The following is a 72089-nucleotide window of genomic DNA, read 5'->3' as shown; positions in this document are numbered from 1 at the left end:
GGATCTGGTAACAATATTTGGCCCTTCTTATGTTTGCATTAGAGGCCAAACACAAATCTATAGCTAAAATTCTGACCGTTTTATGAAAAAAAAATTTATGAAATAGTGAAAGGCGAGAAGGGCTCACATTGAGATTTGTTTACTATCCCATAAACACCTGTAACAATGTGGAGGTTTAATAAATAAATAAATAAATAAATGAATAAATGAATAAATAATTAATAATAATAATAATAATAATAATAATAATAATAATACAATTGTACATACTGTATGTGTATTTTTCTTCATTGACTGACCACATTGTTCCCTCATAGCAAAACTATTTTGGCCCAGGTCTGGACAATATGTTTCCCAAGATCTTTAAGAGATCTGGTAACATAATTTGCTCGGCCTATTTATTGCACAATGGGCCAAATATGGCACAAATCTGTCCTGCACATCTAATGTAAATATGTTCCAGAGCTTGGGTAAGCTCAACCTTTAATTTTATTACACTTGACCCAAATTAGGCACAGTAGTAAAACTACACTGGCTCAGATCTGGCCCAGATGTTTCCCCTGATTTGACCTGGCTTATTTTTGCTCAACGGGTCAGATACACAGGCTTTACATCCTACACCGTAGATCTGACCAAAAGATTACTAAAGGTTTACTTGTACCTATGTAAAATCAGATGCATGTTTCATGTCGTCAACTCTAATTATCTATTCATGCACATGTAGATACTGTGGATTCCGCTTTCAGACACATAAATATAAATGTAAATTTTTATAATAAGCAGACAGCCAATGAGCTGAATCAGTCTGTAGGGACCGAGGATGTACGCAGGGGATGGTGAGATGAAGGCTCATTTACTGTATGTGACGAGGCTTTCCAGCTGAAAGTTTCATCAAAAGATTCATTTCATGAAGCTTCATTTAAGAGCTAATTGTACTGCCCTCTAGTGGCCAAATCTTGTGCAACAAACAGATGCGAACGTTGCACGCAGCACAACTACAGAATTATAAACATGTAGTATGGAATAGGATCACTGTCAAAAATATTTGTGCGTAAAAAAAAAAAATTGTGTGTAATTCTGTCTTTTGTCTGAGTTGGATTCCAAAATTGACAGCTTACAGATACGAGTTTTTGTACGTTTGTTACAATACAACTCTGAAATATACGACTCTGACCGTTTACAGACACAAAACTCGTTTTTACAACACGGAGATGCGAAATTACGCCCACGAATGCTGTGTGTTAAACCACTGTTAAAAATACATCATCAAGGCCACATGCACAGGCATTACTATCTGAGGGAAGAGGAATCGATTTGGTTTCAGCTGTTGTCCATTTTTTCTTCTTCTTTCCTGAGTAACGGCTTGTTTTTTGTTACCTGTTGTGTTAGTTTTTTTCAGTTCTTTTAACGTTTTTACTACCTGTTTCTTCTCTCTTTTGGACAGCTGTAGGAATAGTCGCCCTGCGAGCTCGCCGGCTGCACGACTCCGTGCGGGCAGCACAGCCTTTTGTGACCTACATCCTCGCACTCGAAACACCTCAGCCGCTTCGAGGTGGCGAAGACAGTGTAGCTGTTGTTCCTGTCTTTGACTTTAAAAGTAACGTTCAGTGGGCTCTCCTGATCGTTTAAAATCATTAGGACTTGCCTTCGGAAAGACAGGACGTGCTTCACGCTCGAGCTTTTGCACCCGAGCGGGTTGGGTTTCATGGGGTCGGTGAACTTCCCAAAAGCGCGCCAGCTCCCTCAGTATCTGCTCGTCCTTGATGAAGTGGGGGATGTTGGAGATCACCACTCGTGTTGCTGGCACAGACAGAGGGATGACCTGGACCATGACGTCTCTCACTCGTATCCCGTTTTTTGTTGCCGTGGGGACATGTGTGTTTTTTTGGTCAGGAAGACCACCATTGCTTTATTCATCCGGGAGGCAGAGTAGAGGCTCCTTCTGGCACCCCATCTGCTCCCCCATCGCTAGCAGCACTTTCTCCAGCAGTCCACCGTCTTCCACAACACACCCGACGCCATTCTGGAGAGACAAAGTCTCCCCTCCGGCCTCAAAGGCCATGGTGCCTCGCTCACTCTCTCTCTCACTATAATCTTTTAACTTTTTTTGTTTTTTTAACTAATTACATAAACCAAAAATAAATAAATAAATAAACTCAGCAATAGGTCTCAAAAACTTGGCAGGATGCCAGACAGCCTTCCGCACGCTTACTCACACCCAGCGCATGCGCAGAGAGAGAGAGAGAGAGAGAGAGAGAGAGAGAGAGAGAGAGAAATAAGAATAGGAATAAGACTTCTTATCTTTGGAGAAGATTATGAAGATGAGCAGCAGTGTCACTTTCCACATCATTGCTGTTGGTGAAGTTCCGCATGACAAAAATTCATGTGACATAATGTTTAATGGGAAATCAGAAAGTGCTGAGTACGTGAGGCCTAAGGATTCCTCATATCAGCCTGTCACTTTTCTGCTTGAAACGACTCCATCTTTCCCACCATCAAGAAGGAATAAACACAGAGCAGCTGGTCATGTTTGGTCTTTTGCAATGAACTGCACACAGTGGTACAGATTTAAACTTTACCAACATTTTTTTCCAATTGATTTAAATCTGTACATCACATAAGGCATGCACTACTTGGCACATAGTGTATCCTTTTAAGTGTAGCTTCGTCTGCAGTATAATTAGAGTTATAGAATGGTGAAGGTTTTATTGCCGATCAGATTGTATGCACATGAGGACAAGAAATTATTATGCAATTATGTGTTTATTACAGATTAAGTGTTTATTAGTTTCTGACTGTAATACCAGTGATTTTTATCTCATCCTTTACAGCTTGAGTGCTTTGTATCTGGTGGCCTAATGGCAGTTGTATATTTATGTGTGCACTGCAGGCCACTTGTATTTGTGCAATAAATGCTAAGCAATCGGAAACAAGTCCACTGTGATGCCCAGAAGCTGTACAAACTTATACCAACTCTTTTTGAATGACAACATATGAAATGTCGGCAGTAGCAGTGGCATGAAACCCCCATAAACTGGTGAATTTTCTTCTGGATCAAGAGGGTCTCAGTCCAGTTGTCTTTGTAAACTTTGTAAACATTTACAATATTTATCGCTAAGAATTGAATAAGATTTTATGGAACATACTCGTTGCATAGATATTACATAACATTGAACATATTTAAATTAACTGAACATACTGTATGTGCTGTTCTTTAAATAATCAGGGGCAAATTGCGCTGGTATAAGAGGTTTAAAAATGTAAATAAACCAAGTCCAGTAGAAATCAGAGCTATGTGGGACCAAACAGCGATGTGTCCATAAGAATCCTACCACTTGTTGGTCAGAGTCATCAGAAAAAAGGCTTACATTTTTTAGGAAGCATAAAGATTGGCTTTTGTAACAATGGAAAAAAGGTCATGTGATCTGAGTAAGGGTGCGTCAGGGTAAGAAAGGAAGGGCATGAAGCGATGCTCCCATCATGCATAGTGTTCACTGTACAAGCCTCTGGAGACAGTGTTATGATCTGGGGTTGCTTCAGTCACTCAGGTCGAGACTCAGCAACGTTATGGGGCAATAAAATGAAGTCAGCTGACCTGAATGTACTGAATCACCAGGTTATCACATCTATGGAGTTTTCTTCCCTATCGCACAGCCGTATTCCAGGACTCAGATTGTGAAAAAGAGGTTCTGGGGACATAAGAAATCATTTTAACATCTTTACTGGACACCCCAGAGTCCAGACCTTCCCCTAAGTGAATTTTTTTTTAATAAAGCAGTTCAACTCTCTCGTCAATACAAAGTAAATGTTGTGACATTGCATAAATATGGTGAAATAATTGTGACAACCAATAAATTAAGGTCTAATTTGTGATGTAAAAAAGACTTTTTTTTAAGTTTACTTGTGTCTTCTCCAAAGGATGACTAACGGAAACACCTTCACTGTTATAATTTACGACTAATCGTAAAACTTATAAATTATATGACTAAAAATGAGACAAGGAGCTATTATATAAAAAGTGACAGAATTGTGTTGTGTAATCACTTATCATCATTCTTCGGTTAATGTTTGACACGAGTTTAAGCTGCTCACTTATAAGCTTCCTAAACACCGTGCACTTGGTCATTCGGAATCTGTACAGCTTTTATCACAGCGATAGTGTCTCAAATCCACTGATGATGAAGCAGCAGTTCATTTCCATATTCATCTGTCTGTCTTTTTGTGTAGTGCGTTATATTTTTTATTGCTTTTACATCAATCAGACATAACATTAAATCCTCCTGTATAATTTTCCGTACGCTTAAAAAAATAAGGTTACAGCATAAAAAATATGTTTTATGATACCATTATAATAATGAATACAGTTCCTGTAGGTCCATTCATGGTGTAATGCTGGTTTGTGTTGTGCATGCTCAGTGTGGCAGTGGGTTTAATGTAAGGGCAGATTGCTGTATGTTACTGAAGTATCACATTGTTTGTTTGATCTGGATTCTGATCCAGGACTGTGACTGTAGTGACTTTCCTATTGTTATTTGTTTGACTAATTCATATCACATCACTGTTGAATTTTGGGTTCCTATTAGTCAGAAGCACTGACATCTTTATTGGTTTTATATATGTTTTCTTTTTTATCATTATGTTGTCTTTTTAATTATTATTTTAATTGTCATTTTTTATATGGATTTTAAAAATAAATTGATGCAAAGCTTGGTAGTAGATATATACACTACAGTTCAAAAGTTTGGGGTCATTTGCCAATTTCTTTGTTTTTGTTTAGTGATTTATTTTCCACATTCTACAACAATACTGGGGATTTGAAAACTATAAAATAACACATATGTAATTAGGTTATTACGTAACAACAACAAAAACAACAGTTAGTTGTTATTTTAAGACACAGAGGTCAGCCTTTCTGTAATACTGTAGTTCTTGCAATAACAGTATTGTCAAGTGCATTTGCAAAATCCGTTAAGCACCATAATGAAACTGGCTATGGTTGTTACAATGATTGCCCAAACCCAAACCAAACCACAACCTGTTCGGATAAATGTGCTACCTACAGTGGCGTGACATATGAGAGTAAGAAAGTTCTCTTTGTAAAAAAATTTTCCAGCAGGATTTATTGTAAAAGACGATTCACAGCCCAATAATTTCCTTTGTTCTCTAGATGGTGTTGTGTTGAGGAACAGAGGTTGGGAATATTTTAGGGAGGTGTGTTACAACATCAGTTTTAATGCTGAAAAAATAAAAAAAAAACATTAAATACTTGTGAATTTTTCTTTTGACATTTTAGCAAAAATCTAAGATTACATTGACTCTTAGCAAAAGACAAAGCAAACGTCAACCTTGCATCTTTAAATTCAAGTAAAAAATTAAGATTCACCAAGGCCCCATGAGCCTCATCACTGGTTGTGTGTATGCAATGTAATTTCATCAAATAAAAAGAACCTTAAACTAGAAATAATTAAAGTTCAGATTTAATATAAATCAATATTTCAATGCTAATTCAATTGCTAACAAACAACGTTGGCATCTAACTCTGACAAACAACTCTAACTCTGATGATCGCCCACAAATGTAAAAATGGCCCAGCACCCACTTACATCCCTGTTCTAATCACACCTCACACTGCACCACATTCCCTCCGATCCTCCAGCACTGCTCATCTCGCTCCACCATCTCTCAGGGATCGAGGACGACATTCATCCAGACTCTTTTCTCTTCTGGCACCTAGGTGGTGGAATGATCTTCCTCTAGATGTCCATACAACTGACTATTTGACTATCTTTAAACAACGACTAGAGGCATATTTGTTTTTTCAGTACTCGGACTAATCCAAAATTAAAATAAATAAATAAATAGAAAATTCGCTTTCCCAACTGAGTTTGACTGATAGCACTTAGTTAGTAACATAGGAAACCTGTGTGAGTATCTATCCAATGACGGAAACTTCAAAGCAATTATCCTGGATAGGAGCGTCTGCCAAATGACTAAATGCAAATGTAAACTGTCCAGTATAATGTTCAGTAATAATTTCCAGGCAGACTGGTCATCAATTTATATAGTACATCTCAAAGACATTTTCAGGGCTGTTCCTAAATATACTGCATCGAAATAGAGGAAGGCAGATCACTCAACAGCAAACATGAACCTAAACTTACAAGCTTAAGCCTAAGCTGAATCACAGAAGCTTAATTTGCAACATCATGCAATTTGGAAAACTTTACTTACAATTATGTTGATCTTTGCTAAACTGTTGTAATAGAGAAACCACATAATAATTTAAACTAAAAATTTAAGCCTTCTTCGCATAAGTTGATGCAGTTGGATAGATTGGATGCCTCGTCACTGTTACTATATAATGCTGCATGCTATATCCTCCTATTTTACACTAAATATTTACACTGAATCTGAAATAGGTCTAATTGAAATACTGCATGTACATACTGTATATTAGTGCTGGGGGACATAATCATTAACTTTTGCAATGAAAAATAAACTCTGTTAATTTACTGTCCTTTTGTTCCCTTACTGAGGCTCTACTGTTTCCGGTTGTAAAGTCATTATCAGTAGTGTGCTCTTCTTTATAAAAGTACCACTCTCGGCCACTAGAGACACTCTCTTTACATTTCCAGATTCAGCAGCTTATGGAAGGCTCTTTTGTGTCTTTTTGTTTGTAAGGGTTTAAAATCATACAAACATTTTCTTCTGTTCATCAGCCACATACATACTTTCCGTGCACACACATACATACTTTCCACCATATTTGCCACAGATTCCGTGCTTCAAGTTTTCTTCTACTTCCGGTTACACTGAGAAGTTTGTATATGTGTGTGTGCGCGGAAAGTATGTATGTGTGTGCGCGGAAAGTATGTATGTGTGTGTGCGCGCGCATTTCATATGTAGTTGTTTGAGCAGTTAATAGTATATATGTATATGTGAGTGTTTTATATATGTGTGCATGAGTGAAGTTTGATTTAAGGCCCTATACAGCGCCTCATACATTTCAGTGCTTAAGATTGTCTCATGCCAAAAGGCCTATATGTACCTCCACATGTTATGAAGCATTGAACCTGGAGACTCCTTTCATAACCATTGTCCTATTTTTAAACAGCATGAATTTTAAATCTGTTTATTTGTCGTCTATTAGAATATGCAAAGAATCTGACAAGTCTCAGAGAATTAACTTTTAGCATCAAAACAACATATTTAATAAACCTGTGATGTCAAGTTGCATCATTCTCAAAGCTGCCATTTAAAATATGAATTGGAAGATATAAAATACGAAATATGCAACAGTAAGAATGCATAATTCAGTAGCACTGTGGGATAATAAAAATATCAGTCCATATAAAGGGAGTAAACGTTTGTAGAGATATAATCCATACGTTTGGAGTGGGACAGATAGATGTTTATGGACGTGAGCTGCCAGTTTTTTATCAGTAGATTCGAGAAACTCTCACTGTGATAAAAGTTGTCATTTGGCTCAAATAAAAATCTATGATCTACGTATGGGCTACACCCATCTCTTTGAGATATTTCAGGTGAACTTAAAAAGCAGCATTTAAGTGTGGTTTTAAAATTAACAACTTGGTCTCATACTTTACATTAAACACAGATTCATGTGAAATGATTTTACTGCCTTATCTTATATAATAAAAATTATCTTTTTAGAAATCTGTGATAAGCTCTTACTGTATATGAGTTAAGGCAGTAAAATCATTTAATGTATAATGTTATTTCCAGTAACAGTGTCAAGTTTTAAGGTCGGCAAAAATCTGAGTATTTAAGATGTCTGTATTAGAGATTTACTACATAATTCACTTTACAATGTAAGTAAATTATATCTCTTCTATTATTAAGAAAAAACTTCCAAGTGATTTTAAGACCAATAACTAAAGACCAGTTTAACTATGGGTTCAGGTTCAGGTTCAGACAAGTGAGACAAAGAACAAAGAACACTAAAACTAGTCTTTGCTAGGATGTGATTTCTTTTAAAATAAAGAATATATCCTGATAAGCTTTGATTAATCTGACTATCCTTACAAATATGAACACAAGCACAGTTTTACACTGTAGATTCTAAGAATAACTTACTCACTCACTCACCATCTATACGCTTTATGCTTTATCCTGTATTCAGGGTCGCGGGGGGCTTGGAGCCTATCCCACGAGGCGTAGGGCACGAGATGCATGAGATACACCCTGGACAGGGTGCCAATCTATTGCACACTACACACTGAAAATAATAAAATTGGCTACCTGTTACATGTACTAAAATGTAATATGTGTTTTGTACATAATAATTTCATGTTTCAAGGTCAAGGTCAAGGTAGACTTTATTGTCATTTCACCGTATACAAGTATACAGGGAGACGAAATGGCGAGAACTCTGGGTCTGCAGTACAGATATACAATAGTGCAATACTTAAATAAATAAATAAATAAATAAATAAATAAATAAAAGATAAATAAAAATAGACACAAACAACATTGTACAAGACAAGAACAGTTCAATCAGATAATATGTAGTGATGTAAATCTATTTGTATGTGCAAATATTGGTACGTAAGTCTATGGTATGTGCAAATATTTGAGTAGCAGAATGTTTACTGTTCAAGAAAAACAGTCTTTGTAAAAGTAACTGTATGTATTCAGGCAGACAGGCTGTTAAGGGGGGGTAGAGTAATTTCGGAGATTTCTTAGGGGCAGCGTGCTGTTTAGAAGCCTGACAGCCTGGGGGTAAAAACTGTCTCACAACCTGGCAGACGGTTATATGCGCGTGCTTAATCTGCGGTTCGGTTCTGGTTTCGGTCTGTTCTCATGAGTTGTAAAGCAAGAGAAACAAAGTATAAATATTGTTTATTTGCTAAATTAAGTATCATGAATTTTAATTAAATATCTATCTTTATATTTTTTTACAGCAGTTTGTGAAAAAATATAGAGACTGAAGTCAGATGCAGACAGAAGTCCTGTCTGCATCTGACTTCAGGAGTTTCCTGACCAACCGTCTTTAACGGTCATATTTAAAAGTCATAACGGACAGTTATAAAGAACAAAACGTTGTCTATGATTAATACTTATTTGTGGTGTTTTATGTTTTGTACATCTTTTCAAATTGAGACCTCAATTGTAAGTTGCTGCTGGTGTAAAACAGTTTGTCTTATGCTTCCTTTCTTCACAGAATTCTGTTGACCAGGGCTTGAAATTTAAATTTACTTGAGTTGGATTAACTTAATTTACAACTGAAAAATTTGTTGTACCAACGCTAATCATTTATTTCGCAGCTGTAGTAAATAAGTTAAATGAACCTAATAAAATTAATTTGATTCATTTTTTAAATAAAAATTACATTAAACATTTGAAAAATGTAAGCACTAAGAAATTGTTCAACTTTTCAATGATGAAGTATCATAGACATAATTAAATGAAATACTTTGGTTTAGCAGGCAAAATTTGTGTAATTTGGCCACATTTTGATGTGTGACCGATGTACACATTAAAATCAAGTAAATTCAAAGGATTATTTTTTTCAGTGCAGACGGGAAGAACATGTAAACTCTGTGCACACAGAGACGGGAATGGAGCCTGGCCAGAATCAGACCCAGACCCTGCAGGTGAAAGGCGACAGTGCTTCCTAAGAACAACTATATTATATAATGTTATACAATATATAACAATGACAGCTGGAAATGCTACTCATGTAATCTAATTAGAAAAAAGAAAAAATAGCAATATTTAAAAAATAACTGATTGTATGCCACTGTTGGACCCATGCTGTGAAACTGCTTTGGATGGGCCACTGTTTTTTTCCAGTGCTTTAATGACAACAGGGTTAGGGTAGCCCACTCTCTCTCTCTCTCTCGCTTTCTCTCTGATCTGGGTTATGCAAGAACAAGAATAAAGCTGCATATCATTTGTATATGTGAATGGCACATGACATTAAAGTGCCAGTAAGTTCAGTGTGTTAGGTATGAGCCCCAGTGTAGGGCATAGGGGGATTCGTCCCATTCAAGAAATAAAGCTGCCTCAAACTGGATCTCATCTAACAGGAAATAGAAAAAAAAAATGCTTTTCATAACCAAAGAAAATTCTCTTTTCTCTTCTTAATATAAACCTCTTTTAGTCAACATAATTATAATTATGTAATAACCATTCCGTCCGAACTGAGAAAGCCACAAGCATACAGTATGAGCCCTCGACAAATTTAGAACAGGGTCCATGTGTCCATGTGTTCATGTGTGTGTGTGTGTGTGTGTGTGTGTGTGTTGGTTTCAAGGCATGCTTTTTCTTCACTTCAAGGCCGATTTTAACAGCTACTTCATAAATACAGGATTGTGCAAATGTCTTAATGTCATCCACAATTTTCTTGCACTCACATTTTGAATTGTGTGAGATTTTCTCAGAAAAGGATTATTAAAACATTCTCAAAACATGACAATCACAGAATTAAATCCATCTTAATTTTTACTTCTTTTTTTATCCTTTATTGCCATCATCATCAATGTGTGGAGGACAGTGTGATGAAGACTTCAATTCTTGATGTCTCCAACTGCCAATTATGACACTTTTTGTTCTGAGCCGAATTTCAGTTAATTATTTTTTATCTAACAGCTTGAGTGATTTGATGTGAACATCCACAACATTTTTTTTTTTTTTTTTTTTGTAGCAATGCATGTTCAAAATTAACGACATACTGTAATGCTTAGGGACTTAAAGCTGATGAAAAAATAACACAATTTTTAAGAATTTGGTTGCATTTATTTAAAATTACATTTGATTAAAATATTCCATTTCAGTTTCAACTTTCAGAGACATTCAGAATGGTATCATTTTAAAAAGTACAGGTATAATAAACCGACTGTTCATGAATGTTTATTTCACTATTTTGGTTAAAAATGTATTTATTTGATAATTAATAAGAACCTTTTAAACACAATTACTGTTTTTAAAAATGCTTTGCAAAGTCTCTACATTGTTGGTCTTTGTTAAGAAAGGAAACAGTAGAAAATAGAGCTATGTTTAATAGTAAGAGTAGGAGCATTTTCACACACACTCACAGGATTGGAATTAAACAGCTGTGTGTCCATAAGAAATTAACTTTTTGATTCCAGATTAACCAGATTCCAGAAGAATAGACGTGTCAGGGTAAATAGGGAAGCGCATGAAGAAATGCACCCATCATGCATAGTGCATATTCCAGGACTAGATACCACAGAGTCCTGACCTTAAGGCCAATAAAGGTCTATGGAATATGCTGGAGAAGATTTTTCAAAGTGGTTTGACATTCCCATAATCAATTAAATTTTTTGGTATGGAAATACACATTGTGACATTGCACATAGTTGTTAAAAACATGCCAGACAATACAAATCAAAGTTAAAGGTGATCCAAAGGAATTAGGCATGTGCGACTTGTGTGACTCGGTGGATACTTAACGTATCTATATACTATACTTAACGTATCCACTGAGAGAGATATCAGATACATCAGAATAACTCAGATGATAAACTGTATGTAATTTATTAACTTTGATTAAAGATTATAAATGCAAAACATTATTAAAAGAACAGAAAGGTAGACAGTGCAAAGCAGATAACAAAGAAGAACCACTTATGAGTTCTCTAAATGGTGATTAATAACTTTTTGGACATTTATAAATGATAAAGCTCTGAGAGAACTGGTGAGGTCACTGAATTAGGAAAGAAGGAAGCAGAAAGAGTGACATGAGGAGGAAACTCAGTGGAATGCTCTCAGCACTGTTACATAAGTTCCCCTCACAGCACTTCACAGTCATTTCTCTTTGGGTCATATTCATTCCGATGAAATTTGGTCTTGTCACAAGATCACACACGCTTTTACTCGCACATCCTTTTACACTGACCTCTTTTCCAGTTAAAACACCTGCAAGATTTACAAGATATTTTTTTTTATGAAGTAAATGTATAAAATTATAAAAAGCATGAAATTAAGTAAATGTATATACACTCAAAAAAATGAACCTGGCTACCTGTTACATGTACTAAAATGTAATATGTGTTTTGTACATAATAATTTCATGTTTCCAAGATAAACATGAAAAAATCATGTTGTATTTACATGAAATTGAAAAACTTAACATGTATTAGATTCAATCATGTTGAGATAAACCAAAGAGATCTTGTCACTATGAAAAGCGGAAATATCAGATCAAACATCGCGAGAAGAGAACACAGCGTGTTGAGAAGACAAACGTTTGGCGGGCCTGGGGAAAAGGTAAACAGAAATTAATTCCCGTCTTTCTAAATAGAAACGAAATACTGAACATAAATGTCACCTGCTGTTTAGCGATGTTCAGTCACGTTATTTTGGTTTAAGCTATTTCTTGTATTTTTAATCACACTTAATATACAGACTGCTCACCAGGGACAAACTGACCATTTTGATTCATACAAATTCACATTTCATACAAACTTAAATAATTCTTTTGACTATGTAAAGCTGCTTTGCGGCAATGAAAATTGCTAAAAGCGCTATACAAATAAAATTGAATTTAATTGAATTATATGCGCGTGCTTAATCTGCGGTTCGGTTCTGGTTTCGGTCTGTTCTCATGAGTTGTGAAGTGAGAGGAAGAAAGTATAAATATTGTTCATTTGATAAATTAAATATCATGAATTTTAATTAAATCTATCTTTGTATTTTTTCACAGGAGTTTGTGAGTGAAAGTGTCCTGTCTGCATCTGACTTCAGGAGCTTCCTGACCAACCGTCTCTAACGGCAGTGGCGGACTGGGACAATAATTCAGGCCGGGAATTTGACTTCACTCCCAGGCCACCTCTGCTGCTGCAGTCACCACCACCCTATTCATGTAATCTACTGGACTGATAAACTTGTAGGCTAACCCTATTATTGTAACAGGTAGACTACCAGATGCAATATAAATGAATAAAAAAATAGCCCTTAACAACTCACTAGGAATACACCATTTATACTACCAAACCAATGACAAATAGAAAATTGGCTTTTTAAAAGAGATAATAAGAGACACATTCACATGTTGAAATATTTACATTTTATGTATTTTCAGTGCTCAACTCTAGTATATCAAATGCATCAGAAACACAAACACAAATAAACTTAACAAAACCTATGACAGCGTAAGTAACAGATAACAATGTTTACTCAATTATGGCATTATGTGGAACAGACCAGTAAGAGTAAACAGTAAGTAATTAGCACTACTAGTACACCAGTAGGCGTTTGAATTGGGTGATACTAAAAAAAAAAAATCTAAATCCTTAGACTGTGGACAGGCAAAATAATCAAAAGAGATATAAAGGCTTTCACTGTCTCCTTAATCTTTCCCTGAATCCTTCTCTCTCTCACTCTGCACATCCAGTTGCTCTGCAATATGAAATAAGCGTGTTCAATAATCTGTACTTATAATTGTGCAGCCATCAGTTGTATGTCCCCAAAATCACAGTCCTACTACTGATCTTATAAATCATAAAAAAGCACATGTTGTTTAAAAAGTATAGCCTGCTGCCTGCATGTTTAGTTTTGCTTATCTTTAACTTTACCTGAAGGTCCCTGCTCTGACTCAAACGCTGAACTGTCCACCACCTTTAGCTCAACAGCAGGAGCATTTACAGCACTAGTGCTACTGCTGCTGATTCCTTCGTCACCTTTTCAGACGAAACGAGACTTGACACAGCAGCACTTACATATTGTTGCTCGTTTGTTGGTTTAGTTTTATCGATTGTGATGATCTACGTATGTGATTTGGATGAAAGTGTTCGTCTGCCAAATTATTATAAATATAATGTGGATGTAATCTTGACCGACCTGTTCCCTTACTGGCGAACATGGCTGGGATTTTGCAGCAGCTTGCTGCGTCTGCGGCCAGGGCTTTTTTCCTTTTTTTTACGCTGACTCTCTGCTCCTCCTTTGCGTTTACGCTCCATTTTTTGAACGATTTAGTCAGATATACCCTGTCTCTGGATATGGCCAGATATTAGGCAGTGCGTCGCTGACGTTGGGTCATGTGATGTGGGAGTGTAATTTTCCCTCCCTAATCTTCCCCTCCCTTTCCATTGCCTGATTCGTAGATTGAGAGATCCGTCAATTAATTCGTAGTTATACACCAGCCTATCACATGCCAGGCTGATCATCTGCACAGCGGCAGCCGGCAGGCCAGAACGACCGTCAGGCCACCGGGAAATGTCCCGGTGCTCCCGATGGCCAGTCCGCCCCTGTCTAACGGTCATATTTAAAAGTCATAACGTACAGTTATAAAGTACAAAGCGTTTAATTGTTTTTCTATGATTAATACTTATTTGTGGTGTTTTATGTTTTTTGTTTTTTTTACATCTTTTTAAATTGAGACCTCATTTGTAAGTTGCTGCTGGTGTAAAATAAAAATCTCCGTTTTATCCCGTTTGTCTTATGCTTCCTTCCTTCACAGAATTCTGTTGATCAGGGCTTGAAATTTAAATTTACTTGAGTTGAATCAAATTAATTTACAACTGAAAAAATTTTGTACCAACGCTATTCATTTATGTTAACAGTATTAAATTATGTTGGACGCAGCTGTAGTAAATAAGTTACATGAATCTAATAAAATTAATTTGACTGAACCTAAGAACATTAAGTTGGGCCAACAAAATTACTTAATGCTAAAAGAGAGCCATTAAATCGGGTGGAAATTCTTTTCATAATTTAATTATGTTTATTTAACAAGTTATTTTTTGAGTGTATATTTTTCTATTTTAAATACTCTCAAATCTGATACATTCTGAATTTATACTCCAGAAACACCAGGTTGTATGCGGAGTTTAGTTAAGCACCTGAGGTATTCATTCAGCTATTGGTATTCATTAAACTGTTTACACACAATTCAAAACTTAGGCATATATTTCTTGTGTGATATTTGCTCAAGTGAGGAACAATATTAAGTCTAGTGCTACTCTCGGGCACAATATGTAACTCTAAAATTTACAGTGCCTTGCTAAATATTTATACCCCTTGAACTTTTCGCATTACAACTGAAAACATAACTGTATTTTATTGGAATTTTATGTGATGGACAAATGGTCTTTTTTTTTTTTTTTACAGTATTCAGTTCCCTTTACTGTGATAAACCTAACTAAAATCCATTGAACCAATTGCCTTCAGAAGTGACATAATTATCTATCTATCTATCTATCTATCTATCTATCTATCTATATAATTTAATCTCTGGATAAATATAACTGCTCTGTGAATCCCTCAGAGATTTGTTAGAGAACATTAATGAACAACCAGGACCATGAAGCTTAAAAATCACACCACACAGGTCAGAGATAAAGTTGGGTGTCTTACTGAGTGCTGTACAATCTATCATCCGAAAATGGAAAAAGTCTGGCACAACTGCAAACCTACCAGGACATGGTACCATCCACCTAAACTGATAGGCTGGGTGAGGAGAGGATTAATCAGAGAAGCAGGCAAAATGGCCCATAGGGCTGAATACAAATGGACCACACTTCTCAGATATTTATTTCTAAAAACATACAAAATAATACGTTGTGGTGGATCAAGTGCTATTTTATGAGCTGCTTCATAATTAGGGTGGAAATTATAACAAAATTTCAGTAAATAATTGCTAAATCTGCTAATTATTACTAATGATGTTTCGCAGTACACTGACCATTTAACAGATGCACGGATCTTTTAAGCAGCAACCTAACATCACTCTGAATACAAGTAATCCTTCCTGCTCTACCACAATTGTATTTGTAGAATTGTAAAAAGATTTTTATTTTTATTTTAAGCATATAAAGTGTGCATCAGGCCACAAAGTTGCTACTAATAACACTTCAGATCTATATCTATTTCTATATATATATCTATCTATCTATCTATATATATTTTTTTCCAGATTTTTACCTATATAAGTAATGCAGCGATCTTCAATTCCTTCACAATGCAGAGTTCCCAAGCAGTTGTCTCCAACACAGAAGTGACACTTTTTTCCATTCGGTCGTAGATCTGCATCTTTACAGATAAAGAAATAAAAACATAAAAAAGAGCCTTCTGTTATGTGTGTCCTGATTGCAATTTCTAATGGTCCTACTATAGTTCGTTGATTGTTTATCCTAAATAATATAGCTTAATATGAGTGTGAAAAAAAACTCTGGCTTTACCTGGAAATCCAGTATTACAGAGGTCAGTAGAGCAGCATTTGTAGTAGTTGGTTTCTTTGACATATCCCAAGTTTTGACTCATGTCCACACACATCCCAGGCCCATACAGTAGCACCCCTTACTTTTAGACTCATACAGTTGGCCACCTAGAGAATACAGGAAATAATTTAGAAGAAAAATCTACCTCAGAGTACATCTCATGAAATGTATTTTATACTGAGTGGTCTTTCTTACGGTCAAAGCTCACATTGTAGGAGCTAAAACACCCCTTTGAACAGACTTCAATTTTTTTATTTGTTTCACAGTCACCTGAACACGTATGACATCTCACTGTCAGAGCTGGAATACAATAATATACATCAAACATGACAAGATTATACGCCCAGTCGATTTTTAAATATCATTACATTTATCCACATATACCAACATTTAAATTACTTAAAAATGAAAAATGTATTTAAACTGGAGACTTTGGTTAATAAAAATTAACCAAACTTTTAAAGTCTGTTTATTTTTAGTCTTTCCAAATATGCAGCATCTGCCAAGTCCCAGTGAATGAGTTGTTACTATTTATACACAATATATAATATATACAAATATAATATACAAATTACTATGTATTACTAGTGATAAAAAAATCAATTCATATCAAAGTAGTAAACCTAGTCGAAACTTGTGAAACAGAACATATTGCAGAGAAATATTCCGTACCTTCAGCAAAAGACAGACAGATGATTACGGAGGTGAGCTGCCACTTCATTATCAGTTTAATATTTGAAAAACTGTTGTGGTACATTGGGCTTATAAATAATCAGATGCAGATGAAGTGAAGGAGCAGCATTTAGGCGTGGTTCTGAAATGAAAAGCTTAGTCTCATACCTTATTGTAATTACAGGGTGAAGTCAGCAAAATTCTGAGTATTTGAGATTAAAGATCAAACCACCTGAGATAAAGTACAGTAACACTAAAAAAAAATTATGCTTTGTGACATCCCACTTAATCTATTAATTTACTGCCTTACTTCATATAAAATCTTATCATGGACTTAGAAAGATATTTTTTTATCGTTACTTCCAGTAACAGTGTTTATAGATAGCGTCTTAGATAACGTAGCTCCAGTTAAAAGAAAAATGATTAGAGATAAGAAACTCGTCCCCTGGTATAACGATCACACGCACACATTAAAACAGACCGCTCGGAAATTAGACCGTAAATGTGGTCAAACTAAATTGTTAGTATTTCAAATAGCATGGAAGGAGAGCATCCTGAACTATAGAAGAGCTCTTAGTGTATCTAGATCAACATATCTCTCACTGCAGAAATCTCCACAACAACATCGTGCAATAGTGAGGACTCAGATGTTAAACTAACCATGTCAGATCGGAACCTAGAATACTTTACTCCTTACACAAGTCGGTTGATTAATAATTGGGTTTTACTAGCTTGTATTTTTGTTTTTTAAATTGCAGCTTTAAAATTAAATCTTTTCCTTTTTTTAGCTTTACTTGGCATTTATCTTCTAATAGCAACCAGCAGACCTGCATTGATGAAGTTAATGCAGAGACATAATTATTTACACAATATCATAATTTATGTAAGTATTTAGTTAGTAAATATTTAAATTTTGTTTATTTATCGACTAGGGGAAAAACTTAATAGCTAAACACAGACAACCAATACTCAAGATAACGTTTTTATTTCGGTTTAAGTTGTTAACACACACCTTCATCCTTTCGAATTATATGCTAAAACATTTTATTTTTCTGAATGCACAATTCAGTCTTACTACGTATTATATTTGCAATCTTTAAATCTGCTTATACAAGCAGAAGTGGTTTACTGTACCTGTATATCTCTGATGCCAATTAACCTAATTTCTGTGGTGGCTGCGGTTTCTTTAGTAGTTTTAATCTGGTAAAACAGTTATAGCAGTGTATTGTAAGACTGGCTCAGGATTTACATTTTTCCAAAACACAGATATTTTTGTGTTTTTGTATATTTATTTTTGTGTAAAAACAGAAAACTGTTGTATATTTCTGCAGTTCCTACATTTTGTGTCACATTAAAAAAAAAAAAATTCAAAAGCTAATGGCAAGATGTTAATGCATGAGGATGGACTGTTTATTTTAATTAAAATTTTCTTTTTAAATAGTTTAAAGTAAAAAAAAGAAAAACCTTATGTTTTAAAGAATTAGGTCACTGGGTTTGATTCCCAGCCAGTGATTCACCACTTCACTTCTCCGCTCCCTACACTGGCTTCCTGTAGCTGCCCGCATCAAATTCAAAACCCTGATGGTCGCCTACAAAGCTAAAATGGGCCTCCCTGCTTTAATCACACCACGCACTGCACCACGTTCCCTCCGCTGGCCTCGTTCCACCATCTCTCAAGGATCGAGGAACACATTCATCCAGACTCTTTTCTGTTCTGGCCCCTAGGTGGTGGAACAAACTTCCTCTTGAGGTCCGTACAGCGAAGTCGTTGACAAATTAAACAACGACTGGTTGCAAATGAAAAAAAACGTGTAAGTCAATAATTTTCTGCTATCTGTGGAATATTCCAACTCATCAGTGAGATTAGAAAATCAAACATTGACTCATCATTATCATCATTAAATTATATATTTTTTTAGTCAGGTTTGTAAATATTGGAACAATGTATTTTATATTTGAAATGAAACCCAAGATGTGATGTCAAGACTTTAATTCAAAGGATTTTGCCAAAAGTGTGGCATTAACCATTCACAAATTACAGTCACTTTCATACACACAACAAGTTTGAGTGTAATAGCAGAACAAACTACACAGTAGGATTGCCTTTTATGCTTGGATGAAAATCCTTTGCAGGCATTGACTCATTAAATTAAATGAATAAATAAAAATAAACGAAATTTAAGTCTGTGTGTAGTGGAGTTACTGTATATAATACGAGTTTTACTTTTTTAATTGAATTACTGAAATAAAGATCTGGTGCCAGAAGAGCTCACCTTGGATATCTGAAGACTGTGAAACTACAAGGTGCTTGCAAACGTTTACGTTTGCACCAATGAAAGCATCATTAAGGGAAATAACAGAGCATGTGCACTGAGGTTACTGACCTGCACTCTATCTACAGCAAGTGGTGCTGGACCGAGCCCAGAAACATACTGAAGTAAAGGACCTCAGCCATCCAAACAGTGGAGATGGGAGTGCTTCTGTATATTAACTTTTTCCTCATTCAGCTGCACCACTAACTGGTTGGGAAAACAAGACCTGACCAAGTGAAATGCAAACCATTGACCCTGGGATATGAGTGGGGAGCAGCTTATACTGTTTTTCATAATATGTCCTTATAATATTTTCATTACTGGACCTATAGCCAAAATTTGTGTATGTAGACGTGTTTGAGGTCTATATTAAAAATGTAACATTTAATTTTATTTCTGATGAAAAGAATGTAATTAACTAAATGATTAAAAAAAAGATTCATTCATTTACTAAAATAATCCAAATGAAGATCATTCCGTCACTGAATTAGGTGAATATCTTCATCTGTTCTACTGTAGACACAATCAAAGATGAATGCATTATTCAGAATAAACATTTAGCTTTTTATGATTTAATTCTTTTTTTTTGTTTTTGTTTTTCTTTAAGTTCAACAATGAAGCAACACTCTGTCTGAAAGGATGCGTATCCCAGAACATCTGCTGCTTCTGCATCCGCAGTCAGCAATCAATGTAACAAGTACTGTATTCAATTTCAATTCAATTTTCAATTCAATTTTATTTGTATAGCGCTTTTAACGATTTACATCATCACAAAGCAGCTTTACACAATCAAAAGATCTAAGTTTGTATGAAATGTGAATGTGTATGAATCAAAATAATATGATTGTCACTGATTGTCCCTGATGAGCAAGCCTAGGACGATGGCGACAGTGGCAAGGAAAAACTCCCTGAGATGGTAATAGGAAGTTTTGAAGTGTATGAAGTGTTGTGAGGGAAATTTGTGTAATGGTGCAGAGATGTTCACATTGATCATGCCTCTCATGATCGTCCCTCTGCTCTCCTTTTTCCTCTTTTACTGAAATCTCTACTGATGGAGCAACTCACTTAAAGAAAACCCCTATTTAGCTTTTCTGATTTCTGCTTAGAGTTAACTGTGGTATAGACTGCGGTATAAAGCATGTTATTAAAGCAAATTATTAAAATTATTATTCCTGTGTCTCGTGTTCTATGGGAAGAATGTGATGATGATAATGATTGATGTAAAAGTTTAAATATTTCAGTTTAGGTCTAATAATACACTTGGGTCTATTTTCCTTTTGTAGTGAAAGTGAGGGAGATGTTGTGAAAACTTTCTTGATTTGCCAAATCGTGGAAACAAAATTATTCACATTGTAAAACAATGTAGCTGGGAAGAAATTGGTCTCATATGCCACATACGGTAAATAAAAAAAAAACAACAACGTGGAATTAACCTGATCTTGGGAAAATGTTAGAGACTGTTGATGGTTAATTAAAAAAGGTAGAAATTCTGATCAGGTTATACGCTTAGCTTTAGCTTGAAGAAAGAAATTGCAAGAAAAGGACAGATTTATAAATTACAAAACAACTATTTTGAACTCATATTTATTTACAAACTACAACAACAGTATTTATATGTACATAACGAAACATTCACTTACACACACAAACACAAGCACACACACATAAAGAAAACTCTGAGTATTTATGCCACACTCAACTCTGAGTAAAGTTATGCATATACTGTATGACATTTTTTGTGATTTTCTTTGTTCCAAGGAAAGCCTGGTCCCTGGGGTTCGAAGTATTTCAGTTTAAGGGCCTCAGTTCAGATGTGTGATGTGTGTAAATGTGCATGGTAGTTCATCTTTCAGATCATTTTTGAAGAGCAAAAAGTTAATAATTAAATAAAAAGGATTATTCAGGAGTGAAAGAAAAAGGAATGAGGTCTCTCTCAGCATCTTGGTGTCAGTTGAGCTGGTGTTCTCTCTGCAATCTGGCAAGACAGAGAGCAAGTGCAAAAAGTCAGTGTTAGACCACAATTAAACAGTAACACTTTCCAGTTTTAACATTACGCTGTAGCTCCTGTAAAATGGCCTTTAAACTCTACTGGCTATTATTTGTACCAGTACTGGTGGGAAATTTTACATTGTGGTTATAATTGGCACACAATGCTCTATTTCCTCTTTTAAACAGGAACTGAAAATACTTTAAAATGAAAATTCACAAATATGCAAAAAAAAAAATACAAATAAATCAGTGTGGGTCAAATACTTTTTCACATCATTGAATGTCACATTGTCAAAAAATTTAAATAGAGAGAACTCAACACTCTCGGCTGCAACAAATCCAAATTCATCACCATTTCAAAACTGCAACATCACTGTTAAAAAAAGTATTGTATTTTTGTCCAAATGTATCTTTTATGAGCTCTGTGTCACTCAATGTTCCTAAAACATTTCTTCTTTTTTGTGTCTCTGCCTTTTCCTCGCTTCTCCTAACCAGGTAACCAGTAATCAGCTCTTCCAGATTTTGGTGGAGGTATGAGTGATTTCTTATTTCAAAAATGTTAATAAAATTGCTTACTCCTACTCTAAAAGTGGGACAAAATTTAGATCACTCTGACTCAATTTTCTATTGTGAGATGCTTAGTAATTCCATATTATGATATTTTTAATCCTAAAGTATTTTTAGATTGTTTTATAAGTGTAAACTCTGTGTTGTTCTAGAAATCATATGTGAAAATTGGGAGGAGGGTCAATGTATAACAAAAACTAAAGAATTGGGATTTCTGTTTCAGTACAGTGAAACCTCGGATTGCGAGTAACGCAGTTTGCGAGTGTTTCGCAAGACGAGCAAATTTTGACTTGGAAAATGAACAAGTCTTGGTTTACGAGTACCGAGTATCATGTATTACACATGCGCTTCTTGTTTTGACGCCAAGCTTCACATTATCACAACTGAGCCAATGGTTTTCCTCTCTCTTGTGCTGTGGAATTGTGGGTAATCGTCTCCACTGCTGGGTCTTAGTGCGCGTCTCTAACTGGTATAATTAACATCCGTGCACGCGTGTACTGTTTACTATAACACTGTGACCTCGTGTGTGTGTGTAAAACATATTTTGTTTTGTGTTTGTATGCGTGTGTGTACAGCGTGCGTGATGAATACTGCAATGCAAGTCTCATTAGATAGGTTAAAAATCCATTTTCACTCTCTGTATCAGCTGGCTTTTTTCTGCCTGTGTGCGCACGCGTCATTGGATACCGTGACACACACACACACACACACACACACACACACACACACACACAGGGAGATCCCTCCTACTTTCGCCTTCACAGACACATACACTCTCTTTCTCTCTGCTCTACACAGAAACACTGCTTTGACGCGATTCTTTTCAAAGGTTAAGTGCAGGTTGATTTGTTTAATTTTTACTTTACAGCAGTGATTCCATTAGTTACTTAATAGAGTGTCATTAGAGAGATTTCTTGTTTATTTTTCCAATAAAACTGTGTTTTCATTGTGTGCGTGAGAAAGGAGCTTACTTTAGATTCACACACACACACACACACACACCTTGCACAAACAGAAAAACTTATCTGTTGGGATTTATTTTACCTTTTTTTTTAAGAGGTAATGTGCAGGTTCATTTGTTTTAATATTTTGTGATAATTATTTTTATGTATTTATTTTTTTGACCTGTGGAACAAATAATTTAAGTTTCCATTATTTCTTATGGGAAAATTCAATTTGGTTTACAAGTGTTTTGGAATACGAGCCCCCTTTAGGAACAAATTATGCTCGTAATCCAAGGTTCCACTGTACTTTCTGAGGGGACTGTACAGGATGTGAACTTATGCTCCTGTAACCCATCTGAGTCAATGTTCCATGTGTTGTGTTTGAGATGCTTTTCTGTTCACCACAGGTGTAACAATTTGTTGAGTTACCTTAGCATTCAACACTCTCAAATATTTACCTACTGCTTACCATTGTTACGGAATGACAGACTCCACACATAAAAATATAGAAAACCTGAGCGGGTGCTTAAATTTACAATGAATATTAACTGTTTAGGATGAAATGAGGGTAAGGACAGTGAACCAGAGAGTCTTATCTGAAATAGTGTTGGAGCTGGGGGACAGAGGATCAGGAACAGTGGAACTATGTGTTGGTGATGAGGTTCAGGTGTGTATGATTAGAATTCAGAAGATTTGGAACGTTGATTAGGGGCAGCACCTGGCGTGTCCATGACAACCATACAACAAGATACCACATTTTTCATTTTTAGTATAACCAGTTTGACCTTATTTTTGAACACTGTCAGAATTATGCAAATTATTACACATATTTAATTTAAATATTCTGCTTAGCTGTTGCACTTCATATTGTCTGGATTGTAATAATAATAATAATAATGTTACAGAGAGTGCATTCATCTAGATTTGAACACATGATTTAATCATCCATACATATATTTATTCATATTTATGTCACATTTCCATGATCTCTTCATTAACCCCTATTATTTTTTTTTCCTGAGCTTTCATGTGTCTCCACATGCAGTCATGTTTTCCCAGGCTCTCATGCTTTTTTTTTTAAGGAAGCTCCACAGTTAATATTGATTGATTGATTGATTGATTGTAATTTGATTTTGCTTATCGTTCACCGCTTCGGATTTGTTTTCCCTGGCTTTGACTGCTTTACGGCTATCGTCTACCACTTCCAGATTCCACACGCCAAGACATCCATTGTGCTTGGACCCGTGCTTGCTTGTCCACTTCTGGTTTTCAAACGGCGATCGATCAGATTAAAGTTTACTGCCGGATCTTGCTGCGTTAAAACATCAAAGAGAGGATCGATTCAGAGTAGCACCTGTCTCTCTCTGCACTTCACTGAGAGCCTTCACGCCCATTACAGTCCCCTGTGTTACAGTATCACGGGTTGAGTGACACTAAGCACTGCTCATTCTTTTTTCCAATACTTTCCTAATTAAAGTTATTACGATTTTCATTCCTGCGTGGTGTGTCTGTTATTGGGTCCTCTCAGCCTGCCCGACTTGTTCGGCCCTCGTGACATATACAGTAAGTAGAAAATTTTCACATAGCAGCAGGGACATTTTTGTTTGTAATACGCAAACCTCAAAATAAACATAGTGGAGATTTTCACTACAATAACTAATCATTTTTGAATAGCAAGAAATAATTATTACTAGGGCCCAAGCACTATAGGGTGCACAGGACCCTTTTGTTTTCCTAAGGATTCTTTTTTAGTTTTTTTTTTTTTTTTCCACCCTTAGGGGCCCTCAAGTGTGCTGGGTGGTTTTATATAGAGCCGCAGTTCAGGGCGTCAGAGGGGAGGTTTTGCGGAGGGGAGACTGTGGAGTGATTGTGTAAACTTTCGGGAAGCGTTCCCATTCAGAAATAACATGTTATTAATAAAACAGAAGCCACAAAATAATTTTTAATCATAACACTGAATACAAACACAGAGATCCCCTGCTTTGAGACTCCTTATCTCTCTTTTCTTTTTTTTCCCACTTAATTTATTTTCAGTTTTCTCTTTTCTTTTCACTTCTCTTTTCTCCTACAGTATATCAGAGCAACGTTCCCAGACCTAGTGCTAACTAAATGTCTGCACATCGGTCGCTTTATTCTGGGAGTCAGACATGCATGCATCCAGGTGTTGTACATTACCCTTAATTGACATCATGGCGGCGTTGCCTAGTGACTGCACCTAAACGGGGCCGCGGGTAACCCCGTGGGGTAGTTGTCCATTGTTTTGTCTGTCACGACGAGATCCGTGGTGTTACACAATCGTATCTGGAATGTTTGGTAGAACATTCCATCTGTTACAATGTCATATTTCAAGCAGAACTACAGTAGGGAAAGGGTTAAGAAAGCTACCGGTATTAATACAGCTGGAGCTAATGTTAAACAACAACAAGACACAAAACAGTGACTGATGCTACACGTCCAGGTAAAATAAAGCACTAAAAGAAATTATGTAGTTCTCTGCTTTCATTTCATATTTGATAGAATCATTTTATATTCACCATTTCTTTTTTATCATTATTGTATGTGCATTTTAGGACAAGACGCTTGTATTGTGTAATCTAATTATAACAGAATTGTTCAAAACTTCAGAGAATGATTCTACTAAATCAGTCTTTCCCAAATAGTGGGCGCAGTTAAGTCATAAGGGTACTGCAGATGGGCCACAAGACATCATAATAACAAATAAAATGTTTTAATTTAAAACTGGCTTTTAAAAAGTAAACAGAACTAATTAAAAAAGCCATGGCACAATGTGATATTCTTTATTTACCTTGTGTGTTGTTGTTGTTATTGCTGTTGTTACTTAATTATCTAATTCCATATGTGCTACATCATAGTTTTAAAATCTTCAATATTATTTTAATATGTAGAAAATAAAGGTTTGTGCAAACCTTTGACTGGTACTGTATGTTTTAACATTCTTTGTGTTAAAAAAAAAAAATGTTTTCCACTTGCTTACTTTTTTTCTGCTTGATGTTACCACAGTGCTTCTGCCAATTCTGTGAAATGACTTGACTTCCCGCAAGTGCAGGATCTCGTGGTTGTACGCAGTCTTCTGTGAATTACATGGATTTAGAACCAATTTGGTCATGTGTGTCACACCAGAGCCACCTCAGCCTTGGGGAATAAGATCTGGCTCACCGGGTTCTGAGCCGCCGCTTTGCCTCCCCCTAGTGTGTCTACGAGTGTAATTGTTTCCCGTTAATTTCTTCTAGCACCAAATCACAGTTTACCTGAGTCTACCCCAAGTGTCTCCCTGTTTATTCCAGTCGAACCCGTACCACTCTGTCTGTTCACTGTTGTGCACCTCCATGTTTGTGTCATTAACTTTTCGGTGTCTCCCCCAGGATTGAGCAGAGTCTGCAGAGTTGGTTACGTTGTGTTTAAGTGGAAGGCCACCACCAAGGTCAAGTTCGAGGCTAAGAGTGTCTTAGCCCTCTGTGTTCGCCGCGCTGGTAAAAGTTTATTTTCTTTTTTGAACCCTTTTGTTTTATTCAGCTAGCCACCTGCAGACCCCACCTGGGGAGTCAACTGACGCTCGTGTTTTCTTTGTATTTTTTGGACACTTATCACAAATAAACTCATTTTCCGGTGTTTACCCCTGCATCTGCGTTCGCCTCCTCTTATGATAGACATGACAATGTGCCTGTATAGCACCTGTGACAGAACTAGCTAATAATAAAAAGCTAGTATTATCAAAAAATATTAAGCATTTTTTGTTACTAAAAGTAAGTTTTATTAAATTTAACTATTATAATACTTTAATAATGTTTCAAATTTTATATCAAACATGTTCAGGCCGCAATATTATTTTATTTTCTGTAATTTATATAAAACAAACTACGAAAATGTTGCTAAGGCATGACACAGTGCTTTTAACCATACAATTGTCAGAGAAAATTATCTTTCAAAATAAGTTTCATGTGGTCTATTTGGGCCATGTTGTATCTCGCTTGAAGGAGATAAGGGTCGGGTCTATATTGGTTTAAATAAATAATAAGTCAACACAGCCTCATAATTTCAGCTTTCCAATCAAACAATAAAACTGTCTTTTATACACCAAAAAAAAATAAAAAATAAAATCATTAATGCTTTTAACTGAAAAGATGAGAAAACAATCAATACACTTACACTGATTATCTAGCTTTTCCATATTTGGTTAGTACATAACTTGCATAAACATCAGAGAAAGTTTGCCTAATAAAGTTTATTTATATACAGTGTATATATATTACCCATAGATTAGAGAATAGTGATGCTTTGCTGCCTGGGTGTTTCAGTGGGATCGCCTTATGAAGTTGCTACATGCTGTAAATGGAAAGTTTAACAAATGTTTTTTGTGACTAGGGTTACAGGAAGCTGACACAGAAGAACAAAGAACTTTGTATTTAAAGTAAATCATCTATTTTTATGTGGTGCGCTCTTGTTCGAACTCTTATCACCATCAGATCCCATGACACTAATAGCATTATACCATTATAATGCACAGAGAAACTGCTGTAACAACCAGGAGTGAAATGTTCAACATGTGAGGGTCATCTTCTGAAGCATCAAGGTTTGTCTTTCTCTCAGTGTGTGAGATGTATGTGTATTATGTGTGCTAAGCTAACAGCTAATGCTTAAAATTTTCAATATAAAGTCAATGAAATATAAAGTCAATGAAATAATTTCTCATGCATTTTCACCTGCTTGATATGAATCAGGGTCGGACATGATACAAGACCTTAGAGCAGAATGTGAAGGGAATTAATGGAAGCCTCAGGAGCAGCCAGTTCCAGTAACCGGAGTGTTAAATGTTGATCCACCACTGTTCTGTCTATGGTCCTGTTGTCTTTAGCTTACTCCACCAAAATTCATTTGTTTCTACCATGTGAGTAAAACGTGCAACTGTTTTTGTATTGTCCATCAAAAAGTCCTAGACGTGTCTTAGTAAGTGGGAACGCCATCAAGGTGAAAGCCTGATCAGACAGTTTGCCTCACGGTCTCTGCAGTTATAGCTCCGCATTAATGAAATCTGTAAGGAAGCCTGTTGTCCTGAATTCTGTCATGAATAGGAGGGCAGCACATGCAATATATGCAAAGAGAACTTTATTAACATTAATAATTGAAATGAACAACGGATCCAAACAGAAATTAGAAGAAGTTTAACTTTATGTGATATGTTGTTATTATTATATAACTTTATATAATAATGATTAGTTTGTCACTGATCAGCATATGTTAGAAGGTGGAACGTTAAGTTAAATTGGGGGGGGTGTGTAAAGCACAAGCAGCCCAGATCCATGCAGCAAACACAGCTTAGGTCAATAATGATTAAAACATTTATATATGCTAATATGGAAGCCTTACCAATATGTATAAGGAGGGAAGGCTTCAGACATAAAACTGTGCATTTGAGTTTTTTAGATATGTCAGGTAGAATGAAAGTTATCATTACTTTTATAAAGTGTAAATTTTACCACTATCAGAATATGGAAATGATGTTGCAAAAACATAGATTGTACTGCAAAAAAAATAAATGACGCTTTATACTGCACAATCCTGAGCCCTATATACTGTATGTTAATTGAAAAAATGGCAAAACAAATGATGGGCTACGTTAATATGGAGTCTAGTTTTATTATTGGAGGTTTAGATACACAACATCCACAAGGGGGAGTGAGAGGTAGGAATTGCTATCAAAAAATATGAATATGAAAATACTGCTTCTACTGTATGTACACATGCTTGTTAATTGTAACTGCAGGTGTGAACGAAACTGCACATAAGGTGCACTAAGTTAAAATAGATAGAATAAGCCAGCACATACAGTATAACCAGCAAATACTGATAAAGAAGAGGATGCAATGGATGAAGGATGTAACTATAGTGCACTGAAGACAGAACACTGTATATATGTGCCTGTTTATTAATAATCTACAGTAGTCCAAGGAGATCGCTCTCTTGACACAGAGGAGAGGAAGTGTAAAGTCTAATTGCTCTCTCATAGCGTTCTTTGTCACAACTGAGCTGAAACACTCCGGATCCACGTTTTCTCCGGCAAATAAGCGTAACATCATATCCGTTCCACTGTTTTGGCCTAGCTCCATCGCAGATTCGTATCATGAATCTACACTTCTTTTTGTTAAATATAAATTAAAGTTGAAACCTTTTTAATGCAATCTGTGGGATAGGGTCGAATTTGCAGCCAACAGCCGATCCAGCCGATGTACGATGACTTTTCCTCATTGTTCTTCATATAATTAGTCAAGATTAATTGTATTTAATTAAAAACAAAATATGGAAATTGTTAGGGCAAACAATTAAAGAATCTGGGGACATATTTCTTGACAGATAATTAGAGAAGAATTACATATATTATTAGCAAATATCTTTACAAAATCAGACTATTTTATGATTTAACGTTGTATGAAAAAGTAAAAGGCGAAGTGTTCACATTGACATTTGTTTACTATTCCCACCCTGAAAACAAAACTACTCTGGCCCAGATGTTTCCCAAGATCTCTAACAGATCTGTTAATAAGTTTGGCCCGGCTTATTTTTGCATTAGAGACTAAACACAAATTTGTTATAGCAAAAAAATCTGACAATTTTACGAAAGAATGTTCTATGAAATAGTGAAAGATGAGAAGGGTTCACATTGAGATTTGTTTACTATCCCATAAACACCTGTAACAATGTGGAGGGTCAATAATAATAATAATGATTCTCAATAAATAATATCTGTTTCTGGCCAAAACTACTCTGGCCCAGGTCTGGCCAAGATGTTTCCCAAGATCTTTAAGGCAGATCTAGTAACATGATTTGGACCGGCCTATTTATTGCACAATGGGCCAAATATGGCACAGATCTGTCCTGCACATCTAATGTAAATATGTTCCAGAGCTTGGGTAAACTCAAGCTTTAATTTTATTACATTCAATCCAAATTAGGCACAGTAGTAAAACTACACTGGCTCAAATCTGGCCCGGATTTGGCCTGGTTTATTTTTGCTCAAGGGGCCAGATACCCGACAGATCTGTACTGCACATCCGATGTGAATCTGTGCGTATCTGATGCAAATTCAGTGCGTAAGGTATGTGAGTGTGTGTATGTGTGTGTGCCTTGCCATGGATTGTCACCCTGTCCAGAATGTGTCCCGCCTCGTGCCCTAAGCCTCCTGGGATAGGATCCAGGCCCCTGCGACCCTGAATACAGGATAAAGCGGTATAGAAGATGAGTGAGTGAGTGAGTGAGTGAGTGAGTGAGTGAGCTTTGTGTCCCATGAACCAATAGCAGGAAGTCATGTGCCCTGGTAGCGGAGGTTAACGATAAGGGACTTACAGTATGGTTCTGATAATGTTCCAGGGTTACACATACAAGAGCAGATACCACACGCTGTTTAAAACATTAGGCCAGCATAGGTTATTGGTAACGTTTAAGACATGTTAAGGTTAGAATTTCCTCTTCTGGGCTCTTTGTCTGCTGGGTCCCATGCACAGCAGGCTGTGGTGTGCTGAGTGATTATGAATTTTTATATGACTGTATATCCAGCATTGATTCTTTTTAGTGACCTAATAGGCTGACCTTTGGTATACATGGGCATGGGTGAGCCTTGTGCACCCTGATCCTGTCACCAGTTTAATGGTATATTATTATTAATTAATGTTAATGTGTTAATGTTATGTAGACATACACAATTAACCTATGGGTTCAGATGACAAAGATAACTGGGTGAAGTGAAAGCTTTTACACCCATTCCAATACACACTCTTCATTAGTGTTACGTGCGGCTGTAGTGCACGTATGTGCGCGTGCGTGGCTGCTGGTGCTGCTCTCTCTCTCTCCCTGCCTTTCTCTCTCTCCCTCGCTCTCCCTGCTGCAGGAGGTCCCGCCCTGATTGAGCGTGCCGTGTCATGCGACGGGATTGGCTGGCCGTGAAGAAGCGCGTCCTTTTAAGCTGGCTGGTGAAACCCGGAAGCGCGCGTGTTGGGAGTTGGAGATGTGTGTGTTGTGTTGGAGATTGTATTGGCTATTGATTATAAAACTGTTGTTTCGCGCCGGTATTTTGTGGGTTGTAGAGTGTTGGTTTCTTTTTTTTCTTTTGTTGCTATCTTTATTCTGTTTTTGTTGTAAATATTGTAAATAGTTTTTCGTTTGTTTATATATACTTTTTTTTCTCTTTGGAAGCAGTAGGGGTTGGGTGCCATTTTCTTTAAACCCATTTTTTCTCCTGTTTTTGTGATAGTTAGGAAGTTAGGTTAGTTTATGTATTTTGGTTAAAGTTTTCTTTGATAGGTTAGTTAGCTTGCGGGAGGAGATAGGGGGAGTTTTTGTTTATTGTTTTGGCCTTGGCCCAACCCTGAAGCCTAGAGCTTCCTGTGTGTGTGTGTGTGTGTGAAAATAAAAGACCACGCACACTCTCTATCCTGTTGTGAAGGATTTCTTTTTTTTTATTTTTCCTTTGTTGCGGCCCTGAAACCTAGACTAAGGGGTCGTAACAATTAGCAACAACAGACACGACAAGTAATAAAATAAATACCATTTTGCACAAATATTACAGAACATCAACTGGAACTGCAAATGTATATAAATGCTTTCTTTATGTAATTGAAGTTTTATTTGTAGGCAAATTGGTGTGCTATAACAGGAATAAGAAGAAGATTAACACTCAGTACCTTAAAATAAAAATAAAAAATGGGGATGAGCAGGAGTGTTACTTTCCACATCATTGCTGTTAGTAATGGTCAGTTTGACAGAAATAAACGTGATATAGTATTTTATGGGAAATCAGAAAGGCCTGAGTACATCAGGATTCCTCAGCCTGTCCCATTACTGTCTGAAATGCAATTTCACCTTTCCCATATGCAATAACATGCAATAAAGTCTGCGTGTTGAGTTATTGTTAGAGGTCAGGAAATCTGTACTGCTATACAAGCTGCACATTGACTACTCTAAAGTATATTCAATTAAAATTTGTATTGTATTGTCCCTTGAGAACACATGATAAAGTGGTTGATGAAATGTAAGGGGTGTACTTACTTTTTTTAGATACTGTACTGTACATTATAAGTGAACAAAGACACCTACTAATATCCTGTTAAAATTAAATCCTTAACTGGGGAAGAAGCACACTTGGAGCACAGAATAATATTCTATTATATAATATTCAAAATAATAATAAAAAAATAACTCGCACAAAAATAATCTGTTAATTGTGAGTAAATTGTCTATGTTCCTACATACATGTTAGTCAGTACATGGCGGTTGCTGCTTTTAAATATTTCTACTGCTTTTATGGCACATGTTTCAGGAGGTTTCCCGGTACAATATAAACCTACTTACTGTATGCCGGGAACAACTCGTCCTGGCATCATGCCAATATCCTTATTCAGTATATGTGGCATTTACATGTTTATAGGAAATGACTCCTAAAAGGGAAAAGACACTCACGTGTGTCTACTGTGATGTCTAGATGCTCTATCAACTTGTTCCAAATTTCTCTGATCCCTGACAGCTAGTCTTGTTAATGGCAGCCTGGTCTGAGAACACATGTAATGTCTTCAATAGCAGTGGCATTAAAAACCACCCCACCAGAGTATGCATCCTATAAACATGTGGTAGATTTCTTCCTGGATCTGTACACATCAGAAAAAAGCAAGAGAAGAATGGATGCTTAGATGTCTGACTCAATTTAATTGTCTTCGTGAACATGTCTTGTTATTTTTTATGATATTTTAATTTGCCTTTTAGAAACAGATGAAAACAGGATTTTAAGGAACTTATTTGTTGCATAGATATTACATACCATGAAATGTATATAAATTGATTAAACATACTGTATGATAAATTACTCTGGTATAAGAGGATAAAAAATGTAAATAAACCAAGTTGCACCTCCAGTAGAAATCAGAGCTATGTTTAATAATGAAAGTAAGAGTATTTTCACACATGCTATGTGGCGAGAACTCACAGAACACATATTGGGACCAAACAGTGATGTGGCCATAAGAATCCTACCACTTGTTGGTCAGAATCATCAGAAAAAAAGGCTGAAATTTTCTAGGGAGCATAAAAAAAATAACCTTAACAATGGAAAAAAGTCACTATTCCAGAGTAATGTGTATGTCAGGGTAAGAAGGGAAGTGCATGTAGCAATGCATCCATCATGCATAGTGTCCACTGTACAATCTACTGGAGGCAGCATTATAATCTGGGGTTACTTCCGTTGTTCAGGTCTAGACTGAGCAACATTACAGTATGTGGGCACAGATTGTGAAAGAGAGCATCTGGGAGCATAAGGAATCATTTTCACATCTTTACCGGACACCTCAGAGTCCTGACCTTACCCTCAGTGTCAGTTTTTGAGATGTGCTGGAGAAGACATTACAGAGCGGTTTAACACTCTTGTCAATACAAAATAATTGTTTATAAGATTACTACAAGAATTGGCTGCTAAGAGATCAAAAAAATCTTCAGAAAAACGGTTTGTGTCAAAAGTGTCATTATTTTTCTATGGATAAGTCTACGGATAAATTGCCATGAATTATAAATTGAGGTCTAATGTGATGTAGCAAAGATGTGTGTTTTCTTGTGTCTTCTCCAAAGGTCGACTAAAGGAAGCACTACCACTGTTATCATTTATGACTGAAAGTAAAAAGTATAAATAATATAACAGGGAATGAAATGAGGAGCTTTTATGAGGTACAGAGTGACGGAATTGTGTTGTGTAATCACTTATCATCATTTTTTAGTTAATGTTTGACACAAGTAAAAGCTGCTCACTTATAAGCTTCCTAAACACCGTGCACTTGGTCATTCGGAATCTCTACAGTTTTTATCACAGCGATAGTGTCTCAAATCCACTGAGGATGAAGCGGCAGTTCATTTCCATACTCATCTGTCTGTCTTTTTCCAAAGGTACAGAATGTTGTTTTTGTAATTTTTGTAAAGTGTAAAGTGTTATATATATTTTTTTTTTTTTGCTTTTACATCAATCAGCCATTAATTTAAATCCTCCTAAACATACATATTGAGAACTACATTGTGCATGCTTAGTGTGTCATGTCATCTAGCAGTGGGTTTAATGTTATGGCAGATTGGTGTATATTACCGAAGTATCACATTGTTGTTTTGATCTGGATCCAGGACTATGACTGTAGTATGACATTTGAGGTTCCTATTAGTCAGAAGTGCTGACATCTTTATTGGTTTTCCAGTTTTTCTTTTTTACTATTATTGTTATCTTTTCATTATTATTTTAAATGTCAGTGTATATGGATTAAAAAAAAATATTTGAAGTTTGTTAGTAGATCTCTTTTTTTTAACCATTATTGTCTTCCAGCTCTGGCACTGACGTGTTATGATTGTTACAATGATTGTTCAAACCCAAACCAAACAACACCCTGTTCAGATAAATGTGCTACCTACAGTGACATAATATATGAGGGTAAGAAAATTCTCTTTGTACAAAATCATTTCTTCAGGACCCACTCTGAAAGACAATTCATGACCCAAAAATGTTCGTTGTTCTCTAGATGATGTTGTGTCGAGGAACAGAGCTAGGATATGCTCTAAAGAGTGTTATAGCACCAGTCTTAACGTGGGATTCTCCAAAATAGCCGCCAACATAAAATGCTGTGATTCTGATCTCTGCAACAATGAACCGATCTCAGGTAGAGAAAGAGAATGGTCACTCTTACATTCTTTTTGTTTAAACAAAATAAATATGCAACAATGAAAACTAAGTCAAAGAAAATTCAACCAGAACACTGATGTAGTTAATTACAGAAAAGGTTTCGTTTCATGTTTTTATTCTCTTTTTCAGATGTTGACGTGCGACCCAACGGCAAACAGTGTCACTTCTGTGCTGGAGAAAACTGCTTAGGAATCCTGTATTGTGAGGGAATTGAAGATCGCTGCTTTACTCAAATAGGTGACAGACAGATAGATTGTACTGAACATGCGTCTGTGGTATAAGGGTGCACTTTAATATGCTGAATGTAAACGTAGCTGAAACAGCTGAGAACAACCAATTGTAAAATATTTAAAAGAGGTTTTATTCTAATAAATCATTTGTGTCTCTTTCAGGTACTACAGATGGCAGAGAGATCATATATAAAGGATGTGTGAGTGAAAGTATTTGTCTTCTTGTTACAAAAGGCCTCCATTTCACCAACATAAACCCCGACACAAATGTAACTATGAAATGCTGCGAGGGGAACCTGTGTAACAGTGCTGAGAGCGTGACACTGAGTTTCATCCTCATGTTGCCCTTCCTGCTTTCCACTTTGCTCTTTCATTAAGCTTACAGTATATCATTAATTTAATTCACTTGTATTTATGTAGTGCTCTTCACAATGGTCATTGTCTCAATTATTATGTGCTTTCAAGCTACTAAATACAATAATTTTTACCTTCATGAATTTTTATGAGCTTACAGTATATAAATTGCACACAGTGTGGTATAAGAGCAATGAAACCCTCTAGCACAGGCTGCTATTTAATGAGTGTCAGGTGGGTTTAGGATAAGCGGGACACCCTATCAGAGAGGACATACATTTTTAGCAAAATAAAACAAGCATCAATTAACAGAATAAATCAGATAAAAACTTATTAAATACTGACTCTTATGAAAAACTGACTCTTGTTGACATTATAGCAGATTATATTGACTCTTAGCAAAAAAGGAAGAAACATCATCCTCATGTTTAAAAAAAAAAAATTAAGAATTACTGAAGCCCACATGAGCCTCATCACTGGTTGTGTGTATGCAATATAGAAACATCAAATAAAAAGACACTAAAACTAGAAATATTAAAAGGTCAGATGTAATACAAGCAAAAAAACTATTTTATAATTGTTTTCTGGTTAATGAATACCAAACATATTTTAAAGCTTTATAAGTTGAATAAGCCTAATTGGGGACATCATGCAATTTGAAAAACTTTAACTCAATCAAATCGATCTTTGCTAAGCTGTTGGGCTAGGAAAACCACATAAGAAATTAGAATTTAGACTAAAAATTGAAGCCTCATTTGCATTTGAATGTTTTTTTTTAAATCATACTTCTATGTACAAAGTCAAAAGCAATGATGTATATGGATGTATGTAGTGGAAGTATATTAAACAACAAAAAAATGCTGTTACACTTCGTGAATTTTTATTGTATTTCCTATCATTATAAATACAGGTTGTTGCGAATTTTGTCAAACTGTGTCGCTCTTTATGCTGCACTTGAAACACATAAATTAATAAAACTGGAAATGTGCCAGTAACCTGCACATAGTCTTATGCAAAAGTTTAGGCACCCCCTAATAAATAACAGATTTTGGTGATCCTTTTTATTGAAAAGATGTTAACACAGTCTCAGGAACACAGGAAAAAAATGTGCAATAGTTTCAGCAAATATTAATGCATAGTTACTTCTTATGCCATAAATTGAACAAAAATAAATAATAAAAACATTATTATGGCACTGTGCAAAAGTTTGGACAATCTACATAATCAGTACATAGTAACACCTCCTCTAGTAGGTATCATAGCTTGCAAAATGACATCAAAGTCATTAAAATGAAATTAATGGATTAGAGATTTACTGCAGCATACTGTATTTTTGCAATATACTGTAATTATTTATTTTAGTCTTCTAACATTTAAACTTAGGATATGCAGGTAACTAATGTGCAGTCCAGCTGCAATCTTATCCAGAACTACGTAAATATTTATCTCATTACACATCTGAGCAGTTGAGGGTTAAGGGAATTGCTCAAAGGCCCAACAGTGGCAACTTGGTGGTTGGGACCTGGGATCTTCCGAACCATAGTCCTCCACAGGCTGCAGAGGCAGTGCCAAGCTACATACTCTGTATGTAGTGACGATACAAGCCCTCTATGTGAGGGACATACGAAACTGGATGTTATTTAACTTCCTTCTGCTTAATACTGACAAGACAGAAGTTCTAGTCATAGGATCACATGCTCATACACGATCACATACTAGCTACTTACTGGCTAGAAGCAAGCTTTTTGATCACACTGTAACTTTAAATGGCCTTTCTTTTAAATCAAGTGCAACAGTAAAGGACCTTGGTGTAATTATAGATTCCAGTCTTTCATTTAAAGCTCATGTAGATAATATTACCAGGATAGCATTCTTTCACCTAGAACAATTGCCAATATATTGTCACTGAACGATGCAGAAAAACTAGTTCATGCTTTTATCACCTCTATGTTGGACTATTGTAACGCCTTACTGTCTGGTTGTTCAACTAGGTGCATAAACAAGCTTCAGTTAGTCCAGAACGCAGCAGCGAGAGTCCTCACTAGAACCAGAAGATATGAGCACATCACCCCCATCTTATCCATACTGCATTGGGTTCCTGTGGAATTAAATTGAATTACTGGAGTAATTCATATGTTAATTAATATTAATTCAAATTAGTATGGTAATATGTGGTTACCATGTATTCATATTAATATATCAGCTGGCTACAAGTTATTTAAACCTAACTGATGCAGTGAGTAGCTTAACCTTTCTTAAACAACCATGTAAGAAGACATATCCTGAGGTCATGGAAAATACATTACAGAAAGGTTAAATTATTGGCCTATTTCAAGCAAAGAAATCAAATTGGAAGACTGTTGAAACCACTAAAATTAGGTTGAGGACTGAAGCACATTGTTAAAACCTGGAAGAATATTAGTGAACCATCATCTTTGAAAAGAAATCTGGTTATAAAAAGGCCCTAAATGAGCATGATGAAAGATCACTTTAAAAACAAAAAAGAAAGAACGAAAGAAAATTTGAAGCCACAGCCATGTTTACCAATAAAAATAAGACCTTTTTTGAAAAATTGGAATTAGTCCAAATTTACCCTGTTCCAATATATTTATGATGTGAGACGTCAGTGCCACAGGCCTGTAGCTAATAAGGGTAAAATATGTTATGTGCCTAAAAAGTGAGATCAGCTGATAAAATATACAGAGGTTGGACAACACCTGGTTTTAGACCATAACAATTCATTAGTTTGGTTTAGGACCTCCTTTTGCAGCCAAAACAGCATCAATTCATCTTGGGAATGACAGATACAAGTCCTGCACAGTGGCCAGAGAGATTTTGAGCCATTCTTCTTGCAGAACAGTGGCCAGGTCACTACGTGATGCTGGTGGAGGAAAATATTTCTGACTCTCCAAAACACCCCAAAGTATTAGATTTGGATTAGATAAATATTTAGATTTGGTGAGCAGGCCACAATAAGGTGTGCAGGCCATGGGAGATGTTTAACTTCACTTTCATGTTCATTAAACCACTCTGTCACCATTGTTGTTGTGTGTATTGGTGCATTATCATCCTGATACACGACACTGCCTTCAGGATACAATGTTGGACCATTAGGTGCACATGGTCCTCCAGAATGGTTTGGTAGACGCGCCCATCTAGGACAAGTATTGGGCCTAGGGAATGCCATGATATTGCCACCCAAACCATCACTGCCACGCTTCACTTCATACCGTAACTCTCCCAGATGTGTGGGAGGGTGAACTCACCAGAGAGCAATACATGTTTCATATTGTCCACAGACCAAGATTCTGTTTGTTTGTTTGTTTGTTTGTTTTTAAGAAAGAAAGATATGTGCATTTTTTTTGCCCTACTCTTTGTGTGCAGTAAATTCGTTTAAAAATTTTCGAAAGTTTTACATTTTACAGTTTAATTCATAATAAATGAAATTTCATGTTTTCTTTTTTCCTTCATTCTTTGTCTTTTGTGTACCATTACACACCTAGTTATTACTTTTTTAATGAATAATAGTATAACGTTTTCTGGAGTTTGTAGGTTTAGGTTAAAAATATTCTGGAATATACAGTATACCAATACACACACATACACACACATAGTTACACTTGTCCAGGGAACACTTGTACATTATCCTTATGCAACATCTTAAGAGCCTTAACTTAGTATAAGTTAAGAAATACTACTTACAGTACATAGTATTTCTGTATGACCTTTTTTTAAAACCACAATCAGTAGTATTTTATATATGCATTATATTAACCCACCAAAAAACTCAGTATAAAGAACAGTGTATATGTTAATCTAAGCTGTTTAACTCATACTTCAGCCAATGAGCTAATAAATTGCTACTATTGCCAAAAAAATTCACATATGCTTTTTTATTAGAATGTAATACATTACAGTGCAGAAATAGGGATGAATTTAAATCATTAGTTTCTTATTTTGTACCTTTGTACTAGATCAATTTTTTTAGACATTTTTTTATCAGAGTTTAGTAGAATAGGATGGAGAAAAGAAGAGGACCAAACATGAGACGAAAACTGGGAGTGAATCTCTAAACACTGTTACACATGTTCTTCTGACAACACTTCGCGTCTTGAAGGTATCCTATTGGAAACAGATCTTGAGGATTTTCACATGTCTTTTTTTCTGCACACGATCTTGCAGTGACCTTCTTGTTGCCTACTTTATCTGGGGGGGAAGAGAGAGAGAGCAGTTGGTCCTAATCACTTTTTTATTGCTGTGTTAAAAGTTTCAGTTTAAAACCTGTGTTTAGTTAAATGTGTGTTAGAGTCCTGAGATACGTACAGATCCAATATGTGTGTGTGAAGCATGTGGGTGATTTATTGTTAATTTAGTTTAAACATCTGTAGTTTGTGATTTGCGGTTGCATAGGTAATCAATTATTTATAATCCAGAATCTAAAGTGGGAACTGTAAATATTGTAAAATGGAAAGATTTGCATTATTTACATGTTGCAGTGATGCAGGAATCAGCAGTTGGATGACAGACCACTGGCACACAGTCATTGAAAAGACAAAATTCACAAACCAGCCGATTAGGTTTGGAGGCAGCTAAAGAGATAATAAAATACAGTAAAGTAAAACAAACTCATTTCGTCACCAAAATTGAACAACAATAACATTAAAACTAATATTTGATATTACACTAATAAGAAAAATATTTGAAATTCTAGGGTATCTCTAGGATTCTTTGATCTTTGGGTAAAAGCATGAAAATAACGAGTACCTGCAGAATTTCTGAAGGTTGTATTAAAGCAATTAGATATAATTTCTTACCTAATTACCTACCTTTGGGTAAAAATGTGCATATGAACACAAGCGCCACTAGTGATCTCATTGTTGCTGGAGTGCAGAAGTGTGAAGTTGTGTTGGAGAAGTGTGTTGCCCTGAGAGAGGAATCTGACATCCTGTTTTATTAGTGTACAGTAATGGGAGGAGGTTCGTGCCCAGGGGAGGGATTTATTACATGATTCTAAGTATGTTAATTGTTACAAAAATAACTATAAATCAAATGTGATCATTACAGTTTTTCAAGATTTTTGACCATATAGAGAACAAAACATTACCTTTCCTGATAACACAGTAATATAATGTTACATTTTAAATTCATGTAATTTGATTACAGTTAACCATGTCAATAACATTATATTACTAGTGTTACAAATTGATAAAAATGCATTTAAAAATCACATTTTGCACGGCAGCATCAGTTAACAAGCATGTGTTTTGTAGTTTTACATTTGATGCTGTAACTGAGGATTGTTAATGCGGAGAAAGCCTGAGATCCATTAACATTAATCATCGCCAGCCGGCCCAAAACTTGCGGCCTCGTCCCTTCGCGCACCTGCAGAAGGGGAGGACGCCTAAGTAGGTATAGTAGCACATTGTAAGTAGTAGATGTTAGGGAAGTAACGCATAACATTTTAATTACATTTTGCTAAAATGAACTAAATGACTCGAAAAAAAGTCGTAAAATGACCCGAACTTCTCATTACTAAATTCTGTTTAATTTTAGCATGCACATTCAGTACCTGCAGGAGCTGTGTGTGTTAGAAATGTGTGGGGTCTCTAAATGCACCTGAGTTGGTGTGCAATTATAGGACCTGTGCCAACATCAACTGGTGAGTAGATCAGACATGAATCTTTGCTTATACATGTCTCCTGTCAATTCAGAGTCCATGCATTCTGAAAATGCCATGTCAAGAAGGATGCTGCCTGCCTCATGCTCTAGCATGCACTCCACTGTGTCTGCCTGCCTTGTTCCATTTGCCCCATACAACATTAGCATCAATTATTCTAAAGGCAACAGGGCCCAATCACTAATGGCTGGAAGTTACTGTGGTAGCTATGCTAACAGGCTACCTACAACAGCTGAATTTCTGCAAAACACTTATTTTGAAACAGCCAACATTGCCACTTCACCTTGTATTTGTCATGACTGTACACTGAGGAGGAAAACGCAGATGCAGGGTTTAACACAAACGAATTTATTGTTTTTAAATGTCTGAACAAAAAAAGAAACACAACTCTGGTTTTACTTCCCCAGGCTGGGTCTGCAGGTGAGCTAAGTAGAAACAAACAAACAAAAGGAAACACAACAGAAATAGCTACTTCCATCTCGTGACGACCACTGAGGGCTGAAACTTTCTCAGCCTTGACTTTGACCTTGGTGGAGGTCTTCAAAAACTCAACGTGCCCGTGCCTGCGGACACTACAGAGTGTCCTGGGGGGATAAGGTACACAAACACACATAAGTAGACTGACAAACAGGAAGGTGCACAACAGTGAACAGACAAAGGGCTACAGGTTCGACTGGAATATATAGGGAGACACACTGGGTAGACACAGGTGAACTTGATTTGGTGCTAAAGACATATAGTGAAACAAGTACACACATAGACACACCAGGGGAAGACAAAGCGGCGGCTCAGTAAGCCAGATCTTATTCCCCAAGGCTAAGGTGGGCCAGGTGTGACAGTATTTACATTACACGTTACATTATTAGCCTGCTTACCTGCAAAAATACAGAAATGCCAGCACTTTATGAAAATGTTTCTGACCGACATTTTTTCTTGGGGAGAAAACTAAGCGTGCATATTAGCAACACTTCAGGACATTGACATATGTTTGCTAGCTTGTGTGATAAATTTTGGTAACAACACAATTTTAAACAATGTACTGTCTCTGTCTATTAGAAACTGGAGTATTGATATTTTATTTTTTAAAAATCACACCATCTTGGCATCATTTTCCTGGTTGAGCAAGAAGCATGAACATGGTATGATGTTCTGGGTTTATGTTGTCGTCACCTCAAGCTTGTCTGGGATGAAAAAAGAGAGCATGACACCTGAAAAGGCCCACTGCATTGCCATATTGTGTTTCAGCCCTGTGCAGGATAGAGAATGAATAGTCGTGTAGCAAGAGGAACCAGCAGGTGATGCAATAGTTGGTGCCCTTAGCACTTGGTATCCACTGTGAAGTGGCATGATCAGTCCCCAGTGTGAGGTACCACCCGACTTTGTCCCACTGACTTAAACTTCCTACTCACCTACAGGACTGGTTATTCTTTGCCATAAAAATACTGCAGGAGGACCATGTTGAGTCCAGGTTCTGAAGCCTTTGTGTGGACTAGGAAAGAATGGTTGAATTCAGGGTTTCAGAAATAGGGGAGCTATTGAGGTGGGTTTTCAGATCTAATGCCTTTTCTGCTTTAACAATCCACACAACCTTGTCAGGCTGTTCCTTTCTGAGAAGATTTGAGGGGTTACTGCCACCATCTACAACCCACAAAGACATGTTCCTATTTTTCTTTTGCTGCGGCCAAATGGTACGCTTCCTCAGTGAGAGCCAAGTAGCACTTGGTCAGGTCAAGTGGTGAAATTAAATGGGCTATTGTCAGCCCTTCAATGTGGTCATCCACTTATGGTGGTGAACAGACATCAAGGTTTAGGCATGCAAAGTCATTACAAAGACTGAAGGTTCCATTGGCTAGACCAGGAACTTGTGTACTCCTCTATGATGTTATTGTGCAACATTTTGGCATCCTCTGTTTCGAAAGCATGGTGATGGGCCTCCAGGACTCTATAAAGGCATTAATAGACAATTAAACCTGGGTTTTGATGTCATGTCGCAACAAGTATGTAAGTCCAGATTTGGTAGAAAGCACATACAACCAGTTCGTTTCACTCTTGGAGCTGGGATGTTCTCCATGCTGAAACAGCTCATCACTCCATGGCTAATGAGAGAGGCGGGTAGTAGTCCTATCCACTTTTTTAAAAATTAACATGGTATGGCTCTGTGCTTTTCCTCTTTTTCACCTCTTGCAGTCTGTAATTCACTGGCCCAATTAGTTTGATGATTCTGTAGGGATCTTGCCAGAAGACCAGGAACTTACAGCTGGGGCGGGGTAGTAGCAGGAGCACTTGGCCACCCGGTTAGAACTCCCAAGTCTGTGCTGGCTAGTCATAGACTTTGTCATAGGCTCAGCTTGGGCTTCCTCCATATGCCTTGTGGTACAGTGTATTGTAGTCTACTATAACCATAATATATTCACAGGCCCTCACTGACTGCATACCAATGATGAGCAGGGCAGGGGATTGCATCTTTTTTTTCACAGTGTTTCACATTTTAAGATGGCAACCAAAAGTGTTAGTGTGTTCATTTGGTTTTCCACATTACTTTGGGGAACTACCAGGAGGTTTCGCACCTCACCCTTTATTTAAGTGTGGTAATAAAGAGGCCTGACATATAGGCATTTAGCAGATGCTCTTATCCAGAGCGACTTACATTTTTATTTCATTACACATCTGAGCAGCTGAGAGTTAAGGGCCTTGCTCAAGGGCCTAACAGTGGCAACCTGGTAGTTGTGGGGTTTGAACCTGGGATCTTCCGAACCATAGTCCAATGCCTTAACCACGGAGCTACCCCTGGCCCCTGATCATATGGTATGGCTCATTGAAGGGTATGATCCTCTCTCTCTCGCACCTCCAGCAGTTTTTCAGATGAAAGTCTTTCTTTACCAGCTGGGCATATGTGCTGACTCAAGTGATCTGAGGAGTGATCCAGAGACAGAACTGGCTTAAAGGGAGGGTTTATCTCACCTTCATCCTCTGCATCTGCTCTGTCCTAATGTGCCTGGACTAACCATATTACATGAGGAAGCCTGGATTCTCCACCAGTATAAATTCTCGAGCAGAACGCCAGAACAAAGGATGGAGGTTGTGGGGAAAAAACAGTGGCCTTTTATTAACAAAAAAGGAAGGAGAGTGGGTTAAGGGAAGGGAGGTGAGAGTCAGGAAAAGGAGATGCTGAGGGTGCAGATCCTTGAGCAGAAGGATGGTAGCAGCTGTCAGTAGGCCTGTTGTCACATATGTTAATTTGTCAAAAATAAGTGAAGTTATAATATCATAACAAGCAAATCCTTGCTTCTTGAACGTTACTTTTTAAAAAATTAATTTTGGTGAAACCAGGATTAAATTTTAATGTAAAGTAAAGCATAAAATTTAATCACCGATTAAAGTTATTATAGTTGTTAAATGTTAGTCTGTTGACTGATGCTGACAGTGATGTGTGATTTCTTTTAACAAATTTATTCATGTAATAAAAACCTTCAAATTACAATATTGTCTCTAGATGCAGAAAAGGCTTTTGATAGGGTTAATTGGAATTTTTAATTTGCAACTTTACACAAATTTGGTTTTGGAAACTCCTTCATAAACTGGTTAAAAATATTATATAATTCTCCAACAGCATGTGTCAGGACAAATGACCAAACATCCTCCAGCTTCCATCTTAAGAGGGGCACCAGGCAGGGATGCCCTCTCTCCCCTTCACTTTTTACAATTTTTATTGAACCACTAGCAGCAGCTATTAGACAGACTATAGCGATTAAAGGCATTAAATGCAAGAATATAGAACATAAAGTTAGTCTTTACGCAGATGATGTGTTACTTTTTCTCCAGCATTCACAAACCACTCTCTCTGAGGTAATTACATTAATAAACTCTTTCTCAAGAATCTCAGATTATTCAATAAACTGGTTAAAATCTACTGTTCTTCCGATTAACTGCTCCTTTCAGTCCTCCTCCTCCACTCCACTACAATCTGGAAATATTAAGTATTTAGGTATTAATGTCTCACCTAGGCTCGCAGATTTAACAAAATTAAACCACATCCCACTCTCAAAGACGATAGAAGATGATCTAACCAGATGGAAGTCTCTACCCATATCACTCATGGGAAGGGTAGCTTCAATAAAAATGATGGTTTTGCCAAGAATTAATTACCTATTTGCAATGATCCCAAGCAAACCGTCATCTGACTGGTTTAGATCTCTAGACTCCTCCATCTCTAAATTCCTTTGGAAAGGTAAACCCCCGCGTATTAGCTTAAAAACACTACAAAAGGCCAAGGACAAAGGAGGTCTAGATCTGCCGAACTTTCACCACTATTTCTTAGCCAACAGGCTTCAACACATATCAGGGTGGTTAAAACACACCCTCTTAGATGAGCCTTGGCTAGATGTAGAACAGGCACTATGCAATAATATAGAGATTTCAGATCTACCATTCATTAGCTCAAACATCAAACGACATGTTTGCTTCAAAAGTATCAGTATCAGCTCCTCTCTGACAGCATGGTGGGAGTTTCTTAAAATGACTGAGTCTTCACTAATCCCATGCAAACGCACTCCCATATGGAACAACCCTGACATAGTACAAAACAATAATATGATAAACTTCAGGGACTGGGGTGGTAAAGGTATTAAATACTTGAAACATATATTCGAAGGGACAGATTTTATTCCTTTTGATATATTGGTCAATCAATATGGGATGAACAAGAACAGATTTTTAGAATATCAACAAGTTAAATCTATAATAAAAAAGAAATTTAATTCCGATCGTATCAAATTACAAATACCACCAAGAGTGGCAGAATTCCTTAACCTCAGGACCCCCAAATTATTATCTAAAATATACAGGACACTATCCAAAATAGATGAATCAGTATCGATTCCTATTGCAAAATGGGAGGCAGATTTATCAGTCAGCTGGGACCACAATTTCTGGTCTCAGATATGTTTAAAACCTTTTGAACTGATTAGAAATCCCAGTTTACAATTAATACAATACAAAATTCTGCATAGAGTGCACTACACAGGTCATCGGATGTTCCGGATGGGTCTTACAGCTTCTAACAACTGCTCACACTGCCAAAACAACACACCTGACAATTACATACATGCTCTATGGTTCTGTCCACCTGTTCAGAAATTCTGGTATGAGATTTGTGAAGACTTATCAAAGTGTCTTAAATGTTCCATTCTAGCCTCTCCTTCAGTTTGCTTGTTAGGTGACCTAGAGGGTGTCACTACAAAGGTCAACACAATCCACATGGCTTTCACCGCCTTATGCATTGCTAAGAAAACTGTCCTCATGAACTGGAAAAATAGAAATAATCTTAATATCAACCAATATAGAGATCGTTTGTTAGACTATATTAGTCTTGACACGGCGTCTGCTGCCACATTAGATCAATCTCTCTGGGCTCCTTTGATCGGCTCCATTACCTAGTGTGGCTGGGGGCCGCAGTTCTGTCCGGTTTTGGTCCTGGTTGCTGATGCGGCGGGGGGGCATGTTGGCCTGGGGCGTCTGGGCGTTCTCGGGGGGTGGGTTTCTTGAGGGGCCCGGCGCTGGGGCTGCGGTCCTGGCCTGGAGGGGGCGTGGGTGGCTCCTGGGCGGTGGTTTTCCCCACCCTACCGTCCGCAACGCGGCGCTGCTGGGGAGGCCCGTGTCGGCGGACGTAGGTTGCCGGCCTGGCGGCCGCACCGCTCCTAGTTAGGTCCGGGGGGGGTTTGGGGTCCTGGGGGCGCTCTACCTCTGGGCTGGGGTTCCGGCTGGGCCTGGGGGTCCTGGGTCCTGGCTGGTGTGCTGCCGGGATGTGGCTTGGTGCTTTCCCTGGTGCCCGGCCCTGGGCGGGGACCTTCGACGCATCGGTGGAGCTGGGTGGCCTCTTCAGCTCGGAGTGTGTTTCTACCATCTCTTTGCAGGGGGGGGTCCATTACAGGAGGAGGACGGGCCTAACTTGGGTGTCTATTGTTCTATGTAGTCTGGGAGTCGACTGAATGTGGGGGTGGGAGTATTTTTATTTATTTATTTATTTTTTTTCCTTCTTCTTCCCCTCTGTTGTGGGGCCTGGTGGGCTGCCCCGGGCTTTGCGGTGGCCGGTGGGGCCGCTGCCATGGGCCCTGGTTTGGATGGGCCTGGGCCCCCGGCCCTGGGCGGTTTTTTTTTTTTTTTTTTTTTTTTTTTTTTTTGGGCAACGGGGGTGCCTATGGGGGTCAGTAGGGGAGCTGGTCCCAAGGGGGGGGTACTTGCCCCCTCCGATTATTTTCTCCCCATCCCCGATGCTTCCCTCTTCCCGCTCCATCACAACACCATACAGGTAGGGCTTTGGGGTGCGGGGGTGTTGCTGGGATGCAGGGGAGGTTTTCCTTCCCTGTCTCCTTGTGACCACCTGCATCTCAATTTTATATCACATCTTAGACACTCTAATTACTTACTGTCATGTTACACATACATATAGGGCCTTGGGGGTGGGCACACTGAATGGCGTCCAGAGGGCGGGCTGTTTAATCAGCCTTACCTCTGGTGCCAGTGCCCACTTCCCAATTTTAAGTGGCATGTAGACATTTAGGGTTATGGGAGGGGCAGAGCTGACACGAGCTGCCGGAGGGTGGTTAGTGTTTTGCCCCTCCCTTGTTTTAAAGCACTTTAGAACAACACACACCAACACTACATTAGAGCGGGAGGAGTCTTCCTTTTTTCCACACCCCCGTTCTCTATCCGCGGTCCAGGGCCGGGGGCTGAGAGGAGGAGCTGGCCGTTCGGTCGGGGTCTGGGCTGGTGGTCCTTTCCGCTGCTGCGGGGACCAGGGGGGGTCTTTCTGTCTCCACGACGGAGGGAAGTGGGTATATGGGGAGTGTGAGTGTGTATACTGTCTATTTTTGTGTGTCTACATGTGTGAGTGTGTGGATATTTGTTTGTGTGTATGAGGGTGGGAATGTATGTTTGTGTATGTGTGTGCCTGGCTGTCTACATTTAGGTGTCAGGTCAGGTCCTAGACTCCACCTCTCTCAACATCCCAGGCCCCCCCTGCTTTGCCACCACACACAGCTGTGGGGTGCTCCCAGCCGCTGGTGGGTTGTTGGTTTCTGGCTCCGGGGCGGGGCGATCGGGAGAGCGCTGGCTCACTCGCGGCGGTCGCTGGGCGGAATCTGGCTCTCCTGGCTTGGCTGGGCACCGGCTGGTGGATGGGGGGGGCCCTGGGATCTCTGGACCCAGGGACCGGACTGCCTCGGAGTGGACGACCACCGGCGGAGCCTGCGGTCCTGTCACCACGGCCCCCTGGGGCGTCTACACTGGGGCTGCTAGATGACCCCCCTCTGGGCTCTCTGCTGCCCCTTTCGGGGTCGGGGGGCTGTCCCTGCGGTGGTTCTCCTGAGACTCCTGTGCTCTGGGGGGCCTCTGGATGTCTGGGACCCGTGTCTCCACCGTATCTGCTCCATGCCTCGCGAGACGGGACTGTGGTCCCCCACACACACTATTAAACATTTACATGGAGGAGCCCTATGAACACAAGCGCGCTCACACACACAGGTGTGCACACAAACGTTCACACTGGTGTACAAACAGGTGCTCACACACACACTGTCTTTGCTGTTGCTTCAAAACAAAATGTTTATTTCAAAATATTTTATTAATCAACAGGTTTTGGGATTTGTGGTTTGCCGCGAGTCGTGCAGGTGTTGGTTGTGGCTGCGGTTTCTCTGCTGTTGTGTCTTCTGTTGTTTTTTTTTTCTCTTTTTCTTCGGCAGGTGCGGAAGCAAATTTTGATTGTATTCTCTCCCCCCTCCCACCCCCCCCTCCCTTTTTTTTTTTTTTCTTCTCTTTTCCCCTTTTTTTTTCCCCTCAATTGTTTGTTTGTTTATTTATTTTTATTCCCTTTTTTTTTTTTTTCCTTTTTACTCTCTTCTCTTTTTTTGGTCCCCCGGTCTTGTCTATTATAATATGGGAAAAAAAAAAAAAAAAAAATGGCTGTGAATGATGAAAGAACAGCTACACATACACTCTATGTGTTATCTGTGATACTGACAGGCCGGAAAAAAAAAAAAAAAAAAAAATTATTCTTAATTTTACCACAAACCTAACACTTTGGTTTTCCTCACAATTTGCATTTTAACATTCTGTGTTAATATTACTTTTTCAGACTGATTCCTTTTACCTCAGGTGCCACAGTACTTCCATTTTAATGACATTTTCCAGTTTGTTTCTGTCTGCCGCTTTCATGTTACAGCCCCAACTGACCACAGCATAGAAAACGACACTCGTCATAACAAATTTGTAAAACATCCGAAGAATAATACAGATGTTGAAAGACCTGAGCCTTCTCAAAAAGTACAACCTGCTTTGTCCTTTCTTGTAGAGTGCCATTTTGTTAACTGACCAGTCCAATTTGTTATCCAGATGTACTCCCAGGTATTTATATTCAGAGGCCATGTCCACTGTCTTTCCCTGGACAGATTAGGAAAGGTGGAACCCCTGTGACTCCTATAAGTCCACCTCCAGCTCCTTTGTTTTCTTGATGGTGAGTTGTAGGTGGTTACGCTCACACCAGAAAACAGTTATCCACCACAGATTGGTACTCGGAAATCAGAGAACTTCTGTAGATGGCATGATTTAGAATTACATTTAAAGTCAGATGTATAGAGGGTGAAAAAATGGAGACAGAACAGTCCCCTGAGGAGCACCAGTGCTGCAGATCACTGTGTCGGACACACAGTTTTGTAATCGGACATACTGGGGACGGCAGGTCAGGTAGTTCATGATCCAGGAGACCAAGGGAGTGTAATTTTGCATGATCCTTAGTTTCTCCCTCAGTACTGCCGGTCGTATGGTGTTGAAAGCACTGGAGAAGTCAAAGAACATAATCCTTACAATGGTCCCAGGTTTGTCGAGGTGGAAGTAGGTTTGGTGGAGCAGGTGTATAATGGCATCATCTACTCCCAGGAATGACTGATAGGCAAACTAAAGAGGGTCAAGAGAGGACTTCACCTGGGGATGAAGTGTATCCAGAATAAGTTTCTCAAACGACTGCAAGTGCAGGGCCTCGTTGCAAAATAAAATAACAGAAATAGTGTTCAGAGAAAGTCAACACAGCCTTGTGTACAGAGAGCCTAGATGTCATGTGTATATATATATATACATAATATATAAGTATATATTTAAGTCAGAATCTGTGCACATGGTTTATTACTACTGAAGAAATTATTTAAACAAAAATGAAGGCTTGAAAAAGAAAATTTATTTTAAAAAGTTTACTAAAAATGGCCATTAGCCAAGGATTTAATAACAGTGATAGTTTTCTAAACCTGTTGAATTTATAAAATTTCTAGTGTGGTTGTGTTAAAATATTACAATTTCTGATCACAAATTTACTGAAAATCTAAACAGGAACATGTGGACCTGAATAATTAATAAAAACATGTTGAGATTTGTGAAATGTAACCGACACTTGCCAATCAACTATAATGAGACAGAGCCAAAAAAAAAAACTTAAACATACTTATTATTGACTGCATGGATTATATATGGATTTGTGCAAAACACAAATACATATATATATATATATATATATATATATATATATATATATACACAGTATATATGGTTTTCACCCCAAAAAAAAAAAAAAAAAAATATATATATATATATATATATATATATATATACACATACATACTGTATAAATAAAAGGAATAATGGCAGCCTCAGCGCAGCAGGATTGAATGCAAACCTTCGACCTTCTAATCAATAACATAGAGCTTTAACTGTTGACCCACCACTGCCCTGCCCTTGGTCTTGTTGTCTGTAGCTTATCCTACAAACCTTTATTTACACTTTTTATGTAAGAAAATCATGCAGTGTTTTCAGGTTAAGATGCACCTTCCTTGGACCTCACACACGGTGGCTTGGGGGTGTTGTAGCTACTCCTTAACTTGCCATATCATTCTCCTTCATACTTAGCACTGGAGCCCGCCAGAGTCGTGTCCTGATCCCCATGCTGTACTCACTGTACACTCATGTCTGCATGACCTACCACCGTCATCAAATTTGCTGACCACTGTGTAGTGGGCTTGATCACTGATAGAGCATATTACAAACCTGAAGATCATGTGCCAGGAGAATCAGTAAATCACCAAGACAAAGGAGTCAATATTTTATTAATATGTTAGCCTAAACATCACATTTTGGTATATTTTACAGAAATGTAAGTCTGTATTTTGCCATCCTCTACTGTATGTTAAAATAATTTTTCCAATTAGTGCATATGGAAACTAGAATAAGCATAATGCCTGCTTCCTTTTTTCTGCTTGCTGTTACCACAGTCACCACTGTTCGTCTGCTGAGACACTGCTAATGAGATTGATCATAATAGACGTTTCACCCACCTCATTAGCAAATGTGTCAGCAGAAGTAAAGTCATTTTACAGAATTGGCAGAAGCACAGTGGTGACTGTACTTCTGCCGACACATTTGCTAATGAGGTGGGTTTTTTGAACCTACTGAAACATCAATGTGTACTTCTGCTGCCACATTTGCTAATGAGAGTTTGTTCTTGCACCTACCGAAACATCCAGGCAGCAAGGCATCACTATACTCCAACTTACAGGTAATAAAAACCTTTTGAGTGTGGACAAAAGACTCTTCCTCTAGTGTCAAACGTCTATAATCACCTCAAGATGTATCACTCAAGATGTATATTATACTGTATATTAACAACATGGGCTGAAAAACAAACTGTTATTTTATCTACACAGTATTGCCCAATAAAGCTGCCATGCTGTACAGTAAATGAATTTATAGCTATAGAGGGAAAGTGAGAGAGAGAGAGAGAAAGAGAAGGAGAGATGGCAGTTAGGTTGGTCAGTCACACAATGTATGAAGTGAATGTATATTTAGTGCAGAGTGCATAACTATTCCATAACTTTGGGGGCTTTGTAAGAAAAAGCTCTGCCTCCATGCTGTACTGTAGCTGCTTGTGGTACTGACAAGCAGCCTGCATCCTTTGATTGAAATAGGCGCGGCGGATTGTAAGACACTAGCAGTTGACTCAGATACTGCGGCGCCAAACTGTTTAATGCTTTTCGCATTCAATCAGTTTATGTCAAAAGGAGTATTTTAAAATCGATGCAAAGGGAGCCAATGCAGTGTAGATAAAATCAGGGCGATATGCTCGTATCTTTTGGTTCTAGTAAAGACTCCCGCTGCTGCATTCTGATGTTTGCCTTGCTTTTTGCTAAGAGTCAAAGTCCAGCACCCACTTACAGTATGTAAGTGAAATCTTTAATATTTTTTGTCAATAATCTATTTCCGTACCCGCCAGTTCACATCACAGTACTGAGGAATAAGAAAGATTTGGTAAGCGCTGCAGTGTCTCACTCGTGTTCTCCCATACTTTCCTTGATAATTTGTCCTGTGTAATCTCGCTCATTGCCAACCCTTGCTTACTCTTTGAATTTTCCTCTTGTCTTCGACCCTGGTCATCTCGCCTGCTGTCGGACAGATCTTTGTGTATGACCCTTACTGTGTTTTGGTTTTGGACAGATCTTTGTGTATGACCCTTACTGTGTTTTGGATATTGGTTTTGGACTTGCGCCTCCGGATTTGTTTGTTCTCACGACTGGATCTCTGTTTATCGACACTCACCTGGCTAACCATGCTGATTTCTCCCTGTCGCTTCTTGGCTGCAGTCGGTAAAGCCTCCTACACCTCAATGAAGGCAAATTGGAAGTCTTACTTTGCACAGTGAACTTCGCACGGCGAACCAGCACCGGGAAAAGACACAGCCGCAGCAGCTCCCAAAGGTAGTCTTGCATGCTTTACTTCCGGGTTCGTGGAGGATTTCCCGAGGTCATCGCCCACCCCCTCATTGTGTCACAGGGTATTCCGCTGCTCTTTCCTAGACCACAAACTAGCTCTCGTGCATACACACCGGCCATCTGGGTCCGACCAGAACATGATCAGTGCTACGAAAGTCATAGAATTGCGCAGTCCCACTCTCCTTCTGAATGCTCCATTGTCTGTCCGCATCCCTTGATGGAACGCCACTTCTGCCTATCAACCATTAAACCACTCCAGTCACCCTGAGGACCTCTGCCAATCACACAGAAGAAATCTCCTTTCGCTTCATGAATAAGGCTCAGTCTTAGCTGGTTCTGATGAAAGTTTTTACGAAATTAGACCTCTGCTGCGCTTATTACCTGTTCAGAATTAGAGAAAGGAATGAATGGAAGACCGACTTCAACACTCCATCTGGCCATTACGAGTATGTGGTCATGCCTTTTGGGTTGGCCAATGCCCCAGCTGTGTTCCAAGCTCTGGTCAATAATGTGCTCAGAGATTTTATCAATGTCTTAGATGACATCCTTGTCTTTTCACGCTCCTTGGATGAGCATAAAAGTCACGTTCGCCAGGTACTCCAGAGGCTCCTCGAGAATCAGCTCTTTGTCAAGGCTAAAAAGTGCGAGTTCCACAGCAGCACAGTCTCCTTCCTGGGTTTCACTGTCACCCTGTCTAAAATTCAGAGGGACCCCGTCAAACTGAAAGCCATCACAGACTGGCCTGCCCCAACAACACGTAAGAAGCTTCAGTGCTTCCTGGGGTTAGGGAATTTTTACAGGTGGTTCATTCGTGACTACAGCTTATACACTACACCCCACTCATCTCCCTGACCTCATCCAAGACCTGATGATTAATGTATTAAATGTTTTTATTAAATGCAGCAGGGTTTAATATATATATATACTGTATACACACACACACACACCTAATGGATTATTAGGAACACCTGTTCAATTTCTTATTAATGCAATTATCTAATCAACCAATCACATGGCAGTTGCTTCAATGCATTTAGGGGTGTGGTCCTGGTCAAGACAATCTCCTGAACTCCAAACTGAATGTCAGAATGGGAAAGAAAAGTGATTTAAGAAATTTTGAGCATGGCATGGTTGTTGGTGCCAGATGGGCCGGTTTGAGTATTTCACAGTATTATCTGCTTAGTTACTGGGATTTTCACGCACAACCATTTCTAGGGTTTACAAAGAATGGTGTGAAAAGGGAAAAACATCCAGTATGCGGCAGTCCTGTGGGCAAAAAATGCCTTGTTGATGCTAGAATGGGCCGACTGATTTAAGCATCTCCACTACAAATAGGAAAAAGAGGCTACAATTTGCACGAGCTCACCAAAATTGGACAGTTGAAGACTGGAAAAATGTTGCCTGGTCTGATGAGTCTCGATTTCTGTTGATACGTTAAAATGGTAGAGTCAAAATTTGCCATAAACAGAATGAGAAGATGGATCCATCATGCCTTGTTACCACTGTGCAGGCTGCTGGTGGTGGTGTAATGGTGTGGGAGATGTTTTCTTGGCACACTTTAGGGCCCTTAGTGCCAATTGGGCATCGTTTAAATGCCACAGGCTACCTGAGCATTGTTTCTGACCATGTCCATCCCTTTATAGCACCATGTACCCATCCCCTGATGGCTGCTGTGGGGCCAACATAAATAAAGAATACTTTCAGCACCTTGTTTAATCAATGCCACAGAGGATTAAGGCAGTTCTGAAGGCAAAAGGGGGTGAAACACCTAATAATCCTTTAGGGGACTATATAAATATAATATAATATAATATATATATAAGATAACATAATTGAACACAAAATGCAGTTTTTAAATGATGGTTTTTATTATTTAGGGAGAAAAAAAATCCAAACCTACATGGACCTGTGTGAAAAAGTGACTGCCCCCCTTGTTAAAAAATAACTTAACTGTGGTTTATCACACCTGAGTTCAATTTCTGTAGTCACCCCCAGGCCTGATTACTGCCACACCTGTTTCAATCAAGAAATCACTTAAATAGGAGCTACCTGATACAGAGAAGTAGACCAAAAGCCCCTCAAAAGCTAGACATCATGCCAAGATCCAAAGAAATTCAGGAACAAATGAGAACAAAAGTAATTGAGATCTATCAGTCTGGTAAAGGTTATAAAGCCATTTCTAAAGCTTTGGGACTCCAGCGAACCACAGTGAGAGCCATTATCCACAAATGGCAAAAACATGGAACAGTGGTGAACCTTCCCAGGAGTGGCCGGCCGACCAAAATTACCCCAAGAGCGCAAAGACAACTCATCCGAGAGGTCACAAAAGACCCCAGAACAACATCTAAAGAACTGCAGGCCTCACTTGCCTCAATTAAGGTCAGTGTTCACGACTCCACCATAAGAAAGAGACTGGGCAAAAACGGCCTGCATGGCAGATTTCCAAGGCGCAAACCACTTTTTAAGCAAAAAGAACATTAAGGCTCATCTCAGTTTTGCTAAAAAACATCTCAATGATTATATATATAAAATGTGTGTAAGTCTTATGTATATCAGAATTTAATTTATTTGTATAGCGCTTTTAACAACTGTCGTTGTCACAAAGCAGATTTACACATTCAAAAGAATTATTTAAGTTGGTAAGGAATGTGAATGTGTATGAATCAAAATGGTTAGATTTTCCCTGATGAGCAAGCCGAGGGCAACAGTGGCAAGAAAAAACTACCTGGGATGGCAATAGGAAGAAACCTTGAGAGGAACCAGACTCAACAGAGAACCCATTCTCATTTGGGTGAAACAGAGAGCAGGAATCAATCTGCATTTATACTGTGTGTTAGGCGGCAGTCAGTTCAGCATAACAGTTGATGTTAATTGATGTTAATATGGAGTCCAGGTAGTTATTGTATCTCAGGTTGACTGAGAAAATTCCAGTGCTGAACTATCGAGCAAGCCAAGTCAACTCCCCAGAGAAACAGCTGTCAACATCAGTTGAGGCCAGAACTGTCTTCATGGTAGAGTGAAACCGTCCCCAGACACCGGACGCAACCCAAGGAGACACAAAGGTGTCAAGAACTAACCTGAGATGACCAGAAGACGTAGCTTTAGCTGCGGAAGTTAAAAGGAAGTTAATTAGCATCCAGTCTCTTACTTTAAAAAGGTGGTTTTTCACATCTGCTTTTGCTGAGACATATAACTGTGTGTTATCAGCATAACAATCAAAACTAATACTATGCTTACGGATTATGTTGCCCAAAGGTAGCATGTAAAGGGAAAAAAACAGTGGACCTAAAACTGAACCCTGTGGAACACTATTTAAATCTGCATACTGATAACGATCGGTCAAATAGGATCTGAGCCAGGAGAGGGCTGTTCCCTTAATTCCTACTACAGTAAATTGTCTAATTTGTGAAGAAGAATACTATGATTAATGGTGTCAAAAGCTGCACCGAGGTCTAGTAATACAAGCATAGTTACACAACCTGGTCAAAGGGCCAATAGGAGGCCTAAATCCTGACTGATACAATTCATGTATGCTACTTTTATGTAAATATGAGCATAGCTACTATCTTTCATATGGTTCTCTGGTATGCTTAAAAACAAAACAAAATTTGATTTTAAAAGATTAAGCATTTAAACTAACAGTCTTGCATATGTGCTCACAAAAACCTATAAATTTTATAATGTTACTGAAACATTATCAAACACAGTGTTTTCCACAGTGTTTATCTGTGGCAGCACTTTCTGTAATGGGGGGCTCGGTTTGAATAACAGAACTGTAGGTGGTCGCACACTATGGTACTGAGTCATGTCTGACATAACACATTGGATGCACCATGCATCATACATCAATGCAATCAAGTTCTACTCCAGATGCAATATTGCCCGGTTTATCTATCTTTCTTTAAATTTAAATTTTACAATAGGTTATAGGATGACTTAATTGTTCATCAAGAACAATGCTCCATTTGATGAAAGCTATTTCATATGTGGTAGAATAAAATGTTTTTTTGCTGTATTAATGAAGTTTTTCCCCATTCATCTTGCTGCCTACCCTAGTAAAAAAGTACACTTTAGTATATTACAAATATATGTAATAAATGTAACTTATTTAAAAGTATCTCACACCCTACTCCATTTGATGTCAACCTTCTGATTTTGATTATATTCAAATCTTCAATAGTACATTGCAAATATACTAACAAAAAGTTGTACCAACATTTAATATGTAAAAAGTATACTAACATCCAATTTTTGCAATTCAACTCAAACATACTTCAAAATAATTGTATTATAGTACACTTTCCAAACATATGTTATAGAAAAATATACTTTAAAAGGTTAGTGTAATTTCCAAAGCACACTTATTTAAACTTAAAAAATATATGCTTAAAATAATAGTTGTAACAAATGTACAGAATGTATATATTACAATACAAACTTTAATACATGGTAGTCTTTTAAGTTACATTTAGGGATTACACATTCTAAATGTAAAAAATTAATTACAATGACATAAAAATAGACACAATAATTAATTGATGATTAGCTACAAGGTCAATGAAGAAGGAAAGTGAAAATCAGGGAGAGAGACTGTAAGAATTAACCCCTAGATGGCGATAAACGTGACAATGACCGTGTCGCCGGAGCGAGCGGACTGGTTGGAGACATCGAGGAGCACCGAAAAGACTGAGAGCGAAGTGAGCGAAGGGCACTGCAGAGCTGGGAAGGCTGCAGGCTCGCCATCAGGCGAACACCATTTAAGAGCGATGCAGCTCGGGGTGACAGACTTCCCCGCACTGACCAGGAGGTAGGGACCAAAAAGGTCAGGTACGACGCTGGCAAGAGGGAAGAAGAACTTAAAACAGTGCGGCAATGGAAGGAGAGAGGAACAAGAAATCTCTACATGTTTTAGGCGGAGCAGAATCAGGAGCGGAACTGAACCTGCGGGACCAGGTAGAACAGCTCCAAAACCTGCTCGTCCAAATTCACAAGAGCCGTGCAGCGAGCTCTGATTTTCACGGGAGCCACGCATAGGGCTCCAATCGTCTTCCTCCTCCGATGGTGGGGACGTCGCACTTCCTCCGCCTCTGCTCTTCAACACAGGGGAAACTGCGCTTCCTTTGCCACCGCCTCCGCTCTGCTACAAGGAGGAAACAGTGCTTCCTCCGCTGAACAGTGAGGACAGTGCTTCCTCCTCCGCCACCACTTCTTGACTACTACGTAGTCAAGGAGTGGTGGCGGAGGAGGACAGCGAGGTCTTCGCACTTCCTCCTCCTCTCATCTACAGTGAGAACGTCGCGCTTCTTCAGCTGGACAGCGAGGACTTCGCACTTCCTCCTCCTCCACCTCTCCTGGACTTCGAGGATGTCGCGCACCTTCCTCCTCCGCCAGGCTTTGAGGATGCCATGCCAGTCCCTCGACACGACAGTGAGGACATCGCGCTTCCTCCTCCTCCGTCTCCGTTCGTCAACGAGGACGTCACACTTCCTCTGCCTGAAGGTTAAGAGACTTGCTCAAAGACCCAACAGTGGCACCTTGGTGGTGCTGGGGTTAATCCCCGCCCATTACAAGTCCAAAGGCTTTGAGGGATGCAGTGTTATGACCTGGGGTTGCTTTATACTGTATGCTCAGGTCATGTGGCAATAAAATGAAGTCAGCGGACAACCTGAATGTACTGAATGACCAGGTTATCACATCTATGGAGTTTTTCTTCCCTGATGTCATATTTCTGACCTCTGATTGTAAAAGAGTGTTTCTGGGAGCATGAGGAGTCCATACAGTTCATACATAATAATACATGTAATTAAAGCAAAAGTGACTGAATATAATCTTGGAATATGCAACTTTTTTATTGCCAGGTGGTGTAGTTTAGTGATTCATACACATTCACATTCCTTACAACTTAAATAATTCTCTTGATTGTGTAAATTGTTAAAAGCGCTATACAAATAAAGTTCAATTGAATTTTTAAATAAATTCATTGGCTCTACCTAGAAATGGTCAATCGTGCACTTTACCTTTAAAAGAAAAAGTAAAAATAAATGCTGACAGATAAGTGCATTTGTGTGCGCAGGTACTGTGTATGTACAGTATGTGAATCTAGTGCTGTGTATGTGTGTATTAAACGTACATTCACATCAACTACCACACAGAGTTTTATCAGTAATCTCCCAGAGTTACCAACTTTGATTGGATCACCGTCTGACCCCACAAAATTGATCAGGCGACTGAATATCTAGAGTCGACGTTCCATTACACCTTACATAATTTAGCTCCAGGTAAAAGAAAAATGATTAGAGATAAGAAACTCGCTCCCTGGTATAACGATCACACATGTACTTTAAAACAGACCGCTCAGAAATTATAACATAAATGGCGTCAAACTAAATTGTTAGTATTTCAAAAAGCATGAAAGGAGAGCATCCTGAACTATAGAAACGCTCTTAGTGTAGCTAGATCAACGGATCACTCCACTTTTAAAGAAAAAAACAAAAATCACATTCCTGCTGTCAGCATGCCAATTGCACGCTCCCTTAATGCTTGTGGCATCTGTGGCATTTTGCTGTGAGACAAAACTGCACATTCCAGGGTGGCCTTTTATTGTGGGCAGTATAAGGTACACCTGTGCACTACTCATGATGTCAGATCAGCATCTTGATGTGGCACACCTGTGAGATGGGATGAATTATCTCAGCAAAGCAGAAGTGCTCACTATCACACATTTAGACTGATTTGTGAACAATGTTTGAGGGAAATGGTAATATTGTGTATCTGGAATGAATTTTAGATCTTTAAGTCCATCTAATGAAAAATCGGAGCAGAAACAAAGGTGTTGCGTTTATATTTTTGTTGAGTGTACTGTACATATACACACTGAATGAAACATGGATAGTATTTTATCGAAAAAATTAGCAAGGAACATCGTTAATCACACTCACGTGAACGCTTAGTAACGGAATTACTGCTGTAATGTAAAAAAAAAAAAAATGAACCTGCACTTTACCTATGAAAAGAATCATGACAGAACAGAGTTTCTGTGTAAGGCAGAGTGTGTGTGTGTGTGTGTGTGTGTGTGTGTGTGTGTGTGTCATTTTTTTTTTTACTTTACTTCTTTTACTTTATTCTCTGCCTTACACAAAAACTCTGCAAGCACTAAGACCCAGCAGGGGAGACGATTACCTACAATATAGCAGTGCAAGAGAGAGAAAAAACGTTGGCTCAGTTGTAACCATGTGACGCTCTGCGTCAAAACAAGAAGCTCAAGTGATACATGATACTTGGTACTCGTAAACCGAGACAATGCTTGTCTGCTTTTTGTCTTGCGGAACAAATTTGCAAACCGCGGTTACACTGTACTCTTGATTGGAGGGTGTAGTGTGTGTTCCCAAATTGCCCATAGTGTGTGAATGAGTTTGTCTATGTGTCTGTGCCCTGCGATGGATTGGCACCCTGTCCAGGGTATACCCTGCCTCGTGCCTTAAGTCTCCTGGGAAAGGCTCCAGGTCCCCATGACCCTAAACACAGGATAAAACGGTATAGAGTGAGTGAGTAAGTGTAATTGGAGTGTGTCCAGTAGTCATTTACGTTTAAGAGGGTTGTAAGTCTAGTAAATTTTCGCATGCCATTGTTAAATAAAACTTAATTTATTTGCCAACAACAAAATTCAATAAAAATGCTGACTGGGTAGGAACTTTAAAAAAAAAGTTAAATGTCAAACCTCGCTCACAAATTAGAATCTGGGAACAAACAATTGAATGAAATAAAAAAATGTGATGTGTAAACAAACAATAGGAAACCAGGGGTCCGTTCTTCGTACGTCGCTAACTCAGTTAGCTGGATTTAATTGTTGTGGATTTGCCATGAGCAGGTTTATTTCGTGTAAACAGGATTTAGCCTGCGCTCCTGGCGGGTTATGATTGGTTGAAATGGCGAGGTCACATCTGATTGGTTAAAGAACACGACTGACTCACGTGAAAAAAGAAAAGTATATGCCCCCTTCCATTGACCCCTATTTTTCAGGGGTTTGTCATAAAAATATGCATATTAATATTTATATATATTAAAAATAAATATTTTATAATGATAAATTGGACTAAACTAATTTTATTATAAAATAAATAATATAAAAAGTATACATGTATTTGAAAAAATATTAATATTTCTTTTTTCATATACAACATATTTATTTGTATATTACTTATTTTATTTTATTGTCTCATGTAATTTGTAAACCATTAACCTATGAATTTATGTTCTAATATAATATTTGATAGCGATTATGTGGGGGGTGCAATCCATGGCAGGGGGGCATTTCAGCGCATAACACGTGTTACAAAAAAAAGTTGAGCGGCTCTTTTTCCATTTCTCAACCAATCGGAGGGCATGTGATCAGTGTTTCTACTGTCGGTGCATATCGCCTTTTAAACCAACACACGAGTGCGCAATAATCCTAGACAACTCAATCCAGCTCTACTAATCATCAACAACAGGTGAGCTCGAAGAACCGACTTAGCCAGATCGTAATTAGCACGATGATCTCATCTTAGATGTGTCAATTGATCTCGGATGTGTCAAGCGACGTATGAAGAACGGACCCCAGTTGGGCAATTGTTATCATTGTTGTGATTGTTTTTCCTGTACTCCCAGGCAAGGTGGCACCTGGCCCATGTCGCCCATATCCAAGTCCATCTCTGGCAAGAGAGAAACATCTTGGGGTGATTACTGACTATTGTAGAAATAAAAGAAGAAATGTATCTTATTATATGATTTTATTAAAAAAAAAAAAACTGAATCTACCTACAGGTTTTTATTATCTATAGATTAGAGAATAGTAATGCTTTGCTGTCTGGATGTTTCAGTGGGATTGCCTTTTAAAGTCACTACATGCTGTAAATGGAAAGTTTAACACTTGTTTTTTTTTTTGTGACTATGGCTACAGGAAGCCCGGGGGTCCGTTCTTCGTACGTCGCTAACTCAGTTAGCTGGATTTGATTGTTGTGGATTTGTCCTGATCTTGGATTGTTTCGTTCTTCGATGCGCTTCTAGCATTTGTTGTCATAGCAACATATCCGTAAGCTTGAACCTGCTCGGGAGCAGGTTTATTTCATGTAAACAGGATTTAGGCTGCGCTCCTGGCGGGTTATGATTGGTTGAAATGGCGAGGTCACATCTGATTGGTTAAAGAGCATTACCGACTCACGTGGAAAAAGAAAAGTATATGCCCCCTGCCATGGACTCCCCCACCCACACACACACACACACATAATCGCTATCAAATATTATATATGAACATAAATTCATAGGTTTATTATTATCAAATATGATATTACTATTATAATAAACCCTAGGCACGAGACAGCCGTCAAGACCATTAATACAAATTCTTGTATAATGTTTATTTTGTAACATTTATTTTTCAGGGGTTTGTCATAAAAATATGCGAATAAATATTTATATATATTAAAAATTAATATTTTATAATGATAAATTGGACGAAACTAATTTTATTATAAAATAAACAATATAAAACTATACATAATATTTCTATTTTTTCATATACAACATATTTATTTTTATATTGCTTATTTTATTTTATTGTCTCATGTAATTTGTAATTTGTAAACCATTAACCTATAAATTTATGTTCTAATATAATATTTAATAGCGATTATGTAGGGGGGGCAATCCATGGCAGGGGGGCATTTCAGCGCATAACACGTGTTACAAAAAAAAGTTGAGCCGCTCTTTTTCCATTTCGTCAACCAATCGGAGGGCTTGTGATCAGTGTTTCCACTGTCGATGCATATCGCCTTTTAAACCAACGCACGAGCGCGCAATAATCCTAGACAACTCAGTCCAGATCTACTAATCATCAACAACAGGTGAGCTCAAAGAACCAACTTAGCCGGATCGTAATTAGCACGATGATCTCATCTTAGATGTGTCAATTCATCTCGGATGTGTCAAGCGACGTACGAAGAACGGACCCCGGGAAGACGACACTGAAAAACAAAAGTAGTCTGCTGTTTCCTGTTGCAAAGGTTAACCATATTTTATCTTTTTTTCACTTTGTATTTTAAGTACATCATCTATTTTTGTGGTGTGCAATACCACAATGTACCTATGCAATACTTATCTCCTTTCTTTCCACTACTTATTATTTAAATGTGTCTGGATCTGAGTGCTCTTCTCATAAAGTAAAAACAATACACTATACTGTACACCCGTGCTTTCTATACAATATAATAATCTGCTGTAATAATCAGGAGTGAAATGTGCAACATATAAGGGTAATCTTTTGAAGCATCAAGGTTTGCCCTCCACCTGTCTTTCTCTCAGTGTGTGGGATGCATGTGTATTATCCGTGCTAAGCTAACAGCCAATGATTTTTTTTATTATTTTTATTTTTTTGCATTGAAATAATTTCTCATGCAATTTCACCTGCTTGATATGAATCAGGGTCAGGCATGATACAAGTCCTTAGAACATACAATGTTAAGGGAATTAATAGAAGCCTCAGGAGCAGCCAGTTCCAGTAACCGGAGTGTTAAATGTTCACTCTAAAAATCAACTCAGAGGACCTTTTACCACTACTTGATTTAATACATGGATGCAAGTTAAACATTCTAATTAATTAATTTAGATGAACTTTCTAAGTTGCAAACTTTATTTTTATAAGTTGTGATCAAATAATAATGCTGGTAATTATATTAACTTAATTTGGCATGTAATTTAAACTCAAATTTGATTGTTAATGGGTTAAAAACAAAATTTAAGTTGTCTTAACTTTAAAAAGTTGTCATAATAAGTTATTTTTTTTTAAGTTATATCCTACCCCCTATGCCTGGACGTGTTCCAGTGGTAAGATTGTGTGTTAGCAGACTTATAGGCTAACCAAACTCAATATAAACAATATTTCATGGTGAGTAACACTTCAATTTACATCTAATAGATCTACTAAAGTAATGAATTTGCACTTGTTTCATTGAGATATCTGCTCAGCAAGAGAGCTGTTTGGAAAAACTTTATTCAAGTTTTGCTAATTTGACCATTTGACTGTACGCTACATAATGTTAACTAATTTCAGTCACAGCCACAGTTTTTAAAAGTCTTTTGTTCATTCACATAGATGGCTGTGTGTTTCCACTGTAGGCAAATTGTAGAAGCAAAAAAGTAAAAGCAGAGTGTTTCTTTTATTTTAGTTTGCCTGTATTTTAGTTACTTTTGTAATACAATTCAAAGTTAATATTTGTCTGGGTTTTGTGGTATTTTTCATAACATTAAAGGGTATGTTAAATGTTGGCATTGTGATTCTGACAGTATCACTCAGGTGTATGTGTCCACCTGAAATTAATATTTTGCATTAATAGTTATTCAATAGACTTTATCAATCTAATTAGATTAGTGTGTTGTTAAGTTTGTCAATATTGTTTTAAAAAATGGGCTGTGAGTGCAAACTGTAAATTTATCTCTCTCATTGGAAATGACTGATGTCATTCAGAGCTTAATCTTTTGGAATGTTCTATGACATGCTTTTGACTGTTATATTTATAGAGATTTGCCTAACTTTTTTGTGATAGCATAATTTATTATGCTTAGTTATTCTTAATGAGGACCAGTTGAATTTTGAGTTTTTTATTTGCATTTTGTGCAAGATTTATATATAATTTGTTCACATACTGTACTCAACTGCAGTTGAAAATAAAAGCTAATTGCACAAAAATAATGGTTGAACTAATGTCTTTTTTTTCAATCTACCACATTAACAAAAACCAAAAAACCCTACATAAAAAAAAACCTGAAAAAAAAAATCTATTTGGAGTCACTTAATTTTTTAAATGGTTGCTATTTGAAATTTGGATAAATTATTATAGTAATTAAACAACATATAAAATTGCTTTAAAACCATATGGTAAAGCCATTTGGAGCAACATAATTTATACGAGTTATCAACTTAAAAACTTGCCTTTTGTCTAACAGTTAATAAGTAAGGGGTATTTAAAATAATCTTTGACTGAAGAGGAAAAGCTAATTCCCCCAACGCAAAGAAGCTTGTTGGTTCAAAATAATTTTAAATGAAGTTGTCATAACTCAAAAAGACTAATGCAAAACGTTGCGTTAATTTTTTTTTGTTAAGTCTAAAAATTTCTTTTTAGAGTGTTGATCCACAACTGCTCTGTCTATGGTCCTGTTGTCTTTAGCTTACTCTACCTAATTCATTTGTTTTTACCATGTGAGAAAAAAGTGCAACTGTTTTTGTATTGTCCATCAAAAAGTCCTAGATGTGTCTTACTGTAGAAAGTGTGAACGCCATCAAGGTGAAAGCCTGACCAGTCAGTTTGTCTCTGCAGTTATAGCTCCGCATTAAAGAAATCTGTAAGGGAGCCTGTTGTCCTGAATTTCGTCATGATTATGAGGGCAGCACATGCAATATATGCAAAGAGAACTTTATTAACCATTAAAGTGAACAACGGATCCAAACATAAATTAGAAGGAGCTTAAAGAACAGCTCAAGCTTTATCGATCCGCCTATGTAAAATCAGATGCAGGTTTCTCTAATTATCTATTCATGCACATATAGATACAGCGGATTCCGCTTTCAGACACATAAACATAAATGTTCATTTATAATAGGCAGACAGCCAATAAGATGAATCAGTCTCTAGGGAGAGGGGATGTTTGCTAGTGATAATGAGATGAAGACATTTATGTGACGAGGCTTTCCAGCTTAAAGTTTTACCAAAAGGTTAATTTCATGAAGCTTCATTTAAGAGGTAATTGTCCTGCCATCTAGTGGCCAAATCTTGTGTAATAAACAGATGCCAACATCAGCACAACTACAGAACTATAAACATGTAGCATATATATATATATATATATATATATATATATATATATATATATATATATATAACAACTGACAGTTGTCAATAATGAACGCTATATCACGCTATATATATATATATATATATATATATATATATATATATATATACACACACACACACACACACACATTCTGCCTTTGATACATTTTTAACTAATAGCTATTATCAATTTTATTTCTAATTTCATTTTTAATTCTGCCTTAGTGCAGCTGCAATCGTATTAGTTTATTTTGATTTTTTTTTTTAATGCACCGTGCTTAGTTTTGTGCCTATAACTATGAACCTTTAAATGAAAAATAAGCAAAGCACAAAAGACACATCCACCTTCTAAAAACAGAGAAAATGACTGACTAAATTTTAGCAATTTAATAAAGTAATCACCTTATTCGGATAAATTAGTTGAAAATGATTCCCAAATAGTGGATGTCTTTCTCAATTTACAAGTGGCCTGCTTTTAGACGTGCAGATTACACTAATTATCATTTCCAAATTGCCCATATTGCGTGAATGAGTGTGTAAGTGTGTAAGTGTGTAAGTGTGTGTGTCCTGTGATGGATTGGCACCCTGTCCAGGATGTGTCCCGCCTCGTGTAAATGAGTGAGTGAGTGAGTGAGCTTTGTGTCCCATGCAGTTCATGTGTGTTTAAGAACTTTAAGTGTTTTTGGGAAAAACCTGTAAAATATTAGCTGTTAAAACTATCCTTTCAACTGATTTGGATTGTGTGTTATAGTTTGTTGAAATGTTGAGCTGTATTTTAATGTGGGTTTGATCTATGGGTTCCTACATTCTACAGTAAATTATTGTTTGTTACTTGTAGCTAGCCTAATGTAAAGAGTCCTAGATAAATAGGTAGCTGTTCTACTAACCAATATTTAAGTTGACAGCGTTGATGTTGTAACTCATATAAATGTTGTTTCTGGCTTAAATGTTATCATCATCTTCTGTTGGATTGTACATTAGTATATCATATTGTGCAATTAGTTAGTTAATTTAATTAGTTAACATGTCGCATGTTCTTTTTTAAAAGTTTGCTTTGCACTACATTGGAAGTTTTGCTTTACACTTTGTGTTATACAGTAAAATACATCTATTGATGGGATACCCTGTACAGTATGCATGGTACATCGCTTCAAGCTATTTCTTTCTTACTGTGACGTGGCTTCACTTTGAAATAGGCTCAATAGACTCATCAGCCCACATGACCTTTTTCTGGCATTCTCTATATAATTTCCTGCTACATTTATGCACTTATTTTTGCATTTTACTACTTCTTGGATATAATTAGGGCAGAAGGGATCTTAGTATGGCAGAGCCATGAGCAGACTGCCTGTTGAAATGCTGGCTTCCCAGGAACTCCTTTAACAGCCCAAACATGTGGAAATGGCTTGGAGCAAGGTCAGGCTCATTCATTGCAACACCATGGGGCTGACCGGCTTCACCATGCACCGAGGTGACAGAATGGCAGACTCTGGTCTTTATAGCAGCAGGTGATTTTAATTATGCTGAATTGAAGAGTGTCCTTCACAAATTCAACGTGAAATGCTCAAACAGAAGATAAGACGTTGGTATGCACTAATTGAAGATGCAGATACGGTACAGGTTTATCCCTACAGGCTGTGGTGTCCTAAGTGATTGTGACTTTTTATATTACTGTATATCCAGCATTGATTCTTTTTAGTGACCTAACAGGCTGACCTTTGGTATACATGGGCATGGGGGAGCCTTGTGCACCCTGATCCTGTCACCAGTTTAATGGTATATTATTATTAATCGATGGTAATGTGCTAATGTTATGTAGACATACACAATTAATCTATGGGTTCAGATGACAAAGATAACTGGGTGAAGTGAAAGCTTTTACACCTTACCCATTCCAATACACACTCTTAATTAGCACAACAGACGCAACAAGTAAAAAGGGAAATACCATTTTGCACAAACATTACAGAACATTAACTGGAACTGCAAATGTATATAAATGCTTTCTTTATGTAATTGAAGTTTTATTTGTAGGCAAATTGGTGTGCCTTAACAACAGAAATAAGAAGAGAATTAAGACATAAAAAAAAAAATGGGGATGGGCAGGGGTGTCACTTTTCAATTCAATTCAATTTTATTTATATAGCGCTTTTAACAATGGTCATTGTCTTAAAGCAGCTTCACAAAAATTAAAGATTTTTTTTTTTAATCACTAAACGTGATATAGTATTTTATGGAAAATCAGAAAAGGCTGAGTACATCAGAATTTTTCATTTCAGCCTGTCCCATTACTGTCTGAAATGACTCCACCTTTCCCATATGCAATTACATGCAATAAAGTTTTAATGTTGAGTTTTTGTTAGTGGACAGTAAATCTGTACTGCTATACAACCTGCACATTGACTACTCTAAAGTATATTCAATTAAAATTTTTATTGTATTGTCCCTTGAGAACACATGATAAAGTGGTTGATGAAATGTAAGGGGTGTACTTACTTTTTTGAGATACTGTACTGTACATTATAAGTGAACAAAGACACCTACTAATATCCTGTTAAAATTAAATCCTTAACTGGGGAAGAAGCACACTTGGAGCACGGAATAATATTCTATTATATAATATTAAAAATAATAATAAAAAAAATAACTCGCACAAAAATAATCTGTTAATTGTGAGTAAATTGTCTACGTTCCTACATACAGTACAATACATGTACATGTTAGTCAGTACATGGCGGTTGCTGCTTTTAAATATTTCTACTGCTTTTATGGCACATGTTTCAGGAGGTTTCCCGGTACAATATAAACCTACTTACTGTATGCCGGGAACAACTTGTCCTGGCATCATGCCAATATCCTTATTCAGTATATGTGGCATTTACATTATAGGAAATGACTTTTAAAAGGGACCAGACACTCACATGTGTCTACTGTGATGTCTAGATGCTCTATCAACTTGTTCCAAATTTCTCTGATCCCTGACAGCTAGTCTTGTTAATGGCAGCCTGGTCTGAGAACACATGTAATGTCTTCAATAGCAGTGGCATTAAAAACCACCCCACCAAAGTATGCATCCTATAAACATGTGGTAGATTTCTTTCAGGATCAGAAAAAAGCAAGAGACGAATGGATGCTTAGATGTCTGACTCGATCCAAATGTCTTTGTAAACTTGTCTTGTGATTTATCATGATATTTTAATTTTAATAGTTGTAAGAGATGAAAAAAGGATTTTACGGAACTTACTTGTTGCATAGATATTACATAACATGAAATGTACATAAATTATTTAAACATACTATGTGATTTGTTCTATATATAATCATTGGCAAGTAACCAAGAGGAATAAAAGACTGAAGAATAAATTAAGTTGTATGGCCTGCAATTTTGTGTCTTTTTGTATGCTCTTACATCAATCAGCCATAACATTAAAAACAAATGTATAATATTTTACGCTCTGTAAACTAACCAATGAAGTTATAGCAAATGACGTATTAAAAAAATGCTTAAAATAAAATAAATAAACACAGCTTAAGTGCTTTGTATCTGGTGGCCTAATGGCAGTTGTATATTTATGTGTGCACTGCAGGTCATGCACAGCCTTCGCCTTCTCTTGTATTTGTGCAATGAATGCTAAAAGCAAGATACAAGTCCACTGTGATGCCCAGAAGCTGTACAAACTTATATCACCTCTTCTTGAATGACAACATGTGAAATGTCTGTAGTAGCAGTGGCATGAAACCCCCATAAACTGGTGAATCCCATAAACTGCTGGTAGGTTTCTTTCTGGATCAAAAACTTTGGAAGAAACATTGAATGTCAGTCCAGTTGTCTTTGTAAACATGTCTCACGATATTTATCGCTAAGAATTGAATAAATAGATTGAAAAGCAGATAGATTTTATGGAACTTACTTGCATAGATATTACATAACATAAATACTGTATGTGCTGTTCTTTAAATAATCAGGGGCAAATTACTCTGGTATAAGAGGATTAAAAATGTAAATAAACCAAGTTGCATGTCCAATAGAAATCAGAGCTATGTTTAATAGTGAAAGTAAGAGTATTTTCACACGCTACGTGGCGAGAACTCACAGAACACATATTGGGACCAAACAGCGATGTGTCCATAAGAATCCTACCACTTGTTGGTCAGAATCATAAAAAAAAAAAAAAAGCTTAAATTTTCTAGGAAGCATAAAGATTGGCGTTTGTAACTATGGAAAAAGGTCATGTGATCTGAGTAAGGGTGCGTCAGGGTAAGAAGGAAAGCACATGAAGCGATGCACCCATCATGCATAGTGTCCACTGTACAAGCCTCTGGAGACAGTGTTATGATCTGGGGTTGCTTCGGTCACTCAGGTCGAGACTCAGCAACGTTATAGGGCAATAAAATGAAGTCAGCTGACCTGAATGTACTGAATCACCAGGTTATCACATCTATGGAGTTTTCTTCCCTATCGCACAGCCATATTCCAGGACTCAGATTGTGAAAAAGAGGTTCTGGGAGCATGATGAATCATTTTAACATCTTTACTGGACACCACAGAGTCCTGACCGTCCCCTCATTCAAAGGTTTTGGGATGTGCTGAAGACGACATTATAGAGCAGTTCAACTCTCTCGTCAATACAAAATAAATGTTGTGACATTGTAAATATGGTAAAATAATTGTGACAACCAATAAATTGAGGTCTAATTTGTGATGCAACAAATATTTACAGTTTTCTTGTGTTTTCTCTAAAGGATGACCAACGGAAACACCTCCACCATTATAATTTACGACTGATAGTAAAACTTATAAATAATATGACTGGAAATGAGACATGGAGCTATTATATAAGAGTGACAGAATTGTGTTGTGTAATCACTTATCATCATTCTTCGGTTAATTTTTGACACGAGTTTAAGCTGCTCACTTATAAGCTTCCTAAACACCGTGCACTTGGTCATTCGGAATCTCTACAGTTTTTATCACAGCGATAGTGTCTCAAATCCACTGATGATGAAGCAGCAGTTCATTTCCATACTCATCTGTCTGTCTTTTTCTGAAGGTATGGAATATTGTTTTAGCAACTTTTGTGTAGTGTGTTATATATTTTTTATTAATCTTTAGTTTTGTGTACACTGAAAAAGGCTGTAAAGTTACAGCAAATAAAAATATGTATTGTGATGCCCTAGATCATAATCATGAATCCATTAAGCGATACACCATAAGGTTTTAATGCTGGTTTGTGTTGGAAATGGCAGTGAGTTGAGAACTACATTGTGCATGCTCAGTGTGTCATGTCACTTGGCAGTGGGTTTAATGTTATGGAGGATTGGTGTATATTACTAAAGTATCACATTGTTGTATTATCTAGATTCTGATCCAGGACTGTGACTGTAGTGACATTTCTTATTGTTATTTGTTTGACTAATTCATATCACACCACTGTTGAATGTTGAAATTTAATTATTATTTTAATTGTCATTTTTTTCGTTGTGCTTCTGCGCTTTTAGTATTAAAAAATAAATTGATGCAAAGTTTGTTAGTAGTTTTTACTTTTATTGTCTTCCAGCTCTGGCACTGACGTGTTATGATTGTTACAATGATTGTCCAAACCCAAACCAAACCACACCCTGTTCGGATAAATGTGCTACCTCCAGTGGCGTGAGATATATGAGTAAGAAAGTTCTCTTTGTACAAAATTATTCCTGCAGGATTTACTGTGAAAGATGATTCACTGCCCAATAATTTACTTTGTTCTTTAGATGGTGTTGTGTTGAGGAACAGAGATCGGACATGCTTTGAGGAGGCGTGTTACAACATCAGTTTTAATGCGGGAGTCGTCAAAATAGCCTCCAACAGAATATGTTGTGACTTTGATCTCTGCAACAATGAGCCATTCCCAGGTAAAGCCAGAGAATGGTCACACTCACATTCTTTTATATTCCTTCAACAGAAATAATATGCAACAATGAAAAACTAGACATACACAGTAGAAATTTCAATCAGGACACTGATGCCGTTCTTTACAGGTCTGTTTCATGTTTTATTCTCTTTTCAGATGTTGACATGCGACCCAATGGCAAACAGTGTCACTTCTGTGCTGGAGAAAACTGCCTGGGAATAGTGTACTGTGAGGGAATTGAAAATCTCTGCTTCACTTACATAGGTAACAGACGGATAGATAGATAGAGAGAGAGATAGAGAGATATAGATAGATAGATATGTTTTTGAAGGGTGTACTTTAGATTTGAAACAGTTGAAAAATAACCAATTGTAAAATATTAAAAATACGTTTTATTAGCTTAGGCTTTTATTCTGATGAATAATTTCTCTTTCAGATGCTACAGATGGCACAGAGCTCAATGTGAAAGGATGTGCAAGTGAAAGCGCATGCATTGTTCCTACAAAAGGCCTAGATTTCACCGGCATGAACACAGACAGAAACATATCTATTAAATGCTGCGAGGGGAACCTGTGTAACAGTGCTAAGAGCGTGACACTGAGTTTCATCCTAATGTTGCCCCTCCTGCTTAGCACTTTGCTCTTTCATTGAACTTGTGTTATTTGTTTGAGTAAATTTTATTTATGCTCTTTACAATGGTCATTGCCTCAATTATTCTGTGCTAAATTATTTAAGCTAATAAATACAATAATTTATATATTTATAAAGAATTTGTATTAGCTTATATAAATTGCGCACATAGCTCCACACTGGAGCTATATACAGGATTTAGACTGTAGCAAATAGCAGGCACTCTAGCACAGCC

At 37.5% G+C, this 72089-nt stretch overlaps 2 protein-coding genes and 1 long non-coding RNA gene across 3 annotated transcripts; 2 read left to right on the top strand and 1 right to left on the bottom strand.

Moving 5' to 3' along the window:
* The first annotated feature begins 33541 nt into the window (after nt 1–33541).
* Nucleotides 33542–35828, top strand: LOC128510860 (phospholipase A2 inhibitor NAI-like). The gene is made up of 5 exons (XM_053483404.1): nt 33542–33624; nt 34049–34153; nt 34242–34379; nt 34532–34639; nt 34795–35828. Exons 1-5 carry the CDS (start codon nt 33576–33578, stop codon nt 35007–35009), a joined length of 615 nt encoding a protein of 204 aa, XP_053339379.1. The 5' UTR covers nt 33542–33575; the 3' UTR covers nt 35010–35828.
* A 3042-nt stretch (nt 35829–38870) lies between these two features.
* On the bottom strand, nt 38871–39905 carry LOC128510417 (uncharacterized). Its single transcript, XR_008356113.1, has 3 exons — nt 39813–39905; nt 39474–39575; nt 38871–39192 (listed from the first exon to the last, which is right to left on the bottom strand). It is a non-coding gene; the product is annotated as an uncharacterized LOC128510417 (long non-coding RNA).
* A 31087-nt stretch (nt 39906–70992) lies between these two features.
* Nucleotides 70993–72081, top strand: LOC128510859 (urokinase plasminogen activator surface receptor-like). The gene is made up of 4 exons (XM_053483403.1): nt 70993–70996; nt 71034–71225; nt 71381–71488; nt 71661–72081. The coding sequence occupies exons 1-4, from the start codon at nt 70993–70995 to the stop codon at nt 71873–71875; spliced, it is 519 nt and encodes a 172-aa protein (XP_053339378.1). The 3' UTR covers nt 71876–72081.
* Nucleotides 72082–72089: the final 8 nt, after the last annotated feature.

Source organism: Clarias gariepinus, chromosome 22 (genome assembly GCF_024256425.1).
Source record: "Clarias gariepinus isolate MV-2021 ecotype Netherlands chromosome 22, CGAR_prim_01v2, whole genome shotgun sequence".
In the NCBI taxonomy this organism is placed as follows: Eukaryota; Metazoa; Chordata; class Actinopteri; order Siluriformes; family Clariidae; genus Clarias; species Clarias gariepinus.
This window is presented reverse-complemented; position numbering and strand designations above follow the sequence as displayed.

Bases quoted from the DNA above. Each gene is read 5' to 3' on its own strand.
- LOC128510859 (XM_053483403.1), top strand. The intron at 71,226-71,380 runs GTAAAGCCAGAG...TTCTCTTTTCAG, and splicing joins CAACAATGAGCCATTCCCAG to ATGTTGACATGCGACCCAAT. The intron at 71,489-71,660 runs GTAACAGACGGA...TTTCTCTTTCAG, and splicing joins TCTCTGCTTCACTTACATAG to ATGCTACAGATGGCACAGAG.
- LOC128510860 (XM_053483404.1), top strand. From the start codon at position 33,576: ATGAAGCGGCAGTTCATTTCCATACTCATCTGTCTGTCTTTTTCCAAA. The intron at 34,154-34,241 runs GTAAGAAAATTC...GTTGTTCTCTAG, and splicing joins CAGTGACATAATATATGAGG to ATGATGTTGTGTCGAGGAAC. The intron at 34,380-34,531 runs GTAGAGAAAGAG...TCTCTTTTTCAG, and splicing joins CAACAATGAACCGATCTCAG to ATGTTGACGTGCGACCCAAC.